At 46.0% G+C, this 60,948-nt stretch overlaps 2 protein-coding genes across 2 annotated transcripts; one reads left to right on the plus strand and one right to left on the minus strand.

Annotated features, from left to right (window-relative positions):
- The first annotated feature begins 8,783 nt into the window (after window positions 1–8,783).
- On the plus strand, window positions 8,784–37,695 carry LOC128721845 (atrial natriuretic peptide receptor 1). The gene is made up of 15 exons (XM_053815642.1): window positions 8,784–9,390; window positions 13,004–13,402; window positions 15,938–15,964; window positions 22,995–23,109; window positions 24,103–24,247; window positions 26,079–26,378; window positions 26,440–26,575; window positions 26,657–26,868; window positions 26,941–27,436; window positions 27,508–27,660; window positions 28,577–28,751; window positions 32,970–33,119; window positions 33,199–33,391; window positions 34,598–34,772; window positions 35,779–37,695. The coding sequence occupies exons 1-15, from the start codon at window positions 8,784–8,786 to the stop codon at window positions 36,471–36,473; spliced, it is 3,978 nt and encodes a 1,325-aa protein (XP_053671617.1). The 3' UTR covers window positions 36,474–37,695.
- A 4,471-nt stretch (window positions 37,696–42,166) lies between these two features.
- Window positions 42,167–56,175, minus strand: LOC128721848 (histone-lysine N-methyltransferase, H3 lysine-79 specific). The gene is made up of 8 exons (XM_053815647.1): window positions 55,909–56,175; window positions 54,405–55,828; window positions 53,497–54,334; window positions 51,572–53,436; window positions 50,274–51,517; window positions 49,993–50,202; window positions 49,528–49,923; window positions 42,167–43,314 (listed from the first exon to the last, which is right to left on the minus strand). Exons 1-8 carry the CDS (start codon window positions 56,173–56,175, stop codon window positions 42,167–42,169), a joined length of 7,392 nt encoding a protein of 2,463 aa, XP_053671622.1.
- Between the last annotated feature and the right edge of the window lie 4,773 nt (window positions 56,176–60,948).

Here is a 60,948-nt window from a genome sequence, read left to right on the forward strand (position 1 = left end):
TTTCAAACATATTGAAATACAAACTATCAAAATTATTGCGAAATAGCTAAAAATCTTCTTTTTTATACAATATCATATGTTATAGAACTTTTTTCAATCAATCTATAGTATTCCACTGATGCAACACACATCGAGAAAGCAATATGGAATTTGAAAATCTAATCATACGACTCGATTGGCAAGGATTTTTCTCGTACTTGGCCAAAAAGCCTCCCTCCACGTTCGCCATATTTCTCCATCCCAACGCGGCCAATGGCTCGTGAGTAATTCGATCTTGCACGATCGTCACGTTGTGCACGTAATTAGATATTTCTTCGTTTGGCCGCAGGAAATTTCGCTGGCGTATAAATAAATAATCTTCCCTTGGGTGTATCTTGCCATCGCCGCGCGCGGCAGTACGTGTTTTGGAAACGGCGTTCGTTTGTCGATCGCCAGCCATTTCGCTACCGTACGTGTGAAAAGTGCACTGATTGCCATTGCATGCCGACGGTGGTGAACGGAAAAATGCTCAAATTAATAACGTTTCAATTGAAAGCCAAAAACGGACCTCGCAGGCAGAAGTAACGTGCAGTGTGTGTGTTTGTGTAGTGCAAAACTAAATTTGAGATGCTTTACACGATTGAGTGGAAAAATGTTTGCGGAAAAAGATCGTGCCTTTTTTGCTTCCACACTCATCCACCATCGCGTGGAATGGTTATTTATACCGCTTGCTTGAAGGTCATCTTTATGCGTCATGTCATGTACAATTTTTAAGCTTACGTGCACCAATAGCTCTTGATTGCATTTCGCATTGTGGGTGCATAGCTTGCCTGCATTACGGCACGAACAGATGACGAGTTCTCCCACGTGCGGTTACAAAAGTCAATATGAAATTCAAATTAATCGTTCCAAAAATTAATAATCTCCGATGGCTTATCATCGTGTTTGGCGAAAATCAATTCAATCCCGAACATGGGACACCGTCAGGCGGTACTCCAGCGTTCAGCCCATCGAACGACATAATCCTGCGGTATCCACACATCGGCAGATAATTGATTGGCCAGTAATTAACGCCATCATCGGTGAACCATCAACAATGTGTTGTGCCATGGACGGGATGAAGAGGGTTAATGGCGGGATTGAAAATGGAGAGTACCCTTCCATCCGTAGCGGGAGGACACGCTTCGATTGTCGCCCCACATTTCGTGATGCAAATCGCCCGAGGCTTCTTTCGCTTGCCAACCATATTGTACAGCACCCCTAGTTCACAGGGTAGTTGATCGTGCATAGAAATGAGCCCTCTCTCATCGATTGCCTCCATTGCCTCCATTCACCACTCTTCTCAGGCAAACCAATTTGTCGCCATACCCTTTTTTTTTTGCTCTTTGAATCCGCCTCATACCTCACTCGTGAGCGCACGCTCGTGGCTTTGATTGCACACGGCTTGGTGATAATATCACAGTGTGCAATCGCAGTTACGTTTAAGCGTGCATCGGACAGCGCCCTAATGCATCACACCTCAATCGGAAGCCCTCTCGGAACCAGCTGGTGATTTATTGACAGACCGTTTCGATCGGGAAGCGAACGGTGCCTGAGCAAGCCGGCGCCGATAAAGTCGTCTTCGCGTTACAATGTTGCGGAGTCGCATGTAAGCGAAGTAGTAAGCAAAAAAAAACAATCACCAGTTACACGACACATTGATGCATGTTCATCAATTTGGCGTAATTGTAATACCGCGGGTTTGCGGCCAACGTGATAATCATCAGCTCAATTTATCATTCGCCTAAGTAACCGCTCGCTCGTTGATTAAAATCACTTGAATCGGCGTGGAAAGACGGTGTGTTATTGTTTTCTTGTCGTGTCGCAGTAAAAAAAAATGTAAAAAGTTTCATTCTCTGACGTTTTCCGCTCGGGTGGAGATGAAATATTTTATGAAATAAGCTCGCGCCCACAAGAAAACCTGCGTGACGGTGCCCTTGATATGGTCAGGAAACAACGTAAGCGTTCTCCTCTGATTCTATTTTAAATTAATAATCAAAAACGACTGTGGCTTACCGCAGACAGATGAAAGGGAACTTTTTGAGAAACATTTCTCCGTTTTGTGGCGCCTCCATTGATCATGGTGCTTTGAAGTCAAACCAACTCCCAAGGGTCGCGGTGTGCAATTAGTACCAACGTACGAGCAAAAGCTCGTTTCGCTTGTTTGACTTTGAGTTTTTTTTGTAGCAAATTGAAAAAAGTTGGATTACGCATTTTGCCCTTCTTTATTCATCAAACTGCCAGCATTCATTTGACGCTTCGACGTTTCCGTTTATCTGCTCCCGTGGCGGCACGATTAATCAGCGTTTTATTTGAAGGTTTACCACGGTAAATAATCTCAGCAGTTTAATTTTCCCCATAATTACCTATTGCCAAAAATAAGATGAAAGGAAAGTGTTCCCGTAGCGCCTAGATCAAATAACTTCCGGGAAATCCCTTCGCTATTAACACGTCTGGCAAATTGCTTAATCACCATTCCGTCCAATGCGCTCCGGAGTGAAATTATCTGCCGTTAACGCAAGCACAGATTGTTCCAGCCACCATGGTAGGGTTTACAAACTGTCGCTGACACTTCTTCGTCGACATTCCAAACCCCAAACGGTTCATCCGTTATGCCGTGCAACGTACTGGAATCCGTAATGAACCCTTCGAAGAATGCACCGCACGCGTTTCGGTGCGCGAAATACTGCGGAAAAGTCGAAGTGCACGCTCGTCGTTCGACGCGCTGGTACCGATGGAATGCATTAGTGCAGTCGAGACGGGCTGCCATATTTCATGCGAACCAAACGCGCTGCACGTACGTTTGATAATACATTTCTTGACACCCGACAGCGGCCACGTTTGTCACATTTCATTTTGTGCCCTGATTTATTACCACCGTTTTTTCCCCCTCGAATCTTGGAGGTCACATTCGTCCTGTCGATCTCCATTCGATAAGATAACTGGATGCCATTTATTTGACCTCCGAGAGATGACGTAAACTGTGACGTTTTCTCGCAACCCATCTGTTTGAACTATTATTCACTTTACCCGCAGCCAGGGGACACACAAAGGAGAGCCCAGATCCCTAAAGCTATTTTCCAATGATTTTCCGGGTATTCTGTGATTTCAAACCGTGAGCAACGATAACACTTCTGCGGGAATATGTTGAATTTTAATCATCTGCGATAGCGCTGCTAATTATCGTACGTTTATTATCCCACCCCCTGATCTGATGAGTAGTATCATGCGATTTCGTAACGCGTCGTCTTTTTACGCACCTTACGTGCTCCAGCTCCTGCATTGATGGATAAACTCAGCTGTCTAAACAGTGTGCTCGTTCGTTTCATTTCAACGCGCGAAGCCAGTCGTCACGTGAAACGTTCGGTTCAAATTTCTCGCGCTCGAACTTACCCGGGCTGCCGCATGGAAATGGCTGGAGAATTTGGTTACGATTGTGTCGGGTTACGAGTATTTTCGCACAGATTTCGAACGACTCACTGTCATTAGCATAGGACAACCAAAAATAGTCTGGCATTTGTGACGCTATCAACAAAACCACAGCAAAAAATACAACCCAACCCAGAGCCATCCCATAAACGGTTCTCAGGAAGGCTCGATGACCACATACGGTTGGGTGGCAGAATTTTACGACCCTCTAATCGGCTCTCCGGCCGCTGCGAAGGTTTTTATGTGCTGAAGAAACCATCGGTAGAGTGAAGTTGGACCGATATCGTCACTCAAAGCCCCCGTTGGACGGGAAAAGAGACAAAGCATAACGAACTAAAAAAGAAACTCGTGTGAACGATTTACCAATGAGTATGGAAATTGTCTCTTCTTTCGGTTATGCTGAAAAACTCTTACTTGTTCCTGGTCATTGGCTACAAACGTGACTTCATTTCAATGTTACGATAAAACAAAAAGTCCCCCAAGAGGTATAAAATACCAGCGAGAGATCATGTTCAATCACCACAGAATAAACTACTGTGATCGTTTGTATCGACAAAACAAAAAACCATCCCCATTCATCCGTAAACACACCATCCCCAGCGGGCGTCGGTCGTTTATTGTTTGCAAGATGTGGCGTTTGACAAATTGCCGGCGTGCAGATTGTCACTCAACGTCGTGGCGAAGGGCAAAGGCAAAGGGCCGGATTGCGCAAAAAAAAAGAACGCTACACATCTTGGTGACGGAATCGACACCGAGCCTCAGAGTTTGCGAGCTCGAGTCATGTTCTCGCGCACGACATTTACATAAACGCGTGCCACTCATTTACCGGGGCTAGTGTGTGGACATGCAGGGTGGAGTCACCGAGACGAACTCGATTGCAAGATGATCGGTTACAACCGCCTGAGTGGCCTGACGTGTCGAGGTTTGTTGAGACAACTGCAGTTGATGATTATTAAATTTACACATTCCTCCGACGTTGGCTGAGCAGCATACCGACATACCGGGCGCATACACCGGGTTAATTGAGCAGCTTAGCAATCGCTTAGGAAACTGTAATAAACCCACCTACAATAGTTTCCCAACGCGAGTCAATTTTGCACGCATTGCGAGGTACCGCAGTGCAGCGGAATCGTGAACCATATTGGATGCAAATGAAATCCCCAGTCCGAGACATACTGTGAACAGTGGTGCACGTCGCCTGTCAGCGAGTCAATTAACCGCCTGCTTCCGATCGCGATCACCTGACCCTCCAGATGGGTTGGAAAGCGAGGCATGTGGCAGGAACATTGGCTGTGAAAATTGATCGTGTTTCTCGCACCCGAGAAGTAAGCTAGCTCAATGGTGGCGCACAGTAGAGACAAGCACCCTTAAGCGAGTTAGCTAATAGATTTATCTTATCGAAGAGGGCCATTTTGTGTGATTTTTATTAAAATGCTATGATGTGCTGATTGCGACACTGTTGGCTAAACATATGTGCTCCACCATAATGGCGTTTGTGTCGACTTTGCTATTAGCATCGTTCCGTATGGTCGAATTCAAAAATACACTCCTCATTAGTTTATCGTTCTTGATGCGATCTGAATTCTTATACAGTGGAGCCCAAAATAGTTTGCTGGTAAATTCATGATTATTGTTTATTTATTTGCTTTAAATTTCCTTCCGATTGCGATTCTCAACGATTGTGACAAATGATATACATCCTTAGATTTTCTGCACAAAAGTGTGTATCAGACCGGAAAAAAAAGATGGAGCTATCAAAACAATACCTCACCACAAATTATTTTATAATACACAAACAGACGCTAAACTCAGCTTAGCTTGAATAGTAGAAACAGCTGCTTCAAAAGAAATGAATTCCGAACGAATGAGTCCGCTAAAGGTTAAATCCTTGCTAGCATAGCTAATCCCGGAGAATAACAGCTTCATTTACATTACATCAGCTTTTGCGTGCCACTGCATGAAGACTATCTCGTATACCTAGCCAATTTGTAGCTATTTCGAAGCCAAGCTCAATTTTCCCGATAGGCGTTTAACTAATTATCGTATCTAATTCTTTACGAGTTTCAGAGCGCTAGGTTCAGTCGTTTTTTCTTCTATTCCCCATCGATAATCAACATAAGAGATGTTTATTGTGCCTTCGCCAGTAGTCCTCTCGATATAATGATTTTCCACCAACCTTACGCACCTATTCCACTGCATGTTATTTGATTTTGATACACGCAAAATTCAAGCCTGACAAAATCTAAAACAAAACACGTCGCGATAAATGTCAACGGTTCACGGATGTCGTCAGGTCGGCTTTAGTATATTTTTTTTATACGTCAGAAATGTTTGCAAACCCGTTTCGCCTATTATTAGCGCCCGAATGCACGATGCCAATTTATAGGTCCAGTTCCGAGCGGCATCCCATTCGAGGCTGCGTTTTGCGGGATCGGGCAGTTTTTCGTCCTTTGGCAAAAAAAGGAAAGAAGCAATCATTTCGAGGTGCCATTTCGGTGTCCATTTTATCGCAGATAGCCTTCCAGCCGGTTGAGGTAGAGTCAAAGGTTCACGAAACCCGCTGCTGCTGCATCAGCTAGAGCATGAGCCAGGCTTAGGATGGCAGGAAAATGAGCGCGACCATGAATATGCTGATTTTTTGGCAACACGCGGCTCACGGGGGCAGACCGACAAAAAGGTCGGACCACCAGTTTTCGAGATGAAAGCTGAATCACAAACCTTCCCGCGAATGGCGTTGGTTTGGTTGACAGCACGCGATCACCGCGAGTTGAAACGACCGAGATGGTAACATTCTTGGTAGACTATCAGTTTTCCTACCTGTCCCATGGTTTCATCGTGATTGATGAGACAGAGAGGAAGAAGAAGAGCTTACTCTGCAGCATCCATCGAGTTGGTAGTATTTTTATAATTACTTACTGATGGAACGAACGTTAGAAAAGATGGACGACACGCGCTTGTTTGAGCGACGCTCTTGCTTCAGCTCATTCATGCCATTTTAGCGTAATCCGCATCTACTTTTCGGCACGATACTATTATCAGTATTCATATTAGCTAGCTGCCCATGTTGCTATCATGGTCGGCTGAGATCATGTTGGTGTTCCTTCGTCAGGATACAAGGAAAGACGTGGCACGTATCCTGCATGCTGCTTAGGTTTCGGCGCCGGCAGTTTTTGCATAAATGATAAAATAAAATTTAATCAACTGTCCCGAAAAGGTTGCCCAAACCATTTCAACTCTAATGGGATCGTAAAATATAAATAAACATACGAATGCGTTTCAGGCCTATAATATATGGACGGTAAAGTTTTATTTGTTCGCACTGCTTACCTTCTTTGTTTCTGGCCGGCTGAAAATGAGAACAATTTTGAGTGGCATTTAGCGTCGAGGATCTTTTTTTTGTGAATCTCCTAGACTGGCAGCCGCGGTCCTGTGAAACGATTTTATTTCATTGCCAACCTGATTCAAAATTGGGTGAACGTCATAAGTTTTATAGCCCTAGGTGTTGCGTATGGTCCTTATTATTTTTCCAGATGGTCATAATTTTGGGGTCTCCTTAATTCATCAAGAGGGCAATGAATTTAACACTTCCTCGATTTAATTACTACTGCTTATTGCTTGTGACCTGTGCTTATTATTGATCGTGGCAATTTATAATTTAATACGCTGATGAGAAGAAATTTGAACGCACGACATGATGTAATTTTTCTCTATAGAGCAAAATAAGTTCTCGAAATGTGTCACCAATTGGTTTCCTTTTGCACTTCGGATTCTTGTCCATGAGCATATAGAATTAATTTTCTTATCTTAACGTGCTGTGTTGTTTCCGAATAACCAATACAAGTAAATTTATTTTCCATCACTTGTGGTGCTGCAGCTTGTTTATGCTGAATGAAATTTGAAACTTTTGCATTGAACTGTTTCGTAAGACAGAACCTTTAAGAATTTCTTATTATTTTGCATAAGTTTTAAGACGATTTTTCTTTCCCCCATTTTGCGAGACTATCTCTTCTCTCCCTCGCTTCCCGCCGTGCATACATATCAGCTTGATTTACGTATTAAGTAATCAGTGGCAGAAAAAAATCCAAATCTCGGATGGCGTCGTCCAATATGCCGCAGAAAGTAAAACAAAACAAAATCATAATCGTGAATATTAGCCAGACAGGTTCGACGAAAGGCAATGAATTCGTTAGCATGCGGTTTCAATTAAGCAACTGCCATTCGCAAATGGCTGAAGCTTCGCCGCTCGCTTTTTTTCATTTATTCGTTTACTGGAACAACCGAAACATAACAAAAAGCAAACTCAACGTGACCCCGCTTCACTGACCCGGTAGGCAATCAGTCAAAACGTTACGGAATCAGTTGCAACTCACAAAATTTGTTGTTTTTTTTTTGTGAGACGTATTTGATCTCTCAACCCCGAGGAACAACGGTCATTTTTCACAAAATAATTTAACTTGATATTAGCTTAAAATGTTATTTCTTGGTTATTACTATTTTATAATTTTAGTTAAATTTTATTTCTAATATATGTATTATTCGGTGTCTCGTAATGGAGCGAAAGAAGAATTACTATGTACAATATCATGAACAATATCAAAAATATCATTAAGTCTCATAAGAACACGTGTAAGAGGTGTTCTCAGCTGAACAGCCTACTCCCACCAAAAAGCGGTGTGATAGACATGCTGCTCTGGAATTCAAGGGAACGAATTGAATTGAATGGGGAAAAGCGTAAAAAATCAGTCGTGAGGTACGCACTCACCCAAGCGTAACGATTAGATCGTATAATTCGATAACCCGCTTCGGCACGTCGCGTTGCGGCAAAGTATAATCGTATCATTTCTGGCCGACAGCAGCAGCACTGCCGATGACAGGCAGCATCCGAACAATAATCCCGCACCGGCCAGGTATGGGAGTAGTGACAACAGCTAACGCATCGAAAGCGCAGCCTACTGGATCGAATTGTACTTCCCGGCTTCTCGTGTTGTGCGGAGCAGTGAAGCGTGCGATATAAACGTTCTCCGGATGGTGTGGCTGCCGTTTTAGTGAATTACATCCAGATTTTCGTTCAGATCGAGCAGCATAAAAGGAAGTAGTGTTTATCTACACCTAGAGTGGCGCATCGTGATGCGCTTCGGTAAAAGTGCGTCATGAGTTGTCGCGTAGTGTACGTAATACCGACGTAAGAGCCACGCAGAGTGCGGTGAGCATCGAAAAGAATACGCCAATTTTTCTCGTGGCATTGTACGGTGTGTTTCAACAGTGATGCGGCGAGTGCAGCGATAAACGGGTGGAAGTATACAAATTGGTGGCAAAAAGTTTAACACCCGGCCAGCATGTTCGTCCAAGCGAACGGTTTTAGACGTGCCGTGGTGCGATGTGGAATGATATTGCTACTCGTGCTGCTCATAAGTTTAGATCATCGCACCGGTAGGCTATCCCTGGTGGAAGCATCCATAGACAGTGCTACTACATCGACGGTACCCAAGAGCAATGATTACACACGTGTTCGGCACCAACACGTCGACGTATCACCTACTGATAAAGTTCCGGGAAATCCACCCACAACTTTTGCGACAGGTGTCAGTTTGACAGAGCCGTCGGACGGAAAGTCTATGAACCAGGCGCAACGCGATGTCGACTGTAAGCAGATGAGCGGTACCAGTGCATCCGCGGCAAATCGTAGCTCAACTGGTAAAAATGTCAACGAACAGGGAAACTTTGTCAAGTTCGCCGTATTGCTTCCAGGCCAACCTGGCAATCGGCTAGATATGTGCATCCTGTCAACGGTGCTGCCAGTGATCGAGATGGCGAAACAGGTCGTCACGGCGCCCGGTGGGCTGCTGCAGAATTTTCGTATTGAAGTAGACTACCGTGACACGGAAGGCTCCTCCACCATTGGTGCACTAGGAGCGTTCGATATTGTTCGAGAAAAACAACCAGGTGATGAATACTTGCCAAGGGTGGCTGGTCGCTTCATAGAAAATGGAAAACTGGAGAAAATCACGTGCAAGAATCAAATCAAATGTTTATGCTGGATGCAAAGTACGGTAGAAATCCGTTCGTTATGTCTGTTTAAACTTTCTTACACAGAGTGTTTTTCGTGTGCCGAACACAAATGAGCTCTCATTGTTAGAATGTTAACATGTTAACATCACGTTTATCTTACATATTTCATCAATCCAACGAAGTTTTATGTTGGGGTAATACTTGGAATTGGTACGGAGAGCGTAACATAACATAATTTTGAACGTATATTGTTTGACTGATTCAAAACGATTCAAATGTCGTGGTATCAAAAACCATCAATCATTATGTGGTGGTATGAACCATTCTCGACATGTATTAAGGTATGTTAAACAACTACCAGGAATGCTACCGTCGGTGCGGTCAAATAAACAAACCGGTTAGGTGTTTCTTGGTACTAACGTATCACGGTTTACACGTTGACTGCAAGGTAGCTCGAAATCAGCTCAAATTTTATCCTGTTTCAAATTACCATATTGATTGACTAACAAATAGTTCTAGTTGCCGCAATTTCTTGTTATTGGATGAAAGACAAATGATTGTTTTCGATACTATGTTCAACCACTGAATCTGAATTCGCATAAACAAGACAGCTGGTGAACCAATCAATCGCTCCAAGTACCATAAGCTTCGACAAAATGTACTTCAAAACCGAAGGCAATTTAACGCGCAGTTTGACAATTGATTTGCAATAAATCAAGTGTCCTTTTGCTTGACAGATTGGCAAAGCATTTTCGTGGCCCGTTTTGCAATATATTAATGATTTTCCCGGGCAGCGCCCCCGGATCAAGCCGTAATCTTTATGAATTGCTGTTGAACCAAGTAAGATTTTCGTTTTAAGGTTACGAAATGCGTAAAAAGAACTCGATGATCTGTCAGCGGGATTCTGGTAAATACTTGTTGGATTACGGCATTGACAGCCTGAGTTTGAGAACACTCAAACTTTAACAGGTTCTTTGAACCAGCAACGTTCATTTTTCTTACTTTTGAAAACAATTTCTTTCAAAAATGTTGAACCTAATTTTCCTTCTGTTAGAAACTAAATTTAAGGAATGTGATCAATTAAAAAAGTAGAAAACATATCAGAAAAACATTTCAAAGTACAATAATAATACTTTTAAAATATCTGAGCTTTATAATTTACTCATGTTTTGCGTACCTTCGGGTAGTACATTAGTCATCCAGCTAAAGACTGGCAAACATTATGAAACTGGCACATGCCCCCACATCATTCTTAGCTCAGCTGCTGCGAACCTCACACAGTTCCGGCCAAATCCATTGTCCAATACCTTCTGCTACCCAACGTATGAATGTGCGAATTTTTCGCCACGACAAGCTCCAGCGGATCAAAATGAAGGAAGAAGTAGAAAAACTTACACCCAAGCGAACACTTGCGAAGAAGCAACAGGTCGTGTACGGTGTGGTCACACCATAGCCGTTTCTGTCGCTGCACGATTCCCCGACGGCCCCTGGAGCAGCTTCTCCCGTGTCGTCTTATCTTGTGGCGAAAGTGAAAGGTGACAGCCCGGTGGAAGGTTAAGTTGCGAAAGGCCAACCTTCCTGCTAGGTTGCGCGAGCCGTACTTTGTTTCGCGGTGCGTTCTGTTTCTTAGTGTGTTTCTTTATGTTTTTTTTTCCCGCTTATTTACCGAGTGAGGCCTACTACATCCTCCTGAAGACCGGGCCGGTTTCAACCTGGCTGCAGGTTCCGCCGTGACAGCCTCTCGCTTATTATGTTATTGCTTCAGTGCTTACTTATTTGGACTTAATGTTTTCCCGTGCTGTCCATCAACTCGTGGGCCACATTTTCTGCTCGATTCCTTCCCGAAATTTGCCCCAATCAATTAACGGGAACTTCACGCCGCGGTTTCGATGGGGCCGCCATTAAATTCTACCAGTGCGACCGTTCAATTTAATTATACGGCTACAATCGTTAATTGGGATAGTATTCTTGAATGGAGCTTGTGTCTTTATTTGGCGTGGCTTAAGACCCCTTTGTGAGCGATTTGCGTACTTAATTTTTTGCTTCAATCCCCAACGGGAGAGAAAACTCTTATTCTTGCCCGTCCCTCGGTGGCTGTTATTCTTCCCGTACTTTTACTTTCTTCCCACTGGCACCGGATTCGGAGATTGGGAACCGTCTGGAAGAGAAAAAGCAAATGTTTCCATACACAGGCCTTGCGAACTCGCTTCATCCGCTTCTGGTAGCCAACCGGGACGGAAATGTGAACGTACCGGGCAGTATTCGGACACCTGCGAAAGGACGCCAGGTGACATTTTTTTTGTTTGCCTTATTTTTCGTGTCTTTGGTATCCCAGAAATCCCACTTCGACTTTCTCAGCCGGCAGAAAGAATGTCGGATCAGCTCCCGATGGCGATCCCGGGTGGCGTGTAAGGTCCTTTTTTTACCTTTCTCTACCGCGTGTAATGTGGAGCACAAGCAAGCCATCATCCTGCACCAGTTCGGGTGGCCATAACCGCGCCTTCGGAGTGCTGAGTTATGACCACAGGCGAAGATATGGCGATAAATTAATAGCCCTCTCTCATGTTCCCAGTGTCCTTTCGAAAAGATCCCGCGTGAGGGTGAGAAACTCCACCGCATTTTCCGTGCACTCCAACACTTTCTCCTCACTTTCACCTAGTTCTTGTCTCTGAGACATTACGCCTTCCCTTTCGCAACGATGGACGAAAAAAAAATGTGCATATATTTAGCGTTAAGCGCACCTCCATCGAAATCCTATGAAATGCCAATTTTTAGCATGCCGTACTCTCCTGTCCCCATGCCTTCCTGCCCATTTGCGGATCGCGCTACCAACGGATAGCAACCCGATCGAATGTCCTTGTCCTGATCGTGCTTTCCTTCCCTGGGCAAGAGCGAATTCATGCATAAAACCTTCCGACCGGTTTCCGTTTGGCCGTCGTTTTCGTCAATAAAAAGCCTTCCATTGCGCCTTGGAATTCTATCACAATGGTCAATTAAGGGCTATCGCCTTCAAAACGCTCATTATCGTGGAAAGGAGGCGTTCGCTCGTCCCGCGATCGCGCCATGCAGCCATTTTGCGCGATCGTACCACTTTCGTCCTGTTTTACGACCGTTTTATCCCGTCTCAGGGCCACACCAGGGCCGCTTGCGATCGTTGCGAAGCTTTTTATAGAACATCGGGAATCCACGGTCCATTCGGGCCGCCTTTGCATGCAAAGCACTCGCGATAACCTTCACCAAGGATCGACGGTGAAGGTGCAGCGTGTTGTGCACCGTCGAGAAGATGTCCTTCAGGTACCATCTCGTTAAAGGGATACCACAGGAATCCGCCATGAAAATTCGTCCACTCATTCGCGAGGCAGAAGCGTGTATCCTAACGATGTGTATGCATAACGATGGATAAAGTTCTTCATCCGTGCGAGCGATTTGATTCCTGTGACGTGTGTATTTTCTCCAGTGATCACCAAAGCGAACCTACCACTCTACGTTAGCTCAGAGCCAGCCTTTTAACGTCTTCCAATTTCTTCGCCTCCAACGACTCCGGCAGACGTGTTCTTTGGGCCGATCTACGATTACGTGATCGCACCGATCACGCGTTACTGCACGGTCTGGGACATCCCAGTGATCACATCCGGTGGTGTCTCGGAGGCGTTCGGATTCAAGTTCCCAAACTACCCGATGCTAACGCGCATGACCGGCGACACCCGTGCGTTTGGGCTGATGATGCGCGAGATCCATCGGCACTACAACTGGACGCTTCAGGCGTTCCTGTACCACGAGTGGGACGAGAAGTCTGGCCGCGGTTACACCGACTGCTCGATGGTGATAAACACGATCAACCGTGCGTTAGGTGGCAACGAGTCGCTGTCCGGTACGTTCGACGAGGAGACGGCCCAGCAAGCCGATTACCGTAAGATGTTAAGCCGCATCGAGAATCGCGCCCGAAGTAAGTATCCGGCCTTCCCTTCTGGGTGGGTCAGTAGGTCTGGCACGGCCCTGATGGTGTTTTGGTTTGAATTTTTTGTTTCTCGGTTCCCTCTCTTTGTCCTGTTCACCTTCGCCAATCGCGTCCTCGACTCGATTCTTGCGCTGTTTTCGTCCTTTTTATTCTGGGCCGCGATTTATTCACCCACCCGTTGACCTTATCGATGTTGCTGCTGTGGGAGGCTTTCTTTCCTTCGTTCCCGTGGAAAGCGGGGCTCGGAATTGGCAGGATACATCACGAAGCTCCTGGCCAAGGGCAGGCTCATTATTTCTTGGCCACGTTCGGTCACTTTCAGCATGGTACAAGCGCGCCGTTCTCGCTCCGGTCGCCCCACTCATTGTGCGCCTTGCGGAAGGTCACATATTTACTGGTGCTCCTATTTATAGCTTCTCTGTCCGCGAGTAAAAAACTGCAACACGCAACTGGCCCCCGAGGTGGTGAACTTTTTCGGTTTGTTCCGAACGTAACTCTCTTTTTTCAATTAAACGTGTCATTGGCCGGCGAATGGCGAATGGCGAGACAAACATCGGTGGTGACAGTTGGGTATTCAACACCGTTGGTATAATTGCACGCGGCGTATAAAAAAAAAATCAAAAATCGAATCTCAATTGTCGATACTCGTCACACCCTGCCATGGGTAAAATGTTTCACCGTCGCTGGGATATTTTTACCGAGAATCGGCTCACTGCACACGGTGTGGTGTTGATTTCACGTCGATACCGCTGCCAAAAACGTGTGGTTTTGCTCAAAATATGAGCGATTGATTTCAGTAAGCGCAACGCAAGCGTGTCAATCGGCAGCAACATCGAACCCTTTTGCATCAAGACCTTCTAGCGCAATTAACTGGCCTTTTTCGACAGTAACAGCTCCGCGCTGAGTAGTAATTAAACGTGACTTATTGGTCCGTGAGGAATGTTCTTCTGCTGCGCTATCGGTTGAATGAGCTTCGTTAGTGTTTGCTGTAGTTCCCAAGCGTCAATTAGTGCGGGTGTTCGGAAAGTCCCCTAAAATGTAACTGTTCTGGAAGCTGCTGTAAATATTCTTATCAACTTTCCTGCACTACAGGACTCTTAGTCAAAAGTAAAACTTACATTTTATGTATCCGCTTAATTAATTAGCGATTACGGTGCTTCATACACCGTTAGACGCAACATAAAAAGTACATAAAAAGAAGAGGAACAGTTTTGCTGAATCGTTCAAATTCATGTTGGCTCGTGTAATTTGAGTAAAACATTGAAAAAAAAAACATGGAATTCTGCTTACCTTTCCTTTTTTGTTCTTATCTACCGTCTCGGGTTCTTTATGCAAGCGCATGCTTAAATAATGAACCATTATCCGCGAACTTTGTGCCAGTCAAAGGGATACTGGCACATTATGCTTAATCAGTCGGGTAGGAGCGTCCTTAAGCACGAATGAATTATGGATCATACAGCATGGCGGATTTGAGACCACAGAGACGTCTCCATGCAACATTTGCAATTTCATAAACGATGTCGAAGCTAGTGTGCCTTCGCGGTGGAGTGAAACGGGTGAGCCTTAGCCCGTATGCCATCGAAATGGGTGTGCCCTATCGTTTGCAGATTTTGCACTCCTTATAATACTTTCCACTTCGAGGTTCAGGCTTTTCGCTTACCCGTCCGGCTTCCCATTCACTTCCCGGAAGTGAAGTAGAGCCGTTGGAGAAAATCAGGATTCATAGTTCGAAGTGCCATGTCCATTTTCCCGAACCCATTCAGTCGTGAATCGATTCCACTCCATCACCACCGAACTCCACCGCCTTTGGATGTGGGATTTTATTTGCAAAGTCATCGCCACTAGCAAGGGACTTGTCTCTGGTCAGAGCCTACTAAAGCACGAAACAGAATCCGTCCTTCTTTGCCTCCGAACGGATCCTTTTCGCTGCTCGAGGGTGTGTGCGTGTGTGTAAATTATAAATATCACCAAAGCACAATCTCGAGCACTCCATTCGATTCGGGATGCGCGTTGGCATGGTTGCCGGCCGGTAAAGCTTTTAGTGATTTATGGATTAACGATGATTGTCTGTGGTTTATGACACACCATGGATCACAGCTCATTGTCCCCCGGGCCGGGTGGTATCGCGAACACTGAAAAGGCATATCAATTTTCAGCGTTCGAATCCTTTTGCGCATTTCACCGTGACACGGTTCGCTTCTCTGCTGTTGTCGTAATTATTTCAATCGCTTCCTGTCGGGGTAAATAGATTAATCGTCCTTTGATTCAGCAGTGATTACGATCCTACTTCATCCCGAACGTGCTTTTTGTTCGGCCATATTCTTCACGCCTTCTAGTTCGTCAGGATTTGTTTATCTCTTTCTTTTCTCTTATAAGCCTTTTGGAGGCTCATTTTGAGTTAGCATGTAGATGGTAGCTTTTTATTTTTTTAAACTGTTTCTCTCTAACTAATAACGAACATGCTCATTGATTCGACTCATTGTTTTTTTCTTGTTATCTCATCTCATGCTCTCTCATGCGCAGTTCATTTGTATCGTCGGTGTTTGGTAGGTGCGTTATGTATCTTTATTCACACACACAAAAATTCTTGCTTTAATTTTATTTTAGTTTCAAATGCAACGAGTTTCATTTGTAGCTACATGTACTCACCAATGAAAAAATATATACACTGCTTCAGGATATATCGGTTGATCGGTGGTGACCCTACAAACATATCACGTTGTACAGATTTTCAAGGCAAAACATGTGTTTTCGGGTCCTTTTTTTTCTCGCTTCCCGTGGGTATCAGTACCGTTTGCGGTACGAGCCATTTCATCAGCAACAAGCTCACTGCAAATTGATTAACATTCCCCGAGTAAACTCTTCACATACCGCAAAGTTTCCTGCTCCTGTTCCGGGCAGCTCAAAGTAAAGAGTGGATTTAATTACCGCAAAATTGAAATTGATTGCCATAAATAACGACGGCCCAGCCGTCGGAATGCTTCCGAACGAAGGTTTTAATCCAGCCGAAAGTTTCGACAGAAATGCTTAAAGAAACAGCTTACGGAGGAGGCAACGCAACGCCCGGTGTTAGGTCCATTCAAGTGGCAGAATAAGAGGAATTTTCTACATTTACGCCCCCGTGCAGTTGCCACCGTAATTCTTGATAAAACTTACTCTCCTGCCACTTCGTGTGGCTGGGTGCTTTATGGCCCACTCGTGCTGAGCCCAGTGGTGCTAAGACTTGCCTGTTTTTTAGGGATTAGTTGTGGCTTAGCAATCGACTCGTTTGTTTCCCGCAGTGGGGAAACTTTTTGTCTCCGTTCCTTCAGAAGTGCGCCTCCGACGCACAGGGTCCTGTTTCTTGTTTCCTAAATCCCCGAGCCCCAAGTTGCGGATGGTTCTAGTTTTTCAAGCCGCTTTCTTGGGAGAATATTAATAGTAAAATACTGACATACCTTCTCCAACAAGCTGGCACCGTGGGCAAGGGTCGCTAGCTTGCGTGAGGACATTCCTTCCCGAGCGTGGCCGAGCCGGTTCCGGCTTTCGTGTCCTTATTTAAAAGTCTCAACTTTACCCCGCTAGGCACGTGGCGCAATATGAATGAACCATTTGCCCCTCGAGGAGGACAGAGGCGAGTCGGCGAGTAGAAAAACTTTAAGACGTTAGTCAAAAGAATGCCATCACCCTCGGTCGGCCGCAGGAGCTGAGTGTAATATTACGGATTATAAAAAAACTGAAACGTGGTCTCTCTTTCGGACGATGTTCACGCTCTACCAGTCGTTCCTTCTGGCACAAGCCAGCATGTTCGCTTTTGTTTTGCATTTCACCGACCATTGTTAGCTTTTCATTACTCCCGCATTCATGGACCCATCTTGGAGCGAGTTCGGGATGTCGTCCATTGGCGGCTGAACCCGATTCGGAACACAGGACATCGAGCTTCTCCCTCGCTCTCTCTCTCACGCACTGTTGCTTCCGAGCTTCGGATACAAAATGTTAGTTCCGGATTATGCTTGATTGTTCGGTTTGCTGCTTCTGTTACAGCCCTGCGGAACATATTACTCCATCAGCACCATGCCAATGCCGTCCGCTTTTCTTCGGACGCCTTTTGCTCGCGAACGAAGTGAACTGCTTCCTTAATTGATAAAAGACGGTGACAACGTCCAGATTGGTTCGGTTTTTTCACGTTCAAGATCGAACAATTTCTTAGCTCATGCCCGTATCGATCGGCGGCTTACGGTGGCTGTACTATTGTGCATGGCGAGTGTGCGGATTTTTAGTCGACCGAACTTAACTCTCGTTTTTGCCGAGAAAACTTTCCGGAATGATGAAAATAAGAGCGCCTTGGGGTGCATTCCTACGTCCAGGATGGCTGGATGGCTTTTGCAAACTACTCCCATCACGCCAAGTCGTCCTGGCAGCTACTTCAAAGACGAACATATTTTGCACTCTGGCACGATTCATCCTTTCACCTCTTGGACGTCCTACGGCGCGTGGAGTAGTGCATCATTCTAGGACTTCTTTTTCGCCCACGCTTTGGTGCTGCATCTCGTGTGCATGTGTACGGTCATAAATTAAAGCACTTAAAAACTCAAGCAACAACAATCCCTTCGTTTTCTTCGGCCAAGCCGCTTCGGCACGCTCGCTGATTGCGTTACTCACCGGAGACTGTACCGTTCATCCGGCGAATGACTGACGAAATGATTAAATTGCTAAACAAAATGCGTTCCATTATGGGGCTGATGGATTTAATTTAATATCGTGCGCAAAGCGAAGGTCGTACCTATTTTTTTTTTGCTGCGCCCTACAAATTGAAAGTGGATAGCTTCGTTTGCTCTGGAGTGAGCATATTTTTAGATGGGTCTGTTTAAAAATGCAAAAAAATTTAAGCTGGCCTCCCCGGGAAGAACTGCTGACAAAAATACGCATCTATCAACACTCTCATCCTTCACCTTTTTTGTTCGATATGTGTCCTTTAGATATTTGCTTCCCTTTGCTTGACTGCTTTACGCTGCAATTCCTAGCTCAATGTATAGAAAAAAAAAATAAAGAAACTTTTTCTCTCTAACGAGTCTGAGCCGAAATCGTCAAACTGTAACGAGCAGCGTTTGCTTTTCGGCTCCGAACAGAATCCCCTCTTTGATAGATCGGAAATGGAGGCGCAAACAATCCCGGTTCATTGAAATACTACCTACATCGGTCTGATCGCTTCACGATTCTGCGAATTTCAGCGAAACAATGGCAAAAAGCGTTTGCAAATAACAAACAAGGGTGCGAGGCGTGCAACCGGTGGGAAAAATGAGTGTGTGCGGTTTTTGCAACTCATCGCTTTTCTCAACCCAGTGCGTAGTATCAAACCACACCTGAAACGTACAAGAGAGAGAGAAAGAAAATGAGACAAAAAAGGGACGTTTGTAAGAGAAATTTTTTTCCACATCCTAGCGACGCCTCTTGATCGAAAATTACATTGGGTACGTCATGTTGAATGGGTTGAAAACAGCACGAATCGTGAGGTTGTTTGTGTTTTTGTCATGTGACAAACGTGAATACCATATGTTCTGCGTAATTGTACGCTCTAAACAGGATCGAAATAAGGCGCAGAGAAATTTTGTCCCTTTTTTACAACAACAGTTGGGATAATCCATGAATTACGTTTGTCGTGTGCCCGAGGAAAAACCCGAAACGTACCCCAAATGTAACCGGCTTGAACCTTTTTTTTTCACTTTCATAATGTTGCTCTCCGGTCCTAATACAATTTCGCAAACAGTGCAGCTGTTTTTCGAAGCGGAAATTTATCCTCTTCCTTCCTTCATCACGCAACTCTCGTGTGCTCCATATCCCGGAAGGAATACGACACTGCTCGGAACCAAGGGCATGATCCTTTTTGCCCGCTTCCATGTGCCGTAGTAGGTGCTGCCTGTTTCGTTGAGTTTTGTGTTGTTCCGGCTTAAATCTATTTCCATACCCTCCTGGAACGCCGCCGTTTCGCAGGGAGAAGAAAGTGTTTGCGAAGAAATCCGTCGAAAAACAAAACACCGCAGCATAAGTTCATAATGTCGATGTGCGATGCATTCATGCTGCTAGCGGTACGCCGGCATAACGAAGCATCGTGCTGCGGGAATGTGTTGTTGATTCAACGTCGGGATGCGCAATTTTGATTTCCGAAGAATTTTTGCCCTAAAAAGTGGATCTTTTGATGTGATATCATAGCGACCTAAAGAAGGCATCTTCTGCAACGAGAGCTGCACACGAGCTTTAGCGGAAACTGGGCTAGTTCTTGAGTGGATTCTCATGATTCAAATGCAGTTGCTGGCTGCTAATTTGCTGTGTTACTGTTTTTGGTCCATACTTTCCTTTAAACAACCAAGGCTACCTAATATGTAGGCTACGATATTGCACAACGACAGCGCATTGAGATTTTTGTTACATAAATTAACATTGTTACTAACATATCACGTAAACACACGTAAAGAGAATGCTATTGCTTTGAGAAGATGAACGAAAACAGTTCATCATAAGAAGGATTCATATTGTTTCCTGATGTGTACTTTTCCGTTTCACCTAATTGAGTTCCTTTTTTATCGTAACACAGTCTAGAAATCATGCGCTTTGTGGTTTCGATTGCACTGATAGTGAAGCGCCTAACATTGCTAAACCCTAAAGCCTCTTCTGGGGTACTCCCGGGGACAAAACAATACGCCGGTTCAGCAATTCCTGAAGCCGAACTTGCCAGTTCACTGCCGCTCGTTGCACAGCGCTATGATCTTCTTCTCGGTTTTTCGCAGCCATCATAGCCACCAGCCTCATCGCACTGACCGGTTAAGGATTACCTAAACATTGGGCAAAAGGCTCACATTACCAAATAAAATGGAGCTGATTCGAAGAGCAAAAGCTATACCACCGAAATGGTGTACATCTGTCCTAACGTAGAATGCGCCCGGCTTATGTAACCGTGCATCGGGTTCTTCGCGTTAAAGCGCACGACAATTTCTTCACCCTTCGGTTTGGGTAGGATTACATCCAAATAGATAATAGAAAACTGACACCGACACACCAGTCACAAACAACGAACGATGGGAAAAAGCACCCACCGAAAAAAGCAGCAGAAGGCGGGTTTGCTTTTTCACAATGTATGGTCCTTTCGGTGGGAAGGATATGCTCCCCCGTTCCGAAATGGCCATCAGTTGAGTGTTTATTAATTTAGCGCCTGAATTAACGATAACCTTATGGCACGGGAGCGATGCTTAAAACAGATACCAACCTTTCTCTACAGCAACCCAAAGTTCTTCTAGCCATTATTTAGTGCTTGGGTTGGATGTGATGGTAGACAAGGCGTGAAAAGGTTATGCCTTGATAGGATAGGATAGGATTTGTTGGGTATCGATTGCTTCTAAGGGAAAATTGTTTGTACGCATTTGCACGTAGGTCATACGTTTTTACTTGTCTTTTTAATATTTAGACTTTTGAAAAAATTAAATACGTTTTTGCTGTTTTTGTTTTTGTAATGATCGTCACAAAAATATATATATGTATATTGTTACCTTATAAATAGTCGACAAAAACTTTGCTTTTGTTGCACCAAATGTAATGTAACATTTTTCGAACGTTTTTGCCCCTGAGCGAACATTCCTTTGAGCGGCGTTTGTGCTGTTTTAACGCAAAGCTCGCCCTGCAGATTGCAGTTATGTTTCGTTTTACCGCAACGCTATTTTTTAATATATATTTTCCTTCTCAAACAATGTGGATACACGCGAATTCACTAGGGCTTCGCTTTGGTGCATGCTTTATCCCAGAATCCTCATCAGCATCCTAGTGAAAGGCATAGTTTTGAATGAAAAGTTTACCGAACATGACCTTTTTCGGGTAACAAATTTCAACTGTTATGCGTTGTTGGTTGGGTGGTAAAATAACGGTAGATAAGCTTGTTTTTATGCATGCTTATACATGACAAGAAACTGGAGCATTAAAAACAAACACAAACAGCAATTGCACAAACTTTACGCAGTTTAACGGTTGATTAAAATTCCCATGCAGTACTAGGGTTCAAGCATGATACGTTCTCGGGTTGCTAGGATTTCATGGAACGCAAGCTACACAATTGAAAATTTAAGACAACACATCCTACTAACGTGGTCAGTCTGCCGCACCGCAATGAAGCGAGAAAAAGCAACCCAAAAAAATCCATAACGTTGCCACTAATGGGCGTGTTAAAACCTATGGTAAATGGTTGCCAGTTTCAATTTTATAACACGCTTATTTTTGCCCAACAAACAACACCGTGCTCCCTACAATTCATTCGAGGACAGTATATCCTTTTAGAGCAGTAGCAAAGAGCTGTCAGGTATCATTCACCTCATGCGTTTGCTGACATATTCGCAGAAAGAGCGTATCGTCGGTACTTTTGAAACATTGTTTTTCTTTTTGCTCTTCGACAACTGTTACGTATATTCAGCAAAATACTTCCCATCAAATATGGTTCAGTGACCGGTGCAAGAAATATTTTCTTTCATCAATGATCTTACAACTGCTCTTGAAATAACGTTGATAAATCAAAACATATTTCCAGTAAACAAATGGGAAACAATCAGCGATGATGCTTTGCGAAGATGGGGAACCTCAGGGGCGCGCTTCAATTGAATTGAGTTATTTTTGATTTCCCACAGTTCCAAGAACGTATATCTATTATCTGTTGATTGCGTTTAACAGCAGCACTTCGTAGATGATGGCATCGGTTTTCTGACAGTTTGTAAAAACATTTTAACACCTTGAGTGCCACATCACCCAAAAAGTGGGTGATGTAAATTTTTACAAAACGCCATGTCACCCATTTTTGGGTTACGGCAAACACGCATCATTTTAACATGCAATTTTTGAATATTTAGAACAGCTATTATTCTCACTTATCGCATTTGTGACCGAATAAAAATACGAATGAATGCAAAGAAAACCAAAAATTCATCACAAACGTAGAACGTTAAGAATTAGAGCCAGTGCAACCGAGGCTCTGACGTATGAGCAAGAATCGCTTGAATCGTGGCATTTTGTGCACTTTCCTAAAAAAAACGCTTGGCACGCAAGGTGTTAAAACATAAAAAAGCACTTCCCATGTGGCAACAACATTCTTAACACTAATTTTTGTATTTTGGAAGTAGCTTTTACTCCCATTGAACAGAGTATTACGTACAGGTGTGCCGTATTTGTTTTAAATTATTGTTCGCCTATTTATGGCTATTTTCATTCCGTAGTGTTTCGCTGCTTGTATTCTTTATTCTTCTTTGCCTGCACATATGTTCATCACAATTCCTTCCCGTACCCGAAAGCAAACGCACGCTTTTCCCCGGTGCTATGACAGATTCCATTAGTCCACTTACAGAGAAGCGTACGGCGCGGAAATCAATACCACTTGCGTTATTGTTGTGCGTAATGCTGCGAATCAAAATCGATCATACAATCGGAGCATCTCCCAAGTGGTGGAGTTTGCTCGGACGCCGTAGTATGTTTGTCTATTTTCTGTTGTGAGCCGTCCCGTCCTGGTTGGCCGGTTCTGGTGCCTAAACCAAAAGCTTACTAAGAGGCTTCGTTTCGTTTCGATTCGTTCCAGTTGTCATCATGTGTGCCAGCCCATCGACGATTCGGGAAATTATGCTGGCAGCGGCCGAGCTCAACATGGTCAACAGTGGCGAGTATGTGTTCTTCAACATCGAGATCTTTGGAAGGTATGGAAGCGTTCGAACCGATGCCGTTGCTCTTATTTACTTGTTTGCCTGCTGGGATTATCTGCGCGCAGTAAAGGTGGGAGAGATGCCATTTTTGGTGGCGATCGACCAAAGAGGCGAAGAAAGAGCTTTTGGGTCTCCTTCTTGCCACACCATAAGGCTTAACCGAGGCGAAGTAAGGCCAGTTTTGGAGTGAGATGGTAAACAACATTATTTCTCATCGCTCGTATCGGATCGCGAGCAAGATGAAGCCATTTTCTGAGTCATTCAAAATGAAATCACCATACACAAGGAAGTTTATTATCTTTGGCTCGCTTTGGAGAAGTGAAGCAATATTAGGCACTGTAAAGCATGCAACCAGAAAAGATGCTCGCAACCCCCCGACACCCTAAATCCCATCAATTCTACTCTCTAGATCCTTGTTATACTTTTATTGCTTTTTATTTGGAACGTTTCCCTCGGTACCGTACAACTTCTTCAACATGCATCTACTCATAGAGTTGTACCTTCCAACATCTGCTAGAATAGTTTACGATATAAGCCAGGTACACTCCCACCCACTCGAGGAGCTTACGCCAAATCTCACCGGTCTTAGTTGAAAAGGCTTCAGTGTGCGTTCCACTCGAAATCTCTGCACACCACAATCCTCGGCTTCCGACACCGGTCGGGATCCTTGCAAGGATCCACCGAGTCGTAGCAAAGGGTCTTCTCGAGGACTGGGCCAGGTTGAGTAACCGTTAAACAAAGCAACGAGCGCACACTGAAGGGCAAAAGGGAGCTTTTCATTTCATTTCGAAACAATCCACCACCGCTCCCGCTGGGGGTTGTCGAGCGTCTCCCTGGTCGCACAACATTTTTACAGCACAATCAGCAGGTTCCGACAAGGTAGTCGTCCGTCGGACGGCGCATGTTTCATATTCAAATACGTCCATGCTATTTCGTTTCTTATCTTTCGCATATTGCACCGGAACGCTCCGTAAATCCCACCGGCAGTATGACCGCGACGAAGCAACCGCCCTGGTACGCGAAGAACGACACCGACGAGCGCAACCAGAAAGCGAAGGAGGCGTACACCGCCCTGCTACAGGTGGTTACCCGCGAGCCGGAAAACGAGGAGTATCGCAAGTTCTCGGAGGAGGTGAGTGACTTTTGCCGGCCCTGTCTATGATTTAACGCGCGTCCTCGTCGTATGTCCACCGTAAGGATGCTCCACATCGGACTCCTCCTCCCTAAGGTCGCTCAGTAGTGCGATCGTACGGTCCGACGAAGACAACTGGTTTCGTAAGATGTGTGAAGTCTGTTTCAATTACTGCTTATCACAGTTCGCATCCGTCCGGCATAGAAGACGAGTGCACGGGTCAGCAGACGCACGCGAGCATAAAAGACGCCCCGGGGCCAGCCCACTTGAACTTCCGGGTTGTCTTGCATGCGATGGCGAAAAAGTGAGAAGAAAGCTCCCTCATTTCCAATGGTGATGTGGGTTGCTGGATTGCGGGCTAGTTGAAAAAAGTTTGCTGCCGCAAAAGGGGCAAGAAACAGACAAGCAAAAAAAAACAAGATTTCCCCTGACAGCAACCCGCATAAAATCTGCCACCGGCCGATCCCGCTACTGCTGGAAATTCATTGCAGGCAACCGAAAGGCAACCGTAACAAACGTCACCCGGTACTGGTGGGACGGACAACTTTCATGGGAAAAATTTCATGACGTACTTGATTTAATTTTTCCATCCCATATAATCCGTCTTCGCGTAGGAAAGGTCCTCCAGAGTACCCGCTCGCCACCAGCAGCTTTTACATTATTTTATTTTAATAAAAGTCATTCCATTCTTTTGCTCCACCCGACCGAACGAATTATCGTGCAAAGTTTGGAAGTAATGGTTGCGGTTTTTTTTACACTCCGCTTCGTATCGATGACGAAATACTTTTTCCTTTGCTACCTTCACCAGTCTAGTGGAAGTTATTACTTCTTCCCACAATGCGAACCAGCCCGACGAAGGACGGAAATTTGCCTAAGAATTTGGATCCTATGAAAACTTAGTACTACCCTCGGTCGGATATGGTACTAAATTGTGGTATTAGTTGCAGTGGGTGCGTGCAAGTCGTGCAAGATTCATAAAACACTTTGGGGACCCATAAATTCAGGAAGCTCGTGTAAGTTTGGAGGGCAGAGTGTGTTTAAACTCGTTGCAAGCCACCTTGAACTGGTGGTTCTTTTACGATGTGACTTAGTGAAGAATCTATCGGGGTGCAACAACAAAGATACAACGTGTCCTTACGTAGGCTGTTAATGTTATGTACTTTGGTATTGGTTGAAATGATTTTGCCTTTTCTCCGCTTGAATCCTTTTTGTTTATAAAGAAATTGTACCATCAGAAGTGACCATTGCTGACAACATTCGATTTTAATTCGTATGGAAGCTCACCCTAAAGCTTCCATTTGTCACGCACCTTTTCAAAACAATCAGCTTACTGAATCCACAGGGAGCAATGCGATTCCCAGTTTCCATCAGTAAAATGTTTCACTCTAACAGGGCACAACTTAATCCAACAGTATCGATCTTCAGCTTAGAGCAGTTCGCGGCAGAGATTGGTCGCTTTTCTGGCTGCTTGCTCATTATAAAAGCTATTTCCTCTCGATGGGTGACGACAAATCTGCGCTTCCCTCCAATGGCGCGTTTTAAAATCCTATTCCGTTCGATTTAGCACTCCTCACCCAGCTTTCGCTCCAGCGTCTGGTGAAGCACCACAGAGCTGGACGCAATCCAATCGCTCCAAATCCTCCCGGAACGTGACAGGCATAATAAGGCACTCTAGCACGATGCGACAGGACTCCAATGTGCCCCGTTCGGTAGAGCTTCCGTACGAGCGTGGCGAGGGTTTTGTCCGACTTAAATATGATTAAGTGTCCCTGTTGGACGTTCGGGTTAGCGAATAGCTTCTTACACGTGCCCTACTGCATCCGCTCGGCAGGTGAAGGAACTGACCAGGACGAAGTACAACTACACGTACGCCGAGGACGAACCCGTGTCGACGTTCGTGACAGCGTTCTACGATGCGGTGTTGCTGTACGCGTACGCCCTGAATGACAGCATTACGCAACTCGGTGAACATCAGGTCCTCCGGCAACCCATTAATGGAACGTTCTTGACTCAGCTGATGTGGGGCCGCAGCTTCAAGGGCATCACCGGCAACGTGACGATAGACTCGAATGGAGATCGCATTTCGAACTACTCTCTGCTGGATCTCAATCCGGAAACGGGGCTGTTTGAGGTAGGTTTCAACGCCTGCCACGTGCGAGGAATATACGGCTAAAGTTTAGGTTCTTCTTCAGGTCGTTGCAAACTACTACAACGGTGGAGGTCTCCAGTTTGTCGAGGGCAAAGCCATCCATTGGGCAGGCGATCGCACAAAAGCTCCACCGGATCGACCAATCTGTGGCTTCGATGGATCCCTTTGTCCGGATAACTGTTAGTACCATGACGTCGTGCCCGCGTTTCGTATGTCCATTTGCGACTAACCGTAACACCTTTCTTATCTGTGGTTCTTAGCACTGCCGGGCTACGCCATCCTATCACTAGTGCTTGGTGTGTGCGTCGTGTGCATGGGCATCGTCTCCATCATCGGGTACCGGCACTACAAGCTAGAGGCTGAAATCAACTCCATGACCTGGAAGGTGAACCCGAACGATGTGCTGTCCTGCAATCCGAGCCGTGGACACCGTGGCAGCTTTCACTCGATGGTGAAGCGCGGCAGCCAAGCTGTAAGCAGATGTCGGCCCGACCTTCCTGGCAATCATGAAAACCAATCGATAGTCCCTCCTTCCTCATTGCAGACCATCTACTCGGAGGATCTCAACTCGCTTCCCGGTGATCGACAGATCTATATTCATTTCGGGTTCTACAAGGGCTGCAAGGTGGCGATCAAGAAGATCAACGTGCAAAATGTCAGCCTCACTCGCTCGCTGATGCTTGAGTTCAAGCGCATGAAGGACATCCAACACGATCACCTGGTGCGATTCTACGGTGCGTGTCTGGATCCGCACCCTGAGCCGTTCATTCTGACCGAATACTGCCCGAAGGGTTCGCTGCAGGACATTCTCGAGAACGAGACGATCAAGCTGGACTGGATGTTCAAGATCTCGCTGATGCACGACATCGTCAAGGGGATGGCATTCCTGCATTCGACAGATCTACATTCGCACGGTTCCCTCAAATCGTCCAACTGCGTCGTCGACTCACGATTTGTGCTGAAAATCACAGACTTTGGGTTGCATCAGTTGCGCAGCAGTAGTGAAGATTCGGAAATGGAGAGCTACGCCTACTGGCAGAGTACGTTAAAAAAAATGTTGTCACCGGTCATCGGATGATCTCCAACAATCATTCTCATGTCATTCTTACAGAACTCCTATGGACCGCTCCGGAACTGCTGAACTCGCAGTGTGTACCGGCGGGCAGCCAGAAAGGGGACGTCTACTCGTTCGGCATCATCATCCAGGAGATCGTATCACGCCAGGGTCCGTTCTACCTCGGTGAAGAGGAGAAATCTCCCAAAGGTAGGCATTTTCGGTGTACCGAGTACACACTCATGTCGTCCGACGCCTGGGGCCTAGACACCACATAGGAAAGCAACAAATCGATGGATCGAAACCTTCCTCCCTACCACTCCTTACTTGTGGAAGTTTGCGGTTTGCTTCTTCCAAATTCTCCAACCACTGCAAACGGGACTGCTTCCAGTGCTCCTTCTGGCCCGACTTTTCCGCGGCCATCTTTTGCAGTGAAGTTTCGATCGCTTCCTCCCAGCTTTGCACAATCGGTATTTTGTACAGGCGCTCAAATTGCTTTGGCAAGGAACTCCGTTTCAGGTAGTCACTAACCAGCTCCTTGAAAGGGTGGCGCTTCTTGGTACTGTACTCTGCGACGCTGCCATGCTGGTAGAACCCCTTCACCGTCGCAGAATCGCTGATAGTTTTATCGAAACTCATAAAATCGTCCTGAACATTTTCTCCTCTGCGGCTGGGTCCTGCACCGTCATCGTTCTGTGGTGGTTCGTTTCGGAATGGACCTGCTTGCAGACGCGTTTTTTGTTCCTGCTTTATTCGATTCAAGTAATCGGAAAACTCTGATTTCCGTGGGATCTCGTAGATTTTGTATCGCGATTTGACACTCGTTGCGGATGTATTTGCCGAAGTAATCGACGTTCGAGGTAGCTCGTGCGAAGAATACTGTCGCGAAACCGGTCGCAATTGTATCGTGACGGTTTTTGTTTTCTTTTTCGACGACATCTTTCTTATGTATGTCGGTCTTTTTTTTTAATCACTTAAAATTTTGCTTCTACACATCATCGGCTAACGAAACAGAAAATTACTCCCGTACATTGGCACTTTGTTCTCCATAGCCTACTTGTTGTTAGTTATGGAAGTCCCATTGGATATTTTCTGAGGTTATTTTGTCATCTTGTTTAATTTTCAGAAATCATCAAACTAGTCAGGGAAGGTCCAGGACTGATGGACGTTCCCTTCCGGCCGAAGGTGGACGAGTCTTCCTACGAAGACGTGAACAACATAATGGTCAAATGTTGGGCCGAAGATCCTGCGGATCGGCCCGACTTCAGCGCACTGAAAACTATCATCAGGAAAATTAACAAGTAAGTGGTAACGTTAGACCCGTTCGTGGTAGTCCTGATAGGGATGATTAATGAGCTAGCTTAAATGCTGGGTTAGAGCATGGTTGTATCAATATTGCCACGACTGTTTGAGGTTATGATAATGAGCTCAACCATTCCCACAAAGCCGTGGTATTTCTTCTATCTCTAAAGTTCAGCTTTATTTCGGTAAATGTTTCGTTTCTCGGAGCAACGCTTAAAGGACATCATAATCCCGCTGTTCGATCTGCCAATCGATCAAACGGTAATTGAGTGCTCAATGGAACGCCTAATGAAAGTATACGCACAACTCGCTTCCTTTTTCTTCGACCTCGAGTGATCGAATGGGGTGGAGAGCAATAATCAATCCGGTAAATCCAATCACCAAGTAGCTGGGTCGATTTTCGGACACTAGTGAAGTGAGCCAATCAGTGAACGCAGTCGAAGGAATGTGCCCGATACTTTATCTCAACGACTGTCGCCGGCATGCTCTGAGACACCCACCGTAAACTTTGCTTTCACGCATCCTCCACACATCTCTTTGAGGGATCTCGGCTTTCGAAGCCAAGATGAGAGTAATCTGACAGCGAAAGGTACTGTCGGCGCGAGAAAAGAATAAAAATGTGTGCTCAATAGCTGATCCTCCCTCGCATCCGTGGTACCACTTCCTACACGAAAATGGAAGCCATGTTTCGCAGTTCATTACCCTCTGATAAGCCCACTCCGATGAAAATGGATGAATGCCGCCGTTTGCTCGACGTGCTCCTTAAAGTGATTCCAGCCTGCTATCGTACCGGCCCAACGGAAGAAAGATGATGCAAACACTGCTCACTCACAGAAAACGTTGCCCATTGGCAGCTTCCGGTGAAGGGGCTATATGAGTTTTTTTCTTTCGTTTTCTATTTGCTCTACTGAAAAGACACGCCGGCGGCACGAAAGTGTGTCAAATCGTTAGCAATTTGTCAGGTCCCCGCGATATTCTCTTCGGCACAACGTTCGTCCTTTCTTTCGCTCATAGCCTTTTCGCTTTCTGCCGTTGTGAAAATGGCTAAGATAAACGACAATTTGAATTCATTTCGTACCTCCGGATTGTGTGTGTGTGTATGTGTGTTTGGTAAATTAAATCATGGCCAGTTCTTGTTTATAAAAGTGGTCCGGTTTTCTCCCCGCAGGCTTAGATTACAATGATAAATTACAGTGGCGGCTCGGGTTCGAAGGAAAGAATGATTGAGGAATCGATTAAAAGTTCGTCAATTTGTTCCCAACTCTCTTTATTAATTGCAAAGGGCTTGTAGGGCGATCTGCAAATCAATCAAGAAAATTCATTTTCTTAATGCTCGTCTGCTGCGAACATCCTCTCGTTTTGTTTGGTAAATTTCTATCGCTGTACATAAAATGGCTTCAGCCCGCACGCTGAAGCCGTTTGCCGTTTCGATTAGAAGGAATGGTGAAGTGCACAGCCACTCACTGCTAAGCAAAATTGAAACGATGCCTGTTCTAGTGCAGCTAGTTAGCAAATAAATGCAAAAGAACGAAAGGAATGCTGGTGTCGTCGTGCTCTTCGATGTCGAACACGGTCGGTTCGTTTTGCATACTGACCTTTAGAAAGATGTCACAATTAATCAACAAATGGAAACGGTATTACCTCCATTGGTGGAACTATTTGCTCATTCCTCGATTGCGGTTGGCATCATTCGCCTACGGCAAGCTAACCGTCTGTTTTAAACGAAATGTGGAACGCAACTTGATAAATTTTTACAATATATGTAAAGGATGTGTAATAAATAGAATATTTTTTACGCCGATGTTAGAGATTTCTCTCTAATTTTGTTGTTTAACGCATCTTCCGGCATATCTCGATTGGCTTTAGTTAGTTATTGTGTTTCGAAGGTCACTTTTACTCCATCAGTCCTTTCTCAATCTGAGTTCACAGCGTTACGTATCGTTCTTGCTGCAGTCATTCTTCACCACACCGGTCTATCAATACTCGCCCTTTTTGTGTGAAACTCTTAATATTGCACCCATCGAACCTGCCGTCCGTCGGTGTGAACGCAATCAATCGACGGTAACCCATCACGAACGGCAAGAGAACTAACTTCGTACCGATGGGGGGCGCTTTTATTCTTGCCATCCAGCCCCTAAGTCGTAAAATCCTTTCTCAATCCCCGTGGAAGTGAAACCATAGCCGCACACATTCTACGGCAAAAAAAAGGGTAACGGTTTTTTGTTAGGGATTTTTCTTTCCATTTCCCGATTGTCCGTGAACCCCAGACTGTTCGAAAATTACACAATCATACGCTTTGGGAAATGTTTTTCTACTCTTTTTTTCTTTCTTCAATGTACCGGTGAGTAAACATCAATTTACATATAATAATAAATGCAGAGCCCCCAGCAGCGTTGCCAGTGCGAAGGTTTGGAAATTGAAAATGAAAACACTCGTAGTTGGGTTACCTTTCGCCGAGGGCATATGGTTGGAAGGAGTGTGTGATGTTCGACCTGTTTCGGGTGGTTCCGATCAAAAGGAGAACGAGTTATATGTCAATGAACGAAGCAGGAAAAAAAATGCGAATATCCTTTATGTTCCCCCAAACAGAAAGCCTCCAAAATGGGTGCAAATAAAACATCTATGAAAATAAAGCATGACTTCGTGGAAGTGGTTTCAATCTTTTTTGGGGAATTTCTTTCAAATCTAAGGCGTTTGAATCATTTATGTTCACATATTGTGCTATAACGCCTTACGGTTCTGGGGAATGGTTTAATCAACTGTGTAAGCATCATTTCCAGAAACACAGGAAATGGACTTAAGAGTATTCCGGTAAAGGAATACAATGACGAGCTTCGAAAACAGTCACAAATCCCTACCTGGTATTGGGATGATAGTAGCGAACTACAAATGCCATACGACACCGACTTCCTTGGAAGAAAATTGAACGTGTAAGCTGTAAGCTTCTTTTTGCATTACAAACGATTTACGAAGTCCTTCGGATGTTCACAGCTGCTGCAGGAATGCCACAAGGCTACGGTTGCAGTTTTGAATTACATTTGCCTGAAGACAGACAAGTGAAGCAGAGAGAGGGTGTTCATGGAATCGGTTTGGAGCGACTCTCGACTGCTTGCCATGTTAATTACCACTTTATCTCATCGATACCTCCGCAATCAGATAACCAGATAGAGCCCGCAGGATGTGGTTGTGGATTCAATCTCCGTACTCAATTATTTGCTCTTTTGCCAGCCCGATGGAATCAATTAAAACTTTTACGATGCCTCCAAAAGCCTGCCTTATCTGGCCGTTCCTAATTGAAAATGGACAAAAGAAAAGTATCATTCAACTGTACGTATTTGATGGCCACCGCGTGCTGGCAAGTTTGCCCCTACAAATAACATTCCGAATTCCGACATTGCACTGTGCAACATATCTTCAATCTGCCCATTTTCGGTGCTGCTTTGTGCGAATGGAATATTGTAATTCCAACGACCATTTTGTTATTGAATTTAAAGCACACGCAAACGAGCGAAATCAAAGTTTCGCACTATCTATGGCGATGGCGAGGGGTTGTTGGTCGGGAAAAGTTTCTTTCTCGATGGGTACGAATCAAGCCAGTTTTTAATTAGCAGTCGACATTGAATCAACAACCCAACTTGTGTTACGTCCAGCAAAAAAAAAGACGTAACAGACCCCGTGGCTGGGTCCGTTGTCGGAAATTAAACTCTCGCCCGTTCCCGACGCAATCTTCGCTCGCTTTCAATATGCGCATTTCCTCCTCGTCCTTGTGTGTACGGGGTTTTTTTTTCTTGCTCTCTTTTTTTTCTGAGGAAAACTAACACGGTGCTCTTTACGTACCACGTTTTCCTGACTCATTCCAGGGGCGATTTATTCAGCAGTATTTTCGCTTATCTCGTCCCAATTCGGTGGCAAGAACATAATAAACGTTTTATCATCGCGCGGGAAAGTTTGATCATCCCGGGGAGTGGGTGGGAATGTCATGGTTGAACATACTGCAATTTAGTTTTCTCAGTTAGATGATGGCACACCGGCTGGCGAGAAGAAGATTAATGGTGTATAACAAACAGAAACCAACGTTGAAAATATCATTCAACATTGTAGTTGCCACAGTAGGATTGAATAGCCTGATCGATCATCTCGTTTGATGTGTTCTCTCTCTTTTTTTATTTTGTTTTGTTGGCTCTAATACCTTCAACAACGCGTTCGTTTGTTTGCAGAGAAAATGAATCTGGTAACATATTAGATAATTTATTGCAACGCATGGAGCAGTACGCGAACAACCTGGAGGCCCTGGTAGACGAGCGGACGCAGGACTACTTCGAGGAGAAGCGCAAATGCGAGGAGCTGTTGTACCAACTGTTGCCCAAGTACGTCCAAAGTCACGCCCGGCCTGAAATCGCTGGCTCCGGTTGCTAATGCTTCTCTTTCCTTTTCGATTTTTCACAGATCCGTAGCGGCGCAGCTGATCATGGGCAAATCTGTGATAGCGGAAACGTATGATCAAGTAACTATTTATTTTAGCGATATTGTCGGCTTCACCTCGATTTCGGCGCAAAGCACCCCGATGCAGGTCGTCGATCTGCTGAACGATCTCTACACCTGCTTCGATTCGATCGTCGAGAACTTTGACGTCTACAAGGTACGTACCACCCACTCTACCTGAGTACGATCGACTGTAAATTCATTTCTTTCAATCATCAAAACGTTAGAGCTTTTGAATATGTTCGAAGGGCAGCGTAAACGTAACGAGTCCCTCAGCAATCCGCATATGTGCTTAAAATAGCTTTTCCAGAATTTCGTTCATTTTTTTCATTCTCTCTCGCTCATCGCCAAAACCTGGTATTTCTACCGATCCACTGACTTTCAGCATTCGGGCGAAATTCGCTACCAACGCGTCGACGAACCATCCGTCGTCCTGCCATCATTTGGATGTTCTCGGATTTCCAGTGTATAAAAAGGAGAGCTCGTAACGGTCGCAGTAGTGGCAATGCCGATGGTGGCAATTAATTTTCATACTTCTCGGCATCACATTAATGATTTGCCTTTTCCGCACGTCTTCGCCAACCGGAAGATGTACATCGAGGATTCGTACTCGCGGTGTTCAATGAAGCACACAGAAGTGGAGTATTTTTCTCGGAAAAAAAACAGGCCGTTATACTGCACAAAAAAACGGGGTGTCGACAAAAGAAAGAGAGGAAGGAGAGAGCTTTTAAATATTTAGAACCTTTCGAAGGTGTGGCCCTCGGTGCAGGACATACACGTATTCTGGCGGTTTCTGATGGCAACGAACGTTATTTTCCGGAGCTTAACATTAAACAGATGTTACAGCACCAAGATATCGATTTGCTTGACAGCAACTCCGGGAGTGAGTCGATTCATTCTTCATTTACAAGGACGTGAATAATTGGCTGTTTGAAATGGAAATTTTTCGTTTTTTCGATAGGATCGGTGCTCATTCATACCTTTCTTCGAACCCTGCTACACTTTTAATAAAAAGGCGTTTTATTTTTCTTCTTTCTACCATCTTCCGGTACCTGTTTGAAAAGTCCTATTTTTTGCCCTTTTTTTTCGTGATTCGTGATTTATTAGAGCCTGGTCGATTTTGTAGCACGCATTTTTTGCTCATTAGAGTCCTGCTTGCCGTGGACCCGTCGTGGCGTTGTAGCACTTTGGCAATTAAACCTCCTATCGAAAATAAACCCACCACCATGGCTTGATAAAAGGAGAAAGCCGACATCGTAAAACCTTCAGTTTTGTTTCTTGTTTTATCTCTACCGCAGCTTATTAAAAGCTTAAAGCTTTCGATTTTTCACCACCATTTATGCCTATCTGTCTCATCCCGCAGGTCGAAACTATCGGCGACGCGTACATGGTCGTGTCGGGACTTCCGGTACGGAACGGCAACCTGCACGCGCGGGAAATTTCCCGTATGGCTCTGCGGCTGCTGGCGGCCGTCTACAAGTTCACCATCCGCCATCGACCCAACGAGCAGCTGCGGCTTCGGATAGGCCTGCACAGTGGTAAGTCTGACGACTCGCTGACGTTGACGTGAGAAAGAAGGAATCGGCTCCATCGTGGAACCGGCGGAAGGTTAGCGGAAATGCGAAGGACACATTTCGTCGACCACGAGGACAACGATCCGTCAGACGGAATGGTTGGCCCGCGCAGTCTACTCTGTCGCTGATTAGGATTGAAGCCGGCTCCTGAGAGATGACGGAAGACACGGTCTCGTCCTTTTCTTCGGTTTTATTAACTGCCAGGCGTGCAACAGATGGCACCACCCACGCGCTGGCTCCCTTATGCTAATGTTGCGTTTTGGGCAAGCAAATCCACTTCATGTGCGTGGTTTTTGCCTTTTTTCTTTTGTTTTTTGCTCTCAGCTGAACGTGAAAATTAATTACGCATTTTTAGCGCGCAAATGATGAAATACGCAACGGAGCCAGCATTCCGATCCATTTATGATCGCAACGATGTGGCGCATCAAGGAATTTGCATAATTTTCAAAACACAAGCTGGATGTGGAACTGATAGCTTTATAATAAGAAAGTTAATGGTTTGAAAATTGCGAGCGAATGATCGACGGTTTTATCCCCAGGCACAGTTTTTCGAGGGTTTGTTTTTCAATTTGTGGAAGGAAAAATTCCGCAAGAATGTGAAGAAACTATCAACAATAATGCGCCTGTGGGAAGGAAGAGACCGTAGAAAAATATACAATTCATAACGTGAATTAGTAGGGGTACAGTCGATTCTCGGACGGACTAGGAAAACCTTGCTCGCATGTTATTTTGGGTTAATAAAAAAAAAGGTCTCGAAACGCTTGAAGGATTTTTCGGTCAATGCTTTGCCAGGGTTCGGAACCAACAGGCGGGAACGAACGTTCCGATAGTTAGCGATAGGTCGCCGTCTACGTGGCCGTTACGGATAATGCGGGATTCTTCGGTTATCATATTTTATTTTAAGCAATATTGATCGGGTAGTTGGGAATTTTTAATTTTCATTCCACTGTTCCACTGTCTCCTGTTGCAGGACCCTGCGTGGCCGGTGTCGTCGGATTGAAGATGCCCCGGTACTGTCTGTTCGGTGACACAGTCAACACGGCGAGCCGGATGGAATCGAACGGTGAAGCGCTCAAAATCCACGTAAGCCACAACACAAAGACGTTGCTCGATACATTCGGAACGTTTGACCTAACCGAGCGGGGGCTGGTGCCAATGAAGGGCAAAGGCGAGATGCTCACCTACTGGCTGAACGGAGAACGATCCGACCCTACATCTCCGCTACCCAACGGACTAAAGGCACTGGCCTCCAGTGGCACCCAACAGCAGCAGCAGCAGCAGCAACAGATCCCGGCATCATCGTCACTACCAACGACGACGACTCCTGCAAGCCCGAATCAGGTGAACGGGACGCTCGCAACACCGACCAGCATTCTCATCAACAGTGGCAGTGGAAATCATCATCACAACAACAACAACAACTCGCCCTGCAGCCTCAACAACAACAACAACAACAATAACTCCCCCAACAGCTGCCATAATGCTGCGAGCGCTGCTGCCAAAAAGCTGAACAGCGTTTCGTACAACTTCATAAAGGCGTCCGGTTCCGGTCCGGGCAGTAACAGCAGTGGGGCGGGAGCGAAAGCTTCCGCCCTGTCGAAGCCAAAGCTCCCGGAGGTGGATACGTTACGCGGTGCAAGCGTTACGAAGCCGTTACTAACGTGAATGGGTGGATTCGTTTTCGTTTCGAAATGGTGCGGTGGAAACGAAACATGTTGGCTGATGAGGGACCACGGTGCTACGGAGCTTCTCGCGAAAAACGTCCAAAAGAATGTCCGGAGCCTGGCGGACCACACTCGGACGACTGCTGATACGTTGGCTGAAGGGAATGTCGTGTTTGTGACAGCTTCCACGAAGGTATTAGCGCTACATATTGCCCTCCGGTTAGTTTACTCTGTCCTGGAGTTCCGCTGGACGCGCAAGTTTGCGTGGAAAAAGCAAACAATTTCCTCGAAAACCCCGAAGGTGCTTGGGAAGGAGAACGGTTGTATCGGGTATCGAATGTGTTTGTTGCTGAGCGAGTAGCTTAGTGAATTGTGGTCCTGGTGCAGCCATAAAACATACAAATAAGCAAAGAAACAGTACTTAACCGTTGTCGTTACGTTCTGGCAGACTCTTGATGAGCTCTATCACACGATCGGACCCATCCAACATAAAATACATATAGTATCCGTCTATAGAATACTTTTAAGAAAACTCTCCGTTGCGGTGAAACCATTCACCACGTGGGGTGGATGAGACGTGTAAAAACAAACCTATTAGCCGTAAGCATCGCTAGGATCGTAGGAACAAACTGACTGTACAAACTCGTAGGGCCCTCGTGAGTTCCGCGTGAGATTGTCTGCAAGGACGAGCAGCAACGGCTAGCCAAAAGGATAACGTTGAGAAGAAACGAAGGCAGCCGCAGCGTAGTGTGAGCGTATTTTTGTAACTGTATGAATGTATGTAGTAGCGTTGTAAGTTTTAATTGTAGCAGAGGATGTAACGCGTAATGTGATCTAATAGGAACGGAGAAGCAGTAGGCCAGTAGGGCGCAGTATCCAATCAATATGCCATCCTGTATTGTAGCATGTTCCCACGTGAAGAGACGGAAAAGCGTGCCAAAATGCGAGAATGTAAGGCCACAACACGAAAGAACAGCTATTACACATCCTCTCCCCGTTGGCCGTGGGACAGCATTTAACTCCCACGAGATTCAGTGTAATTCAGAAGGTAGTCAAACCCTAAACCCATGTAACTCGTGTTTGTGTGTGTTTATAACTCGTGAAATGGAAAAGTCAAGCTGCCAAGGAATAAAAGTCGTTTGGCACTGATAATTTGGTTGTGTTTTGAGGGAGTATCGTTGTAGTTGAAAATAAAAGCTGTGTATCTGTGCGTTAATGATGTATACCGTAAACGAAAAGTCCTTTTTTTTCTTTATTTTTATTTCCGAAAAAATTCTAAAAGCAATCTGTAGCCTAAAATTTGTCACCGACTGTGGCGCGATCGCCGATTCCAAAATGCCACTTTTGTAACAGGAGCGCAGGACCAGCTGGAGCTGAACCTAGCGAGACAAGGACGGCATGCGGTTTTCGCCCCATACACTGGTGCCGTCTCTGTCGCGCTGATTTCGCCCGACAATTGCAGGGTTAGTGAACCGGAAGCCCATTGCAGGGTTACTATGCCTATTCATTTTTCGTGTCTTAAATTTCGTAATCATAATTCGGATGCGTCACAAAAAAGTAATCAAAACCATTCCAATTTTTTCTATAATATTTATATTGTTCTGCTTCAATAATGTTATAATTATTACTTTTGTTGTCCTCCAAATGAGAGATTACTTACATGTTAAGGGTTTCTGTTGTTGTATTTGTATTTCATTATGCACTAGGCGCGGTGTACTAGCCCCGGCTACTCGTTAATTATTTACTGAAAACTCCTGCTCCCCCTTTCGCGTACAGCAAAAAACACACGCGTGTGCTTTCGTTTTGTCCCTCTTCATAAATTTGTATGCTTCACGGTTTGTTTTTATTTTTGTTTTTGTTTTAAGTCTGTTAGGGGTTGTTACATTGTTTCCTGCTGCATATTCGGTCCGAAGCGGCTGGAATTGCTGGGTTTAGAAGCGCTCCATGTGGCGGCAGAACGACAGAGCGCGCAAAAACGAGATCAATCCAAAGGATGGCGAACGGAGCGCCAAAAACGGAGGGAGCCGGGAAGTAGAGGGGATTCGTACGCATGGAAATAAATTAAACATAATTTATACACTCATTTCGGTTCTACTTAATCTAGTGGCGGTGACGCGAACCAAACAAAAACACGCTTCGACTTTCCGTACTCTCCGGCTTTCCGCGTATTTTTAGTGGCTACAAAATGTACATTACAAACAAAAAGAAGAATCCTCCGAATAGAACCAGCCTTGTTCTGCGCCGTGTGCGGGTGGTAATAAAAAGGAACTAATTTGAACTATTCCACAGGGTGATGATCGCGGATCGTTCGCCTCCGCTGATTTTCCCCGTCTCGCTGCAAGGGTGATTCGAAAATGTACCGACCCGTGCTTTCCATTTCATGTTGTAAGGAGCGCTTGTGTACGAGGTGTATATGCGTTATCCGAACGAGAGGAAGCGTATGTCCTGCCGATCTACTACTATTGCGTTTTGTTACTTATCTCACTTGGTCAACAAGCTGCCATTCCCCAACCTATGCCACTGTAGGGCTTTTTCCACGTGTTATCCTGAGTGTTTCTTCACCGCGTCTCGGTCTACTAGCACAGACGTGTCTCTCACCCCCACGTGCGAGCGGCCACGCGCTGCTAACCCTACGAAATTGCGTATTGGTATTACCTGTAATTTGTTTATTTGTTTTGTTGTATATGTTCGTATTTTTAAAAAGCTTCCTAAAAAGCCGGAAAGAATGGTGGTTCGTCCTTGAGACTGCTTTTTCTCCCGCGGTATAATTTTGGCATAGTTTGTTTCTCAGACCTCACAAATGTGGCCTCTTCGGCCCACCGGCACGCAACTCGTGAGGCGTAAAATTGTTTGCGTTGTAACACTAACAGCGTCCACTTTGCGGGGTTTTCTCCGAAATCGATACAGTGCAGAATGGGGGGGGGGGAGGAATTAAAATCAATATTTACACACACCCCGTTGAACCAGGCGCGCCTCCACCATCAAATTTGTCTCTTCTGTTCTCACCTTTACAAAAAAGGAGCTCTAAAAAACGTGCCAACACGTGGAGATGAACTAGCCCCGGGCCGATTAGAGGATCGACTGATAGATTGGGGATCCTGTTTTGTGCCTCTCTCTAATGATCATCTAACACGTGCGCAGTAGCGTTTGCCTACCCGACACTATTTACGGTGCCGTTTGTCTAAACCAAGCAGGGACGAAAAAAAAAGATTACACATTAAAAAATAAAGGACGCTATCAACTAAAGGTTAAACAGAAACGCAGGCACACATACGCCTTACAGATGTGTACGTATAATTGGGCTACTTATGGGCTAAAGCTAACACTACTACATAACATGTTCGTTTCTCTTCCTTGCCCCACAAGGATGCAGCTTACCGCGTGTATCGCGCGTCTGCGGTCGCTCGGCGCGAGAACAGAAACGAAAGGAACGCGAACGCAACACAAACAAACACCACAATGTGGAGCGAATGGTGGATGCAATGATAAAACACTGGACACAACATCTGCCAGCTGTAACGCTTCGTAATAAGTAATGTAACCGATGGGTAGCAACAAATAAATACACGTCGAATAAAGGTGATAAGTGAAACAAACGAAAAGAAATAAAAATAATAAAACCCTATAAAATTCATGTACACAAGAACACAAGAGCGGCAACGATAAAATGTTGGTGTCCTATCTTCTTCTCCGCCTCAGAAACGGGGCGAACGGTGCTCCATTTTGCGCTAATTCATGCCTAACTTAATGTTATCTGATCGCTTTTTTCACGGGCACAATATCGCTCGTTTACCCTCTCCCACAGGCGCCCGTTTTCGTCAGTACTAACGTTCTCTATTTTCGCTACTACGCTGCATCTATACACGGTTCAGGGGTGGGTCGCCGGGGAGAGATCAGTTCTAGAAATATATAACTTCTCGTTTGAATATCCTTATGCTACACGCACACGCACACACTCACACAAACACGCTTTGTATATTCCTCTTTCTACTCTAGCTGTTGCTGCTCGTACCGGCGGCGCCGTAAACTTTAAACTTGCCTTACTTTGTCGCGTCCTTCTGCCTTCGCTTGGTTATGCTCCCGCCTACGGTTTCTGTACATCCTACATAATTTTAGGAGCTCAATTTACGGTTGTTGTGCTGTGTGCAGCGCGCATCGCCCTCGCTTATATTACCGTACAACGACTACACTCTAAAAACACGTATGAGGTTTTACATTTGCTTCTTGTTGCTTGGTTGAAACTGGTTTTCCCAGCCAATCGTTTACTCGTTTACGTTTGCGTGTTTTCTTTCCCTGTAGCGCCCTTTTGCGGGAGGTAGGGGCTAAGGGGAGGGAAGCTTGTACTTTCAAAATGGTTCCTTATCAAACGGTTTTCCACGAAAGATGATGACAGAAAAAACAGGAATTGTATGAAGGTGGAGGCAAAAAAACCCACTAGACACTAGTAAGAATACCTCTTTCCATTCGTAGCTAACCGTGTTCAGATACAACGAGCTTAAGGAGCTTGGGTACCAGCAAAAAAGGAAATAGATACCGTAAAACATGCGCACGTCCTTCACACGAGGATATAGAGAACAGCTCAGATTCTCGGATCACATCAGATCACAAAACAAAACCACAGCCTTTCAGCCTAAAATTCGAGAACTAGCGATGGATCGGTACCGGTGGTAGTGTTGTAAAAAGGATAATAATACGGTGGCAGTTAATAAGTGAAAATGTCAGTCTTCGCGTCATGCAACTCACATAAGATGTGATTTTCAGTATGTGATGCCTTACGTTCTTGAAGAAACGCAATCATTATTTAAACCGAAAATTCGCCGCTCCGAGTGCAGCCTAGTCGAAATTTGCTACTAACTTATGTTAATTTTAAACCGAGAGATTTATCTCGTTCGTTGTGTGCTTGCTTGCGCCTACCAAAGGAAATTGTTCTTGGCGTAATTTCGGCAGTCCCGTTGTTCATTACGTAAATTAAAACAGTCTAAAAATAAAGAAATCACTCCTTCGAATATGAGCAGCGAAGGCATGAAACAAGCATGGAGAATCACGATATAGGGCAGTAGTAAAAAAAAGCACTATTACATCAACGGATCCATTTAAGTGTGAAAAAAGCGTGCAGAACGTCACGAAGACTGGCTACTTCCGGCGAAACAATGTGATCCGCCTAAAAATAAATTAAAATTCTATACACTCCTATATGTTGCCTAAAAATAACGATACTTGAGCAAACTATTGCTGTCGGTACGGGTGAAAAAAGAAACCCGGCAAAATAAGCAAATAAGCGTGCACGATCGTAAGGTAGTAAAGCTAGCGCGTACGTAATTCTTCGAGTCGTCGTAGGAACTGAATGGATTTGAACTCAAAATCAACGTCATACGAAAGATTCTATCCATTTTTCCACTATGCTACGGCCTATTTTGTATCGCAAACAAAATGCTTAATATTTGTTTCTCTTCCTTGTCGTTTGTTGACGAAACTTACAGATAGTGCGATAGAGCAAAACCTATATCTCAAACGCAAGTCGTACCGGTACCGTAAACCGGGGGATGTTGATGTTTTGAGTGAAAAACGTATCTAAAAAATTATGGCAAGCGCTACCATACGTAGACCAAATGCAACGAACATCACTGAAAACAGTGTTGAAGCGCCAAATGAATGCCTCTACGCGAAGTGATGCCACTTTTTCAGCATAACGAATCAGGTCGTAGTTGTATTGCCTCCCGAGCGACCACCGGTCCTTGTTGATGCCGTCGAACCAGACGAGGCGTTCGAATGCTCATCGTCCCAGTTCCAATCCTTGCCTTTCGGCCGAAATTTTGCCGATTTATGCTTATGGTGATGTTGTTGAGGCTGTTGTTGTTGTTGTTGCTGCTGCTGCTGCTGCTGTATCTGATGGTGGAAAGCATCTCCGTGGTCTTTGTCGAGTTCTACTGGCATGGCAGACGCAACAGACGATGGATTCGAATTTCCTCCGTCCATTGGCAACACGTTGGGGCTGCTGGTCGCACCGACTCGCAACGGAAGTCCATCACCGGCCATGGTATCTCGTCCGAAGTCCTGATGTTCCATCGGTTCACCACCGCTAATTGCACTATTGCGTCCACCGCTGAGACTCTCCTCATACTCCTCCCAGTTACGCTCGCGGAACTTCTTCTTGTAATGCTTTTCCGACGATGACGAGGACGATTTCGACTGACGCTGGTACTTCAGCGGGATGCCCAAACTGTTGGAGTTGCTTCCGGAAGGCCCACCTACGGTACCACTTGCACCTCCCGGATGTAGATGCGACGACTGGACGACCGCTGTCGAGCTTCCACCTCCGGTGGCGATCGTACTAGTTGCGGTGGGATGTCCGAATAGCATCGGCGGACTCGAGGACGGACTGGGCGTACGCGGCAACCCCACATCTGACAACGGGGGACTGTCGACTGGTTCGGCTGGAGACGACTTGATGATCGGTACCATGTGCTTCAGCATTAGGCCACCAGGAACCACGGCATGGCCACCGTGCTGCTGTCCACTACCACCTCCGTGACTTCCGATGCTGCTTGTACTGCTGCTGCTGCTACTGCTGCTACTGCTGCTGCTGCTGCTTCCGGCACTGGCGATGCTCGGCGGAACATCTAGCTGCGATGACGACGACGAGGACGACAGAAACGTCCTGCTGTGGTCGCTCTGGTTGATCCCACTGTCCGGCGAGGTGGTACAACTCGCGGACGATGCTGGTGCATCATCGTTTGAGCGACGCGTTTTATCCAGCTCGGTCGATGCGAACGCGACCAGCCTATCGAAACCGGAACTGACGCGATCGTGCCAGCTCGATTCATCATCGCCGACCACATCATCTGAGGGGTAGAGGAAATCGATCATTAGTTCACCCGATCGGATAGTTTCAAAACGTTTTTGTTTTAATCTGTGCTTGCCCTCGCGATGGCAATGGAAATTGTGCGGCAAATAATAAACCCATCAAACCCCTTGGCACAATCTTGTTCGCCTGGATCAAAAATTAAAAATCAAAAACGCAACGAAGCGAAACTAAAAATTATATCCCTTACGATGGATGGATTGCATATGTACATTTTAATTAATATTTTATTTTATGTAGTGTGAATTGTCAAACGATTGCAACGCTACTGGCAGCAATCGTTGTGAATCATTGTGAATATGAAGGAAAGGCTAGTACGACTATATCACTATATCATTAAAAAGGATTCACAGTAGACAGATAGATTCCATCTTCCTAAAACATAAACTTCGCTTCGCTTCGTGATATGTTGTCATGAAATCAAACATGCTAACGGCGAATCAATGAAACAACAGAGTTACAACATCGATCTACAGCTAAAATTGTATGTGCCACCACCTTAAATATCATCAAAAGATCACAATACACAATCAACTGAAAAATCAAACGTGTCTAGATTACTAAATGCTGCACAACTCGGTTGCAAGTGTACCAGCTCTACTGAAACTTAGTATTAGTTGATTACGCACAAATACACTAGAGATTGAATCCGAAACCAACCAACAATGAAAATCAAACTACACTAGAAACGAACAAAGGTTTACGTGAAGTGGTATTTACAATTACGAGCAAAACTGTGCAACATAAAAGATTGTGCTTCGTTAAGATCCGAAAGTTGTCATTCTATCTGCAAATTAAACTAGAACTAACAATGACGCAACTAACGCACGCAATGGTTACACTGAATTAGAACGGATCAGCTGATAAAATAAAGATAATTACAAATACACACAAATTCAATCATGCAGGAACATAAGACTTTTCGGGCACACAGATGCAGATTCACAGTTGGTAAAGAATTAGTAGTATATTGTGAACCGATTCCAGCCCATAAGCCAACCAGCCGCACGAGATGAGGATCAGTTATCCTCCTGTAATGTGAGGGTGCTCTAGAACCGGCATGACAATGACCTGCTGCAGCCCTTCGCTCTATCTCATCCTTTTGCCAACCGACCGGTTCCGAGTGTTGTAAGTGTGTACTTATGGCCACTTCCTTAACATCCTTTTCGTTATCGTATGCTATACAATCGCAGAGTAATATAATTTCACGTATCCTGACAGTCTGCGTTAGACAACATTAAAACCTACGCTGGAGAGATTACGCATGATGGCTCACTGCATAGTTTTACATATGGTTAAAGGTTTCTCAAAAATATTAGTAGCAGTAGCCTCTCGTTTCGTTTTGTGAGCCAAACTCTATGTTAGTACTTCTTCTCTTAATATGTACATCTTCTATTGAATGAATTTGTTCACCGTAGTAAATCTTATGGAAAATACGATGCACAATACATTGCTCTAAGTTTGATGTTACGTTAAGATAAAAAAAAACAACATTATAGCATATTTTGCTTGAACTCTCAGTTTCTCTTTGCCTTCAGTAAGTTTTTCGATGGACTCATTCTTAGCTTATCGCCACATACATCCTTTCTATAAATAAATTTAGTTTTGCTTTACACTATATTCTTATTTACATAGTAGTTATGCTTGTTTTTTTTTGTTCTCCATCGACAGCGCTACTACATAAACAAATGTATATTTGTAACACTTGTTGTGACTTCGCTCATTTACAGACGATCATCATCACTGTACAACAATGAAAGAGGCATACTATTTGATGATCCTTGTTTTATATGACGGCAGAAAGGCAAAAACAGGTGTTAAAATATGTATACCTAAAAGTGAACTTCCACACTATTGCATCAAGAATGTTAATATTGTTCGAGAAATATACGGTTCACAAGCGTTTTAGTCGATGGAACCGTCACACTTCGTTTCATTACATTGGCCCATGTGTTAGCAGCTTCTGTACCCCCATTATACTATCCGTCGCTTACAATGACGATGCGAGAATGTTTGAGGTGGTGTTAAAGGAGAAATAGAGAGCGAGAGACCAGATGAGATGTTCGTATGTGCACTAACTTATTGTCTGTCTATTTTTTTATTCTTTTGGCTCCCTAATACTGATAGTGTGACTTTGATTAATCTGAATCATTTATCTGACTTTCGTACAAATCAGTGAGCGTAGCCTACATGTCAACTTACCTGTGCGTTTTGTATAACTTTTTGAGATGGGATTTGGAGGATTTACCCGGCAGTGGTCACTCTTCTCGGGCAAATACGCCAAACGTCGTGCAATCGGGCGCCCGCAGAGATCGTAGTGGTGCAAGGTCTACCCTCAAAAGCACATCTCACCGGCCGCCGGTATTAGCATACGGGGGAGGAAGGACAGCCTTTCTTCGGGTGAAAGGCGCCATGAAGTAGAAATCATTTAGAGATATCGGGCTGGCTAGTGCCGCCACCGGACATGGCTAGCCCATTAGCCACAGCTGCTCTGCTAACCGATGCGATTCCGTCGCCGTTCGTTCGAGTAGGCTGAGGAAAGGAATTAGGCGATGGATGCAGTAGTGGTGCTTGTTCTAATTGCTCCTGTTGCTGCTTCTGCTGTTGCTGGTGTTGTTGCAGTTGACGGTGCAATTGGTACTGCTCCCGTAGCGGCTGCTGCTGCTGCTGTTGCTGCTCGTGGGGAGGGATCTGTGGTGTTGTGGCAAATTGCATATGCATATGGGAGGTCGTCACCGTTGTTGGCGGAATCACGACCTTGCAGGACGTCTCCACCGATGTGGATGGTTCCAGTACCACAACGTCCCTGTACTGTCCACCAGGAACTGAGATAATCTTCACCGAATTGTTCGGATGAGCAGAGGGTAGCTTCAATTGGAGTCTTTCTGATGCATCTCCAGCAGTGGCGACAGCAGCAGCTGCAGCGGGTGTAGCAGTACCAGAATTGGCGAGGAAAACGTTCACCATCGAAGGAGGAGCATGACCACGACCTACTACGGCACCCAAGCTACGAGAGGGGGTTACGCTATTACTACTTCTTCTGTCACCACCATCACCAGCTGTCGCTCTATGGCTACAGACTGTGGGAGCGCCTGAGGTCGCGACAACAACCCGTTTGCTATCCCGTGATGTCGGAGGATGACCATTCGAAAGGATGATCTTTGGGGAGCCACCAGTATCATCACCGGCGGCAATGTTTGGGCCACAATTAGCGTTTGGTTTCGTCGAAGTGAGAAATTTGTACACCAACGGATCCACGGGTTTCCGATCCAGCGATCCGTCGCCGGTGGATGTCGCGGCCATACCACTTCCAGTGGTGCATTCAATCGTGCCCGTCACGCTATTGATTATGATAGTGGTAGTAACGTTAGTTGCGTTAACTTTCGCACCACCAGCTGCCACTTCGGGGGAAGATCCACGGATGCTTCCGGTTCTGAGAGTAGTTTTGGGTAGCTTCTTCAAGCAGGAACCATCCACCATTGCCATCGTCAATCCGGCAGGGATGTTTAGAGCTCGCAACGACGATTTCCCGTCGAGTGCAGCCGCTGTACAGCTGGTGATGGATGTTTCTGCAGCCGTTGGCCTTGCCCCAGCGGACGTTTCGGTCACGGTAGTGGCGAAAGTATGACCCGCCCTTGTTTTGCTCCTACTAGTAGTGGAGAAAGCACAACCACCGATGGTAGTAGCTGAAGTACAAGTATTGGTAGTAGTGGTAGTAGCAGTGGTGAAGGTGTTGGTAGTATTGGTAGTAGTTGTTGAGCTCAGTCGAGTACCGTGGCCTAAGACCAATATACACAGTGGTTTATACAATAGAACGCTAGATAAAAGTTTATAAATTCGAGTTTATGTCGATATCACGATCTTTCTTAGGTCAATCCCTTCCATACGCATGAGGCACGCGGCGGCAGTATACAGAAGCATTCGCTTTACTCTACACACATACACACACACAAACATACTCTCCTTGCGAGCAACTTTTCATTTGATTTATCGGAAGCTTTCGCCACACGACACATTTCTAATGCTTGGGATGTTTAGATTAGCGTTACATGAAACATGGCCATTTTGTTACTTGATAGCGAACGTGGGGGGAAGTAGAATTTCATGAGAAAGAAACTTGTAAATGGAATTTGAACACAAAGGTTTAGAGTGACGAGGCTGGACACGTTCGGACAGGACATTCGTAGCACAATCGAAATCCTCGACAAGCGATTAGTATGAACATAACACTCAGCAGTGGTTGACGCGGGGCCGGTTTTATCGCTGCATGAAATCGATTCCTTGCTCGAATCGTAACAACAAGCTTATAATGGAGTATGCAAGTTACATTTCTCCTAGCAAATTTCATTCTGACTTCACATTTTGTTGCCCGGCGAATTGGAGCAAACAACTACTTCTAGCTAGTGCCAAACAACCAGCTCTTTCGGAGAAGTACTGAATATGAACACCTCTCGGAAATGGAAATACGAGTTTCAGCTCGAGTTCACAGTGTCTGCAGAGTCCAACTATCAACATATTCATCCCAATCGAAAGCAAATAAATTTACCTTAAATAATTTATAATACAAACTACAAATACTGTAAATCGGAAACTAAATTCAAAAAGTGCCAAAAATTCATTGAACTAAAACTAAAAGAGAACGCTACGAATAAACCATGCACTGCACGCAAGAAAAGTGGAGAAGGATATTATTTTTGGTTAAGACGACTGATGGCCGTATCGTTAAAGGAAGAAGGTTATGTAAGACAGATAAATCCACTAGCCAATTACCGCATTTATCTGCCATTGTTACAAAGACCGTTTAATGTTTTAAGACCAACAGAATGAGAAAGACATAGAAAATATTCAGCTGCTACGGAGGAAATGTGCGATTGGTTTTGCTTAAACTTTGTGTTCTTAAGTTTCCACCACGATTAGTTTATCTAACAATTAAGCTCTGTACAGTGTTGCTGTTCGGGCAGTGTGAACGACAGGTGCAATCCAGATCCATCTTGTGAGATGTGCACAGACGGTGGAGTTTGTGGAATATTATGCACACACGAAAGAAAAAAAAACACACAAAGGAAACGTATGTTCAAGTAGTTGCTTTGGACATATATTAAGACATAAAAGCGTATTTACTATCATGTGTCACAAGATGTTTTGTCCTACATCAAACTTGCTAGACACTAAGGAAAATTATTCAACATAACCACTTGACTCTAGATCGAACCCATAGAGGTGGCAAAGAAGCGTAGTGTATTGATAGCATTTTTTAGCCTTGCACACGATGGATAAAACACGTGTAAACCCATATTCAAAACCACACTCAAACACACGCACATTTGTACCTACTTCAGGGTGGAACAGACGAAGGAGGGTTGGAGTCGATCTAATCGCTCGCAATATCGTGCACTATCGACAATGGCTAGCACTAATGGTAGAAGGCAGTAGTAGTTCCTTCTGGAACGTAATGAAATAAATGAAAGTAAACCTATTAACACGTACAATAAGGCTTTCTCGAGTGCAAACGCAAGGTGGCAAACAGTAAAGTGAAGGAAAAATTGTTCAACATTAACTACGCGACGATCACACGGATTCCTCCGAACGCGGCTGAACTTAATCTAGTTCGTCTCCGCGGCCTTTGTTCGCATCAAGAAAGCGCTTTAAGCAATAAGCGATACTGAGAGCAACGTAGCAGTTAATAAGCGCGATGTTAGATGTAACAAGTAAAAAACAAAAACGGCTCAATGGCAAGGACAGACGGTATTTATACTCATACGAGCGATAACAACAAAATTTAGATTTATTGGATCTAACACAGCTGAAAGACTCGAGCTAACCTCGCTACACTTAACCACGGTAAGGTCACATGGAAGAAGACAGCACTAAAAGCAATCACTAATACATTGTTTTGATAAAGGATACATTCAAGCAACTGAAACAATAGAGGATTGGGATGTCAACGTGAGGTTCGCCCTAGTCTCCAAAATTTTAAAAAGTACGATCAGCGGTTAGATTGGATCAGATTAAGCGATAAAATGGTAGAATAAGGGAAGCAAGTCTCAGAAAATATTACAAGCATTACGCATACTGGAGGTTAATTAAAATGGGGGGGGGGGGGATCAACGAACTACTAAAAGAGATCGACTATGAAAGTCTTCTAAGAAGACACACCCAATCAGGGTAAACGCTTCTCAACACGAATACTTACCGTCAACATCGTTGCGTGAATGATGGTTGTGGCGAATGTGCAGCTGATGATGATGGCGCCCATCGTCTACGACGGATGAGAGTGAATTTATTTCCGGGCTCATCACTAGCGGCGGTGCTACTAGCAGACCACCACGAGCGCCTGAATGGCTATGGCTACCCGAGACGCTGTTTGTGACACCACGTGGCACGTGCAGCATGTCCGGGTTGCCGGATAGCATGGAATCCGAGCAGTCAGTGACCACTCCTGGGGCGCCTGTCGATGCCGTGTATAGCATTTTGGGCGGTCGTGTACCAGGCGGGTGCTCCACAATCGGTGAGGTACGTTTCAAAGCAATCGATGAAGAAGTTGAGGAGGATGACGAAGTAGATGATGAAGATGATGATGAGGTGTATTCTGCAACAGAAGGAAAAGTAAAACTTATCCACATTCCGATTCGAGTTGTCACGTTACTGACACACTTACTTTCAGACTTAATGTGTGCAGTTTGTACTATCTGAAGGCTTCCACCGTGGATATTGCTGTTGGTATTGGTTAAATTATTCCTGCTACTGCTACTGTTGGTGGTTGCTGAAATGCTATGATGGATGTCCAAATCGCGCCGATGGCGTTCTTCGTCCTCTTCCTTAATCTTTAGCGTGGCGATCACGCGTGCCTGCAAGGAGGCGGCAAGTCCTGAAACGTTTAAACAGTACACGCATTACATCTCATCCCATCGATAACAAATTACGCCTTCCAATCATTACCTTCCAGCGGTGGTCCGCCATTGAGGCGTTCCATTCGGTTTTCGTCAATCAAAACCATCTCGCCCCGTGAGCGCGACATCAGCGCAGACTCGCTCATCATTGCCGAACCTCTTGGGATATCCATCGGATGGCTTCCGCGATGCATAGCATGCGGTGGCTGGTGCTGCAGATGCTGCTGCTGATGATGACCCATTCCAGAGGATGACATCGAGGACGGTGAGGGTGATTGAACGGGGTGATGCAGATGTTGCTGATGCAACTGCTGCTGTTGTCGTTTATTGTGCTCATCAGTAAAGTACGACTCAAGGTACGGTTTCATATCCGCGCGAGGCAACGCCATGTAAGGCATCGATTCACCACCCGCATGATGTCGGTCAGATCCACGGCCCGACTGATAAACTGCTCCAGATCCTCCAGCTACACCGACAACGCCACTTCCCGGAACCGGCGAATACTGCTGCTGCTGGGACGATCCCCGAGGTGATACGATTGTACTTGGCACAGTTGAACCTCCACCTTTGTGGCTGCCTGTTTTCGGATTATATGCTCCAACTTGCACCAGCGCATTCGGACCGTGCAGATGATGAACTGGTGACTTGCTGCAAGCATCTCCGACGCTGCCTGGACGCGATATAGGACTGTACGTGCCGCTGCCACCGCCACTGCTACTCGAAGGAGCAGCCGCACTTCCGGCCGACAATTGGCCGCTCTCCTCCAGCAGGCGAATACTGACGCGCTCGGGACGTTGCACGTTTGTGTTGATTACCGTGTTGCCCCCAGAGGGAGGACCGCCGCCAGCAACCACACCCGATGTGCTGCCGGAAGCGACCGTCGACGGTGGTTGCTGATGAGCGGACATGTTGATCGCTGCATTAATGATCGATTGGTTTGAGATCTCGAGCGTTCGCTCAATTTCACCGTTCACCAGATCACCAATCGTTTTCACGGTACCCATACCACCTCCGGACGAGGCACCACTTCCAGCACCACCGATCGGGGCTGCGGATCCACTTACCGATGGGTGGGTTAGCTTCTCTTGTGAGAGATGCCGACGTAGCGCCATTTTCGCCGGTGATACTTGCGTGTAGTCTGGCTGGGAGGAGGTCGAACCAGGTCGCGAATTGTTACCACCGTGCTGCTGGGAAGATCCTTGTGATCCGACACCTGGTGAATGCGTCACCAACGGGATAGGCTGCTGTTGACCGCCGGAACCGCTGTTCATCGTCATATAACGAGCTCCTCCGCTGGAACCTCCAGCTCCATTGCCTTGTGACGATCCACTTCCCATGAGCGGCGGCGGAGGACCGTAGTCACCGGCCGGAATACTATCAAGCGAGTTAGTGGAAGAACTGCGCGAATGACTCTGAAGTACGACACCTGCGTCGTTTATCAGTGGCGCACCGCCAGCTGTTGATGAGTTGCCACCGGCTCGCGGATCGTAGCGGAAGTTTTCCGGCGCTTTGAATTCAAGCATTTTGCCATCACCTCGGTGGTGATGATGATGCAAAGCGTGTTGCGGATAGTCGATGGGCATTCCGCCGCCGTGTGCAGCAGGCACGTACATCATTGCACGCTCCCGGTCCATTCGTTCACGCTCTCGCTCACGTTCCTGCTGCTGGATGATTTGCTGATGGGTGCTCAGCACAGATGATCCCGGTGAATGACTGCTCATACTGGCAATGCCAGCGCCTTTTGGATAATACTTGGAGCTCGGTGAGATCTTCGTCGGAGCGTTGCCGACGGCGCCACTTGCTCCGGGCCCGGTGGGATGCATTTTGTACGATGATGTTGGCACAGGCGAAGTCGCGATCGATGTGCTTGGGTTTAGATGGTGGGCGGCATTCGTGATCACGTTAAGCATTCCCGTTTGTTGTTGATGAGAGTGTTGCTGCTGCTGCTGCATCTGGAATTGTTGGTGCTGAAGCTGTTGTTGCTGCAGCTGCTGCTGATGATGAAGAGGTTGCCCATGAGGTTGATGATGCAGCATTTGCTGCTGTTGGTGTTGTGCCGAACTAGCCTGAATCTGTTGCTGATGTTGAAGATGCTGCTGTTGATGTAGATGTTGATGACCCGGAACGTGTGATGAAGAACTAGGACCTTGACCTCCGGAAGACGATCTTGCAGACATATCATGAGCGATAGGCATCATTTGTGACGGTGCTTGGTGCTGCTGGGGATGCTGCGGGTGATGTGGTCCAACACCCGGAGATGACTGTCTATATACTGTCGTCTTCCCTCCAGCTGAAGGCCCGTACACGGTACCCATCGTGGCTGATTTTACTGGTGATCCTGCAGGATCTACCATCGCTGGTTGATGCCCACCACTACCACTACGGTGTTGGGGAGCTTCACGTTGACCACCGCTCAACTGCACGCCAACAGGTATCGTCGAAGGAACTGCACCTGCTGCAGCCGCAGAGCCCGATCCACTTGTTTTCGGGGATCCTTGCAACACAGACGTGATTATACTCTTGAGCCGATCCTCGAAGTTGACCACCTTGTGCGAATCGTGCAGCTTGCTGTTACCACGCCCTCCTCCACCCTCCGGGCCACTTCGTGCCCCACCGCCGAGGTGTTCATTCGACTGTGAACCAGGTACATAACATTTTGGAAGTGCACCACCAGTACTAATCGGTCCGGATGAGCTTCCGCTGTTGGCGCTACTGCTACGATGGTGCACTTTGTTGATCGTCGACGCCGGTGCGGGCATCAGCGCAGCGTCTGGGTGATGCAAATGAGGATGGAGCGCTTGTTGCTGCTGAGGTTGCTGATTTTGGTATGGTTGCGAACTCGACGCAACCGGTGCCGATTGTTGCGCCATATGTGGAACTGGTGCAGTGGCTTGTCCACCGTGTTGCCCAACAGGTCCCGACGAATGCTTAGCATCACCAACGCGGTCTTTAGCAACGTGTTTCCCAGCTGCGAGTAGCTTGCCGGCCTCTATTTGCCTGCCCGTTTCAAGAATCTTTTGAGCGAGAATTTCCGGATTGTTTTCCTCGATTTTACCAATATCCGGAATTTCTGGCCACTCTTGAGAACGGGTACGATTCTCGCGAGATTTTCTCTGGGCCGACCGTGACGATCCACCGGAACACTGCTTCGCATGATGAGAGGCGATAGGTGGGACAACAGGACCTACCGATGGTGGATGTAAAGGGCGCTGCTCAACCGCTACACCTGTCGTCTGGTGCGCAGGAAGATGTGATGCAGCTGACGAGCCCACGGTTCCACCGGCATGCGATGATCGCTGCAACGGATGCACGGAGTCGGAGGACAATTTTCCTACACCCTCAGGGTGGATATGTTCCCGTTGAATGCTTCCTCCGGTAGCCATCGCGTGTGAATGAGACATAAGCCCAAGTGGCGGATCCCTATCCCTTACCTCCGTCGCTCGTGCAACAGCAATAATAGTCGTTGTGGAAGCGGCAGCTGCCGACGCGCTATGGTTACTGTTAGGTGCAACCGTAGGACCCATTCCGCCCATTGCCTTGCGCTCCTCGGTCAACTTCTCTATCAAATTCAGTTCATTCTCAAGATTTGAGACCTGCGCGTACAGCTTCTTACGCTGTGACAATGTGCTCGCAATCGCCTTCAGCACCAGTTCGTTAGAACTGGAGGACGTTAATTCCACATCTTCCGTCTTTATGTACTGCTGCTGGAGCTGAGGGTGCAACTGTTGCTGTTGTTGATGCTGCTGCTGCTGCTGTTCGGTAGAAAGCTTCGACAAGTGCTGCAGCACCAACCGCTTCTGCTCCTGCTCGATCACGTTCACCTGGTTCTGCAACTTGGCCGCCATCACCTGCAGTTCCTTGTGCCGGCCAACAATCTCCTTCGCCTTGCACAGTAGGTCATTCTGGCTGGTTGTACTAATGCCCAGCTCGTTCATGCGCGCCTTTAGCAGTGCCACGCTGTCATCAATCAGCACCTTGATTTGTTTCTCCAGCTGCCCGGCACGGTTCATTAGACGCTGGTTGCGTTCCTTCTCACGATCGAACTGCTGCTGAACGTTGTCTTTGTACGATGGTTTCCGCATTGCCTCGATTGCCTTCATAAATTGCGTCCTGAAAGTGAATAATAGTGCAACAATGAGAAATGATCTGGCTATCAGTTTAATAAAAAAAAGCAACTTACTTGTACAGATCCAATAATATCTGTAGCGCATAAGGTGTCTCCGACGGTGCCTCGGGGATATCCAGTTCGTTGTGTTGCATATCGCCCGCCAGCGATGTGAGTTGCTGATCCACGCATCCCGGCGCGGGTGGCAACCGCTTCCCAATCATCTGGTCCGACGTACTGAGCAGCGTCTCGTTGTGCAGCAGATCCAACCCGATAATGTTGAGAGGTCTTCGCTGTCGGCCTTTGCCCTTTACGCGTCCACGTTTCTTTCCACCAACCATAGCCGCAGCGGCGGCAGCAGCAGCGGCGGCTGCGGCAGCAGCTACGGAAGAAGTACCAACTCCCAAATCCCGGTTAGCCGCCGCGTTAGCTGCCGCAAGAACAGACTTCTTGCCCGTCGCCTTGTTGCGCGTAATTTTGCGACGCTTCTTCGTGGCAACCGGAATCCGACCGTTCCGTAAAACGGGCGAATTGTTGTTCTCCTCTTCGGACGGGCTCGATTTGCACTCCTTGCCGCTGTTCCAATCCGACCACGCCTTCCGCGTCGTCGGTCCCACCACGTCAGTGTCGCTCTCCGAGGTACTATCGTCATTCGTGATCGCTTTCGAGTGGTGATTGCTGTTGTCTTTGCGCGACCGGGACGATCGAGTCGAGTGAGACCCACTGCCACCTCCACCACTCGTGGCATCGTGATGGTTCTCGTTGCCCTTCGTTTTCAACCGCTGAAAGTAACGCTCCAGCTTCGTCCGATCGATGATGTGCAGATAGTAGGACACGGGTTTGCCGGTCCAAGAGACCGACCCTCGAAGCGGACTCATTTCGCTAACGTGCATGATCGTACCAATGTCGCTTAGGTTTCGATCGGTAATGCGGAAGTTCAACGGGCAGAAGCTTTTCGAAGAGACAATCCTTGCACCGTCTCGTAGATCCGCGAACCGCTCCTTCAGCTGGTGGTCGACGTGAGGTCCGAATGCGAAGTTGTTCACGAACACGATCGTTGCCGACGTGATCTTCTCCCGGTGTTCATCGGCAAGAAAGTCACCCTTGATCAGCTCATAGTCGCCGTACTTCTTGCCAAACCAGCGCATCCACAGCTTGAACGTCGTATTCATACCCTCGGCGTACTTCGATGGGACGTCGGCTTTCTCGATACCGAAGCACACTTTTACCGGTGTTGATGCGGCCATCTGAAGCACCACCTGGCCGACTCCCGACCCCAGGTCGACAAACACATCATCCGCAGTGATCTTGACCTGGTCGATCATTTGGCAGATCAAATCGAACGACGTTTCACCGTACACCTCCGGCGAAAACGGTTCGTACTGGTTCAGTTTTTCCGGCTCTACAACCGCCTGGTTATACACCTGCTGAATGATGTGCTTTAGCAATCCCCGCGAGGGATACGTGAACCGCTGGTTGGAGAGTGACGTTCCCTTTTCCTGCAATCAATCAACGGGTGATTCAAAGTTAGTCAATCTCTACGGAAATCTGATTTCTCTGGTTACATTTGGATGCTTACCAATGCCGCCACGCTGTCGATCGCCCGATTGAAGCGATCGCATAAGTTCTTCATCGCATCGTAGTCCCCCGTGTCGAGCTTGTTGAGATCGATCTCCTCGATCGCCGACTTGATTTCTGGCATATCCTCGCACACCCACCGCACATTCTCAATCAGCTCGATGCCCGAATCGTGCCCTGTACCGATCGAGAATGGCCAGTTGTAGAGGAACGGTTCTGCTCCAGCCGGCGACTGCAGCTTTAGCTCCTTATAATTCGGTGTGGCCATCGCAGAGGCGTTGTATCGTGCACACTCTTGCGTTTACTAGCTCCCAGCTTCTTCGCTCTCCCTGTCTCTTTTAATTTCGTTTATTTTGCTAAGTAATCGGATCTTACTTCCACCGCCGTCGTTGGCTCCTCCACCGCCACCAACGCAGCAGATGATCCCTCCACGCCTGACAACGCCAACGTTTTCGCTAACGCCAGAGGCAATCCTAAACAACAATTGACGTATCTCTTCACCCTGAGCGGTGCGGATAAATCGAGAGGTAGTACACGTTACGCTGGCTACGCGCTACTACCACGTGGTGTCTCTGCTTTATCTAATAAAATACCGTAATTCGTCGTAGCCGGTACACTCGACGCTAGCTTTACACTTTTAGCACTTAATTAATATCTAACGCTCACAACACTCTGTACACCACTTTTTTAGCAATGCCACTGCCCGACCAATGCAACGGGATGGAACAACAGCCACAAACGCCAACAGCGTGCTGTCTCTCAAGTCTGTTTACTGTTCTTTACAGCGAAGAAATTCACAAAACCCGCGTCCAGCAATACTCCACCCACTTCACTTACGTTCCGACTTTGGCGGCACTGTTTGCACCGGTGCATCTATGCACACGCAATTCCCTGCAAACGGCTCGAGTTGCAGGCAGCAGCACAGACAAACCAATGCTGCAACAAGGCTGTAGACTTTGACGGCTGCTCAAAAGTACAGTTTGTACAACGTTGCTGCAGTAGCTGCTGTGAGGTTGATATTGTTGTTGACGCTGAAGGAGATGCTGTTGCTGCTGTTTTTCGTCCTCGTCGTCCTCGTCGTCGTGGTCGGGTAATGCGAGTGCTCCTCCTGCTCTCCAGTTGCTCCGCTTCTGGTGCTGCTGCTGCAGCTGCTTCTTTTTCGTCTGGCGATGTTTCGGTCGCTCGCTGAATGGATGCATCGTTGTCGATATCTGCGTTTTTGTACTGAAATAAAACAACAGGAAAATAATGTTAGCATGAAATTTGGTCCTTGCTGCGGAGCGAATTACACGAAATTGTTATCCTAGCTCAACATGTACCCTACAGAAAGCAATACTTGCGATCGATTGAGCTTGGATATTAAATTTTCACACCATGTTGACCGCAAGGCACATCATTATGCGCTAGGACTGATGGCATGCAACAACATGAGCCTCGTTGCCAATTTTACCGACCTAGCGAAGCAACACAAGGTCACTTCAATGCATTTATCCGAAACCGCACGTAGTCGCTTTCATGGAAAACGGCCTACAATGGAAAGTGTTTTGGCAATGATATGCGACAACTTCATGATGACGATGATGCAGCATCGAGTTCTGGCCATTTGTCCTTCTCAACGCATAGTTGATGGTTGTCTCTGTCTGGCTAGCAACACTAGCAGGGCCGTCATTGATTATCACCGCTGTATTACCCTTTGCAATGCCAATGCATTACCCGCGGTCAGGTGCGACGACTGCTTCTCTGCAAGCAGGCAAGCGCTTTCGCTATCCACCGAGAAGGAAAATTAAACACATACTCCTGCCTCGCCAGCCAACCCGTTAGACAGCGGCTAGAGTTGCAAATTATCGATTTTCCACGATCGAGCGGAACCGGCAGACGGTCGAATCACCCATCGCTCCCAACACCGACGCGCGGCTCTCACAAACCCACGATTTGCGCTGCATTTCAATTGCCAAGCGGGGGAATGCAATACCGTCGGGCAATACTAGGGCCATTCACCGCGAAAACGTGCATCAACACACGGTCTGGTCTGTGTAATTGTGGGGAATTATGCTCCATTATGCAGTTTGAACGAAATTACACATTTAGTCGACAATCAGTATTAAACGGAGCGATTTAGACAACGGTGTAGTACACAAAAACGATCTGAAAGATCCAATGCAGCCATCACAAAACCTCATTGTAAGAGTAGGCCAAAAATGAATGCACAATAGAATTCTAAAACGAACGAATTGATTAAAAAAAGCATTATTTTTAACGATTTCAAAATACTTTTAGTTTAGCTTTTAGCTTCCTGACAAACATGCGATACGTTCTGTGTTCTTCGCAATCGTTCACTACACTACTACCTTGGTGCATCTCTTTAAGAGCAAATTTAAAACATAACAAAACGATGATAAACACCCCATGAATCGCTTTAAAATTTATGGTTTCTATTTCCGTTCAACATTGTGCATTACGCAACCGGTACCGCCTCGGGAAAACCCATCCAATCGATCGCAGAACACGACCGGAAAAGCCAGAAGTCACCCAAAATCATTTCATCCCCTCCCAAACCTGCACTAGCAATATCACCGGCACAGCAGCAGACGACCAGACCATAAAACCCAACCGGCTCCGGGAACTGATGGGAATAAATTAGACTTTATTCGTTAAAAAAAATACCAGTCAGGTCGGGAAAATGTAGGTCAAACATTGGAGGTGTGCCCACCCGAACTCCCCTCACGCCAGCGTTCGGCTACTGCTGCCTGCAACGAACGCCGTCCGGTTGCAGTTGCATTTTTCCGAGCATTTTTCCGACCCACGCGCGCGCTCGTCGTTCTGCATCCCGCGTTGCCTTGCCGGCGGGTTATAAATAGCTCAAAAATAGCGCTTTTCCCGAACGACACGCGGAAGACGGCTGACGGTTTCCGGCTGGAATGCCGCCGGAGTACCGTCACGGTGGAGTCGAGAGTTTCTGGCAAGCTATAACCAAAAAAAAGCCTTTCAAAATAAACGAAACCAACATTCGGTACAAGGGCGGACGGTTTGGAATGAACGATCAATTTCTCATACTCAACCGAGTGAGAGGCGGTGCATTTTTTCGATGCATTAGTTAAATGAAGCTCACCCGCGTGGAGGCAAAATGATGACTTGGCATCACTGGTAGATGATTAGTGCCGCAGCTCGACAAAATCATGATTCTCACCAGCTACCGCATTAAGAGTTTCAAGGATTTACAAAAATTATACAGCATTTTGAACTTGTCTAAGACAGGGTCTAATATACGAATATATTAATATTAAAAAATATACGAATTATAGAAACAGTTCTACCAGAAGGAGTTGCAATTATTTTCATTTTCCTTCCTACCCATACTATGGTTCTGGGGCACGATTATCCACGGAAGAAGGCAACGTGAAAGTAGGTCAAATCATGCGGAAACAGACAGACAGGCAACAGAAGAGATCACGCGCAGAATAAATCGCGGAACACATAGTGCAACACACACCACGTGGTCGTCGGGTGGAATTCTCGAGCACGAACACCAATATGGTACGTGGGATATTGGCCCGTGGGTAATTTCGAAGCAGTGATAATTAATCGATCAATAATAGCGCACGCTTTCCGCTAGACATAAATACCATCGACCGAAGGATTAGGATGGACTATAAATGCAAAAATATAAAAGCTTATATGGCATCATACTTTTCCCACTACGCATAAAATAACGCTCGTCGTCAGTAACACAGACGCGAACAAGTTTACCTTAATTTGATGTGATAACATTTTCGCCACTTTTGAAGCCTTTTTTGACGGCCATCAGGACAAATAAACGCACGTTCTGGTTCGAAAAGTGAATTTGAACGAGAGGACCAGCTTCGAGAATGGATCCTCCAACCAAAACCGGAACATGAGAGAAAATGAGGCTCTCCATCATGCGCGAAAATTTCCGCGATCGATAGTAATTACAAACGTTGTTATGCTAAATTATTCGTCGCATTTCTTCCTTTGGCGGAAACGAAACAGCACGGCAGTACTGACGTATGATATATATTGTCTTCTGGGAGGAGTCCTCCAACTTTAATTAAGCATATCTCCTCGCTCATGGACAGCTCACGCCGCAGGCTGTCCACAGTACAATTATTTAATTGAAAGCTATCTGTTAAAAGATTCTTGTCAAACGAGATATCACATAAAAGGTTTTTTGAGACGGTGTTACAAATATATTCAACATTTTAACAAAATATAATTTCACGTTATAAACATATTTCCAAAAAGAGCAGCCCAGAGCCTCAGAGATTACGTTACTCTCATTGAGTTAGTAACTTTAATCACTTTAATTCGCAGGAAATTAACAAATTCAATCAATAACCCTCCATCTTGCTCTCACTTTCTCTCATCATCTCTAAACGGATGTTTTCCCGCATTTTTCTCTCTCTCTCTCTCTCTCTCTTTTTCACTATCACTCTCCCTGCCCATTTTAGTTGTGAAAGCTTTCGTTCTCTTTCTTTTTTCTCGCTCTATCATGCTTTTACCGACCCCGCTCGTGTCGAGCACCATCACCGGGTGCCCATGTAAAGGACACGGAGGAAATGATCGTTAAATCAGCTTACCATCCTTGTTCGTCCTGCCACGCCACTTTCCCCGGGGGCGCCTATGTCAAGGGTAAAGCAGCAGAAGCTTCGCTACCTGCCCGGCAAAAAGCGCCCAAGCATCGCTTCTTAAAGCAGAACACTCCATCGAGCGCCCACCAAGCTCACGGTAGAGCTTCTGGCTAACACGACGGCGCAAGGGCGTTCGATTATGTTGCAAATAAAAACCCCAAAAATAATAGCCGAACGAAAAGCGTCGATTTTTTGAGACCATTATAAATCACGTAAGATAAGCTCAATGAAGTACTCTGGTGTCAGTTACAAAATAATGTTATTGTTGTGTTTTTGAAGAATATATCCGATCCACAAGAATGAAAAACTTATGCAGGAAAACGTTCTGCTTTAAAGTGGTGAATACCATTACACCACATTAGCGACGCAGGAGAACTGGAATCTCACGTGCTCCC

The sequence above is a fragment of the Anopheles nili genome, chromosome 2, assembly GCF_943737925.1.
Source record: "Anopheles nili chromosome 2, idAnoNiliSN_F5_01, whole genome shotgun sequence".
NCBI classification, from domain to species: domain Eukaryota; kingdom Metazoa; phylum Arthropoda; class Insecta; order Diptera; family Culicidae; genus Anopheles; species Anopheles nili.

Excerpts from the sequence above, each read along its gene's own strand:
- LOC128721845 (XM_053815642.1), top strand. The coding sequence starts at position 8,784 with ATGTTCGTCCAAGCGAACGGTTTTAGACGTGCCGTGGTGCGATGTGGA. Across the intron at positions 13,403-15,937 it reads CATCGAGAATCGCGCCCGAA|TTCATTTGTATCGTCGGTGT; the intron begins GTAAGTATCCGG and ends TCTCATGCGCAG. Across the intron at positions 28,752-32,969 it reads ATCATCAGGAAAATTAACAA|AGAAAATGAATCTGGTAACA; the intron begins GTAAGTGGTAAC and ends GTTTGTTTGCAG.
- LOC128721848 (XM_053815647.1), bottom strand. The coding sequence starts at position 56,175 with ATGGCCACACCGAATTATAAGGAGCTAAAGCTGCAGTCGCCGGCTGGA. Across the intron at positions 51,518-51,571 it reads GCCGGTGACTACGGTCCTCC|CGGAGGAGCTCGTTATATGA; the intron begins GCCGCCGCTCAT and ends TGGAGGTTCCAG. Across the intron at positions 43,315-49,527 it reads TTCACGCAACGATGTTGACG|ATGATGTGGTCGGCGATGAT; the intron begins GTAAGTATTCGT and ends TCTACCCCTCAG.